Raw genomic sequence first — 72,044 nt, 5'->3', positions numbered from 1 at the left:
AATTTTTGAAATATTGGCCTAGTTCTCATGGCTTGAATAAACTGGTTATTAAAGCCAAAATGCATGCTAATACATATTTTTTTGGAATTGTCTTTGTTGTATGAAAATATGATGTGATGATTTTATATATATATATATATTGGAGAGACTAGGCCGTATGCATAAAAACAAAATATTTTTTATTTTTATATTTTTTTGATGACTTAACGAAAACCGAGTATTTTAATACCGGATTTGTATCTTTACAGTATAAAAATACAAACCGATATTGATCAAAATGAATAGCAAAATTACAAAAAATCACAAATTTTTTAAAATAATTCTTTGAATGGGCCAGACCCAGCCCAAAAGAAAACTATGCCAAAATCAACCCAAAATAAATTAGGGCCTGGTTTCTACAGGGCTGGACTCAACCCAGCCACATAGGCTGGGCTGATGTTCCAGCCCAAAACAAACATGGACTGGTACTGTGTACCTGCACAGTAACCGGGTACTGTACACATGTACAGTAACCAGTTAATTAATTATCCGGTTATTATGCACATGCACAGTAACCGGGTAATTATCTTCTTACTTGCAGAACGTGCACAGTGCATGTTCTGCATACAAGAAGATGAACAATAAAACGAGATAAGGGGCAGAGGGCTGACCTATGATGGCTCTAAAGGCGGTGCTGCTGGCGATTGCTGCCTGGAGGATAGCTGAGACGGTGGTCGGCCTTTTTTCTTTTTTCTTCTCTGTGTTTTTTTTCTTCTGCTCTCTTCTCCTCTGCTTCTGTTTCCTCCTTCTATTGCTGACGGTATTCTTCCCTCTCACGGTGGTTCTACTGTTGTTGGCAGCGCTAATGGTGGTGGACTGGCGGAGGTTCTAGTGGGGTGAGGCACGGTTCTTCTTCTTCTCTCGCAAGAGGCCCCAATCTCTGTCTTTCTCTCCTCTCTACTGCTTTGACTCTCTTTCCTCTCTACACTCTCACAGTATATCTCCTCATTTCAAACTTCCTTTCCCTTTTAGTTTTCTCGAAAGCCCCCTCTCTATTCTTTTGTTTCTTCCTTCTTCTCTTGTTCAAAACAAAAAAAGTGTCCACTCTTTCCTCCTCTTTCCCCCCTGTGCTCAGTGTCTTTCTCTGGCTTTTATAAGCCAAGGAGAGCCTTGCGGTGATAATGGTACCCAGGACAAGCCCTAAAACATACCCCATGATTTGAGCAATTTGCTGCAAACCGTATCCCTGTTTTAATGCTGAAAACGGCTTTCCTTTTTTTTTCTTTTAAAATTTTTTGATATATATTTTTTGTATTTTCTCATTTTTATTTTTTTGTTTTGTAGGAACCCAAAAATAGGTAACAACAAGAAAAATGAACCCTAAATTTCCAATAATATATCACTCAAATCAGTAGATTATAGATAAAAAAAAAAAAAGCACTCAAATCAATAGATTATAGATTAAAAAAAAAAAGAAGAAAAAAGAAGAAGAAGAAGAATACAAAGATGCCATAGACTAAATAACATCAACTCATGCTTATATTTACAATAAAACAAGGATTTAACCCTTTAACAAAAATCTCTAAATATCTACTTGTAAAAACTGTGTTGAAACCTATGTAAAAAAAACAAAAGGAAGAAGTTAACTTGCCTTAAATTGAACTTGAATCGAAGTTTTTTTGTTGTATCTTAGGAAGAACCAGAATTTGAACATTTTTTTATATGATTCAAAAAAAGCACATCTTTTTCTCATCATTAACTTTCTTCCAACAATTAAATCACTTAACAATAAATGTGTAATCATGTTTTTCCAGTTGATTTACTTGTAAATAAATAAAAAGATAACTAAAATATAGTATTTTTCTTTTAATATTCGAGCGAGTAGTTAATTGTTGGAAGAAAGTGCTACATTTTATTAAAAGAAAGTACTTAGGTACTGAAGATAAATATTAACTTCTCTTTCTGTTTGTCAGCTATCAAAATCATCAGCTAATTTGCAATAAAATTCTCAATAGAAAAATGAACCCTAAATTTTCAATAATATATCATTCAAATCAGTAGATTACAGATAAAAAAAAGAACATAGAGATGTCATAAACTAAATAACATCAACTCATGCTTATATTTACAATAACACAAGGATTTAACCCTTTAACAAAAATCTCTAAATATCTACTTGTAAAAACTGTGTTGAAACCTATGTAAAAACAGCAAAAGGAAGAAGTTAACTTGCCTTAAATTGAACTTGAATCGAAGTTTTTTTGTTGTATCTCAGGAAGAATCAGCTTCAATAAAAGGATTAGGCCAGGGGAAAATAGAAGACGAAGAGATTTTTATCTTTCCCTAGCTTTGTCTCTAGACCCAACTAATACTTAGATCACTATTTAGGCAAGTGACCTGACCCAACTAATACTTAGATCACTATTTAGGCAAGTGACCTGCAAGGTAACAGTTAATTCAATGTGTGATTTTTTTTAGATTTCATGTTGTTTTGATTAAAAAAAACAATTCAAAGTAAATAAGCTCTACATTGACGAGTTATAGAGTTGTTTATAGTTTATAACTATAGTTTTTATAGGAGAATGACATAATGTTTCCGTTATAAAATGTTTCATTCTTGTTCCTATATATTTTATAGTCTCTTAATTTAGGTTTCCAATTGAAGTTATTGCATCTGATTCATTTATGGGTCTATCTTATAATTGGTATTGTAGATGTGGTGACTCATCTTAAACTCAAATAGTCTCTAGAAGAAAATAGCTTCGCAAATTCTGTGGTTCATGCTCCGAGCAAGATGGCAAACCCCTATTGTTCAAGTGTTCCTATGCTTTGGTCTCATAAAACATCTATGAGTTTAGTTACTACACTGTTGCCAATATACGAGTCTAAATATAAAATCTATATGAAAAGGCACTCAAATCCCTTTAAATATCTGCTAGGGAAGAGCCCTGAAAGACACCCGTTATATAACCCCTCAAAGAAGCAAGAATCCCACCCCACCACTCCAATAAGCAAGAAAAATACCTCGCTAAATTGGTTAAGTTCATCAAGTTTTAGACTTGTTTTCTAAAAATTACCAGTTGGAGTATCACAAGTAACAATTAAAAATTTACATAGTCATTTACTTTAGAATTTTAAAAAAATTAATCAAGATACACTAATTTAAATAACCATAATTATCAAAAAACCAAAAAAAATAAAAAATAAAAAGCCTCGAAGAGTGATGGTTCTCGAGGATTCTTGCATTTCTCTCCATCCAAAGAGACCTCAAGATAGCATTAGTGTCTATCCTACTAATCCAAGTGTCGCCCCACACTAGTGCTGGTAGCAAATGCTCCTCACCCTACAAGGGATAAGAGATTTCTTGCCGGCCTAGTCAAGGTAAGAATCTTTAAAATAAAGCTTAATTAACCTCTCAATTATACTTGTAATGAAGTTTGCTGGAGGCATAAGTTATGACTCGATCCCACCACCAGCTACGCTCAAATTTTAAAGCTCCAAAAATATCTTATATTATTTTCACCAACACGAGATATCATAAATCCAAAACCAACCATATATTGTGACTCCCAACTACATCATTATATTTGTTTGCATCAGCCAATCAAAACTACCAAATAATTAAGCAGCTGGAAAAAGGAAAAAAAAAAAATCCTTTGAAGACAAAGTAGCTAATAAGTAGTAGAGCCAAACCAATTCCGCGTTGAGCTCATCAATGCAACATGCAGCAACCATAAATAATAGTTTTTTCTTAATAAAAATTTTAGAAAAATCTTTTTAGTGGGATTTATGTATAATTATTGTGTGTTGATAAATAAATAATTCTAAATATATTGTTGGAGTAAAACATAGAATGCATACACAAAAAATAAAAATAAAAATAAAAATAGTTCTCCTAATTTCCACCAATCCCATTGCAAAAGTTCTACTAATAATTACTCAAATTAAAACCAAAATCTATAAAAATTAATCAACAAATAAGATACCATAATTAATTTCCTGGTAAATCTAAATTTAACAAGAGAATTCCAATTCTATTTGACTCCAAATTTGTCTATCCCTCCTTGGTAAATCTTATCTTGGCCTTAATCATGCTTATCGCATAAACAGTTCTGAACCTAGCTCGTGGAGATGAGATATTTTTAATTATCTAAGGATCATGTCAAATCTAGAAAAATAAAGTTAAAACCAATAATAAAATATATAAACATCAAAAGATTAAAAACTAAGGTTCCTAATTATCTCAAATCATGTGTTTCATCAAAAACAATTATCAGCAATAATCCAAATTATAATTAAGATTAAAGTTAAAGTTAAAATTAGCTACTAATTTCCACTATTATTTTTTCTGTTCTTGCAAAGTCAACTTACCTCAAAACAGAAAAAACATAACCATGGAATTAAAACAAAAACAAAATAAAACCCCAAACTAGCACCACTAATTACCCTAATTGTTTTAAAGACTACTCCTAAAACGTTGAACCAAGTCCAAGATAGAAAATAAAACATGGTAATTAATTAATTAATTACGCTAACCCTTTAGTCATCATCTTCTTAAACTCTTCAAAATTAACATTACCATCACCATCTTCATCAACTTCACGTATCATCTTACGACAATCACCCAAGCTACACTTCAACCCCAACATCTTCATTACGGAGTGCAACTCATCAACTGAAATCAGTCCATTCTTGTTCGTATCGTATAAATCAAAAGCATCCCTCAATTCTTTACTGTCATTGCCACTACTATCGCCAAGTCCACCATTCTGGATGAAGTCGACAAACTCATCAAGATCAATGTACCCATCACCATCTTTGTCGAATTCTTGCATTATCAACTCGACCTCTGCTGGTGATATCTTGGTACCCAGTTCGCTAAGGTTGTCTACAACTTCACTGCAAGAAATCTTTCCATCACCGTTTTTGTCGAACTTGTTGAATACCTTCCTTATGTCGTCCATGGAACCGAAGGCTGTTGGGTTTCTTGATTTTGCCAATGTAAGAGAGAGAGAGAGAGAGAGAGAGAGAGGCGAAAAGACAGAGACTTTGGTTTTGCAGCTGCAAGAGAAGGAAAAGAGGAAAAGAGTTTTTTCTCTCTCTTGGTGTGTATGGAGCAGATCGATAAACGTTTAATATAGGAATTTTTGTGGGGTTGTTTGACTTCAACGCGGCTTTCACGCGCTTTAGAAGCTTTTTCTTATTTATTTATTTCAATTTTGCAAGTGACCAAATATCTACTTTTTTGCAGAGTGGTGGAGACTAATTTGTGTGGTTGATCTTTTGAAAGAAAGTTTAGGAGCGAGGAAACGTTTTTTAAAATTTTTAAAATTTGTTTAGTTTTAAATTATTATTTTTAGATATTTTTAATATAATGATATTAAAAATAAAATTTTTTAAAATAAAAAAATATTTTTTTATAAAATTATAAAAAATATTTTAAAAAACAAAAATTACTTTAAAAAAACTATCCTTAAATCTTAAAAAGCTCTCCAAATTTCCACCACTCCAGTCACAAAAGTTTCATAAGTGTGTGTAGGTGGAAGATATGATAATTTTGTTTAAGATACAACTTTTTGAAAGTATAAATTATATTTTAAAAGTTAAAAATATATGTTTTTTATATAATTTTTGTGCGAGTCCCACAAAAAAAACTAAAATCACCTCCAAACCAAACATTCTTGAATAATATATATATATCTAGGAATAATCATTTAAATGAAAACCAAAATATATAAAATTTCATCAATAAATAATATACTATAATTAATTTCCTAGTAAATCTAAATTTAAGCAGAGAACTTACTAAGAAAAAATTGAATTATTAGGTTATTAAATTAATCTATGAATTGTCGATTCTAAAATTATTATAATAACGAGTTAACTTATAAAATCATATAATTTTATAAGTTAATGTGTTTATCATAAAATCACTTAAAAATTTAAAAATAATAAAATTATTCTAAAATTATGCAAAATCAAGTAAAATCATAATTTTACTATCAATTTTAAGATTTTACAATAATTCTAAATTTTCAATTCTTATCTTACTCATTGTATAAGCTTGTATTTATTCACTAACACATGAGCACTACATCCACTTGGATCCATAAATTTTTCATTAATCAATAATACAAGGATGAAGAAAATATAATCTTATTTAAATCATTTCTAACAAATAAGAAAATTTTTATTATGGGATAGAACTTTAAAAAATCTTATTCTATAAAGATATTTTTACAAATAAGAGTGACAGACCATACTTTGAAATCTAATCTACCTATAATTAGACTTAAATATCATCGTCTTCTAAAAAATTTACAACATTATGATTTATATATAGAAAATCTCATAACTTGTTTAAGATATGATCTAATAAGAAGCCAAACTTCAAGATTTAAAAACAAGGGTTCTACTTTGAATTATTTGATTCATTCATTTTAGTTCATATAAAGCCTACAATTCCTTATTGATCAACTTGTCAAGATTATTAGTATGTAACAAATAATATCTGAAACTTATAAAAGTATAACATTATTTTTTTTAAAAAAAGCATAACAATATCTAAAAATGATGTATTATTTATCAAGGTAAAAAAACATAAGATAAGCTAAAACACTATAAATGGTCATGTATTTAAAAGAAGTTTTGGAATTGTTGTTATCTAACAAGAAGGTATAGTTGTGAGAACATTGTTATTTTCAATGTTTTTTTTTTTCTTGAATACAGAGTCTTATCAATCACTTATAACTTTTTTTGTGAGTCTTGAATAGTAGGATTTTATCATGCAAGAACAAATGCAACATATTGTTATTGGTAGAATTACTTATTGTTTGTATGAACCATATGTGAAGAAAATTATTTATTATTTTACAATCTATTTTTACAATTTGAGTTTACATTATGTTTTTTGTGTCATTTCAAAAAAATATTTTTGACAATCTTGATCTATTCTATTATTTTTATTAAAATTATGCTATTTTGTTTTCTTTCTAATTCTTAATATTGACTTGTTCAGATTTGGTTAAATCAATAAAGTTGTTAAGAACCCAATCAAATTAACTAGATTCTATAAAATTAAATCTTATCATAATGAACTCAAAACCTAATATAAGTTGATTTAGTTTGGCTCAACATCTAGGAAGTTAATTCACTTTCTCAAAAGCATTATCATGGACAAGTTGACAAATAATTAATATTCATTAATTAGGATAACCATTAGGATCTTAATTTTTTTTTTTAAAAAAAGACTTTTTGCAAATGAGAGCATATATTAGGGGTGAGTAAAAAACCTGAAAAACTAATTAAACTGAGAAAATAAAAAAAATAACCGAAAAAACCAAACCGAGAAAAAAAAACTAATCGATTAGAAAACCCAAAAGAATTTTCGATTTGGTTTGGTTTTAGTTTTAAATACCTAAATCTAATTGAAAAATGAACTGAACCGATTCAATCATAACTTTAAAAAAAAAAAGAAAAAAAAACTATATAATATAAATAATAACTAACCTAAACTCTAAAGCAACACTCCAACAGTCATAATCGCCTCCCTCCTTTTTTTCTTTACCTCCTTGCATCTTATCTTCTCCATCAAATTCTTTTCTCTCTTTAAATGTAGCATATCAAAAGCCTTTTGACCACTGTAGAAAAGATTGATTTCAAAGGTGATCTGATCCATTTCACCTGCACGTCTAGCATTTTTATTCAATGGGATCACCAGAACCAGGCCCAGTGAGTCACCAACTATCTTACTAGTGACACCTACTTGCTTGTTCGATACCAGATCATGATCTTGCTCTTTCGGTCTATTTTTTGAGTTGTAAGTTGCAAAAATTCATGACCTTCACCTTTTACATCAACCAAGCTAAACTACATTCAGGATCTATCCATCTGTTTCTCTTTTAAAGAGAGCCTTTGCTCTAGTTTCTATTTTCTTTGATATTTTGTGGGTTTTTGTTTTTTTCATTATGTTGTAATTTGTGACTTCGGTTTTGCTTGTATTTTAAAAGGAATTCAATCATCTCTTGGTCATGTAAACTGGAATAAGTTCTTGAATAGTAGAAACGAGATTTGCTTATGGGTTTTTCTAGTTTTTGAATAGTAAAAACCGAACCGAAATCAGTTGGTTTGAAATGATTTTGGTTTTAAATTTAAAAAATAATAATTTTGGTTTAGTTAATTTTTTTATATAAAAACCAAACCAAACCGAAAATGATCACCCCTAACATATATGTTCTCCACTCTCAAGGTATAACTATTAGAAGGTTTCAATTTCAATTAAAAAATTGTTAAGGGGCTAATTATATTAAAAGTTTTATTCTGTGACTACTCGTAACTTGGCAAGATGGAGAAGGAAACAATAAATAGATAGTCGTTTAGATAATATCAGACGAAATTTGGGGATATCCTATGGGCATAATATTTTGTTATCTAAATTAATTTTTTTTTTTTTTGTTATCGAAGAGGCCATGGAATTGGGACACTTGTTTTTTGTATTTCAATGAATTTGAGATTAAAGCATTTGATACCCTTCTCTGAGAGTTTCTTTTCTTTTTTTGTTTTATTGTAAATATTTGATATGATTATAATATTTATGATTATTTAATGCTGCCCTTACAAGGAAGTTATTATTTCTTGCTTGCTATTGATGGGGACTCTTAACTATTCACACGTGAAGAAAATTAATTGGATATAATTATAGAAGTCTTGATGGAGATTTTAATTGAAAGGATGCAAAGGTAAAATAAATTATATTTAATTATATTGATCATATTTATGATAAATATTTCATAAAGGTTGATAATGATGGAATAGAATTTGAAATGGAATGTTTTTATGTTTTGGGACAATCCCACCATAAATTCCTTACTTTAAGGACTAAAATGAAAAATACACCTTTAACCTTTTTTGCTGAAGGAAGCGCGTGGCTGCTAAAGAAAACCATTCTGTATTTGATCGGAGGAATGCATCAATCATCATCGTGATTAGATTGACTTTTATACACATATAAATATCTGCAAACAAATCGTATGGTTTGGGGAGCATATGCTTTTTGGGAATCGGAGGCCATGGTATCACCTTACAAATCTATGATAAATCACCACCTTCGATTTAGCTATGAATAGATTACACCCAACGAAATTAAAAATAAATAAATAAATTATTTTCACAATTGTTATCATCCGATTTGACCATGTTTTATATATTTTAAGAAAATAGAAAAAAATATTAAAAAATATATCTTTTTAGCTAATTTTATTATTTTCTTTATTTTATTTAATTCTTGTATGTTGAAAAAATTTTCAAAATCATAAAAAAATAACTGGGATTTGAAATTGAAATGATAATATTAATTAACATAGGAAATAAAAGAGTGTATTTTTATATTTATCTGATTGGAAATGTAATTATGGTTGATTTGAAAAGTGTTTTATGTATTAAAATCAGCATATTAAAATAATTTCAAATATATATAAATAAATAATTTTTTACATATTAAAATAATTTAAAATATATATAAATAAATAAATTTAAAAATAAATAATTTTTTTAAAAATACAGTTTACGTTTCAAAACGTGATTAACAATTAAATTGAACCCTAAAATTATAACAAAGGCATGGCATCTAGAATAGGAAGAACAGCCTGCCCACTATAAAACACTTGGTGCTGCGTGTCCACAATCCACAATGATGTCTTGTTGCAGTCAAAAGGCAAATGTCTTGGCCCTTGGAGGCTGCGTACAGATATGCTTCTGTTGAGTCACGTTCTCAGCTCTTACGTTGATTTCCATTATCCAAATTCCTTGCTTTCTCCGAAGCATCTATATATATTTATCAAAGTCTGGTTAGATTAACCTTTGCCTTATATTTTCTTGTTGTAATGCTAAATGGCCAGAGATCTAGTTCATATGCTAAAAAAATCGAAGAATGACTTCTTAGAAAGGGGAAAGGGTTTGTCCAACAAAAGAAAAATACTATAATACAAAACTAATAATTAAGGAATAATTGCACAACGCACGCGTAATCCTATCTGCTTATGTGCCTTAAAAGCGTGTAATCAATCATGCTGAAGCAAAGAAACGAAGCAAGCGAGAAGGTAATCTTCTTACATGTAAGCCCAGTGTAGTCATCAATGAGGTCTTTTTTTTCTGTTCGCTGCCATGCCACTATGCTGAGGAGTTATGGTCGTTATAGCAGTTTGAGTCAAGTTCTCAAAAGGAACTAAAAGCTAGCTTCTTGTGTTCTAGAAAAAGTAAAGTCTGCTCAAACGGGTGCTTGATTAACAAATCCAGGCCGAAGGCTTATTAATTGTTGTATATGTAATCGTTTTTATGATTACGGTTTAGGAAAATATATTTAATAAAAAACTATAAATTATAGCTTTTTCATAATAAAGTAGCTAGTCTTTTTGTGTAACAGTGGACAAAACATTGGGCCTTTAATGGCAGCATGTTTTTATTTTAGATGATGTTCACTGTGACATGTTGATGATGTTCACCGCCCTTCAGTTCATTAATAAGAGAGAAGACAAAAAGGTTCATCATCCTACAGTAAGAGGACCAACATGATAACGCGTCGTCCAAAAGCATTTTATTACCAGCTCAACTGGGCTGCCGCCGGCAACCAGCAGGTGCCCTTTCTGAACAACCTAGATGAATTGACTGTATCCAGACTCAAAGCCAGGAGATAACAGAGCGGCGTCTCTTAACTTTTTTTATATCAAAGCGCGTAAATCCTCGAAGCAAACTATGTGAAAAGGATGCCTGTTTGTTGCCCTTCTAGAAAACAGACTGGTGACACCTTAGAGCCAATCAACCCCATGAGTGTTTTGGGCAGGAACAAAAACAGGGACAGACGTGATGGGCGCACGTTCTTTTGTGATGGTTTAATTTTGAGCAGCGGAGCGGTTGTTAAGGAGATGTTTGAGAGTGGGGTAGTGGGGATGGGTTGCTTTTTAGAGAGAGTGGGGTAGTGGGGATGGGTTGCTTAACAAAATCTAAAAAGATATATTAAAATTATTTTTTTATTTTTTAAAAGTTATTTTTGATATTAGTTAATAAAAATAATTAAAAAATTAAAAATATATTAATTTAAAGTAAATTAAAATTAAATTAAAATTAAAATTTTTCAAAATTATTTTTTAACCACATTATTAAATTATAAATATCTCTAGATCTATTTAACGAGATTATTGAAACCCCTAACAAAATTTAAATTTATTATTTTTGTTACATATATGACCTTAAACCCAACAAGTTATTCAATATTTATTAACAAAATCTAAAAAGCATGGCTAATCACTATAGCCATGTCTACAAAATAGTGTTTATTAGAATAATTTTTTGCTTTTAAAAAAATTGTTATTTCTTTTTTAATTTTATCCTACAACAACATAATCTTTTATTTATTTATTTTTTAATTTTATTTTTAAAAATTTTATTAATTAAGAATTAAATTCTATAATTTTTTTAATTTGCTTTATATAAAATTGTTACAGTCTCATAGATTTAGGTTTTTTTCTCGATATAAACCTTTAACATTGAAATCATTGGAATTGATTTTGTATTTTTTTTATTTATTTTTTATAAAATTATTATAATTTTATAAAGTAAGTTGCGAGTTTGACAAGTTAACTTGAGTTTTTTTAATAAAATATAATAAAAAATACATAAACCACCTTAAAAAATAAGTTTTTTTATTATCTAAATTATAATTGCTAAATTTAACTTAATAGGTTGATATTAAAAACTGATAATTTAGAACTTAACTTGAATTGAATTTCAAATTAAATTATAAAAGATATTAACTTGATAAAAACCAATTGATATAATTAAAAATAGTTAGGTTAAAATCGATATTTTTTTACATTACAATACAGAAACACTTAAGCATAAAAAATAACTTTTTTATTATTATTATCTAAATTATAATTGCTAAATTTGGCTCAATAAATTGACTTTAAAAACTTATAATCTAGAGCTTGACTTGAATTAAATTTTAAATTAAATCATAAAAGATATTAAGTAGATAAAAACTGGTTAATATAATCAAAATTAATTAGGTTAAAATCAATATTTATTTTAATAATATTATTTTAATAAAAATTTGATTGATCCAATAAAACTATATTTTTTTCCTTTTAAGTCTTGATCTAAACATCTCTAATCACAGTATGACCATTCAATCCTTTTAAGTCTTGATCTAAACATCTCTAATCATAGTATGACCATTCAATCTTAAAAAAAAAAAAAACGAGTACATAACTTTTTATTGATCTAAATCAATAATAAGTTTTTTTTTTTTTAGACAAGGGCAATTCCATAAATGAAATGGGTATAAAGTAGATTCACAACCACTTATATATATTTCTGAAAAAATATATAAATTACAAATAAAAAAATAAATTTAATTAATTTTAATTTTATATAGTTCATTTGGATTTTGGGTCCATTTAATATTATATTAGTGATTACTTTTTAAAATTCATTTTATTTTAAAAAATATATTAAAATAATAATTTTTATTTTTTTAAAATTTATTTTTATTATTAGTATATCAAAAAAATTTAATTTCTTTTTTTAAAAAAACTCAAATTTTAATTTTAATCACAATACCAATCACACCAGCAGACAACCTAGTAAAAGCACGAGCAACTGAAGTAGTCTTGTCCAATAACCACAAACTGACAACACAACAAGCCACTTCACTCTCTTGCATCCTCCGCTCAAATCTCAAACACCGTAGTTTTTATCCAACAACGCTCCCTGTACTCCTCGTAACACCTCCCATCTCTCTATAACAACTAAGAACCAACACCCAGCCGGCTGATCAGATCAAAAAAGAAAAGGCAACCAAATTTTGCTTACAAGTTTTGATTTTGAGGTGCATGGCTGCTCTACACTCTACTGCTTTTTGTTTAGGTGGTGTGGCTTTGTCTTCTCGTCAAGAAATTTGTTTCAGACGTGGGAATGTTAAAGCCTCAACTTTTTCTTGCCCCCCTTTGGTTTCCATTCCTCGATTGAGCTTCCAAAGTAAGAATTTTTGTTTCTTGGAATCATAGATTAGTTTACTTTATCTTGAGTTTTGATGCACATCAGTGTGTTTTTCTTTAATGGGTTCTTCACAATTAGTCTAAATCGCACTGGTTCTAGTTGGAAATGAGTGTCAATGTCTTGTGAATTGAAGTTTTGGATTCCTTCCGTTTTAGTCTCATAATAGAAAATTGGACATCAAGGTGAATCTCAAGCTTTGATTTTTCTTTTCCTTTTTCTTGGTAAGTGATCAATTCAAAAGATTCCATAGACAATCTTTTTAGCTTTTAGGGACCTTATAAAGTCTCGGTCTTGTAGATGCCATATCATGAAGGGCTCAAGTTCTCTAATTGCTTTATTCTACCATTTTGTGAAATGAATTCTGCTGGAAGGACAGGAGGAAATAATTAATGTTTTGCCTTTATAGTGCAAATTCCCTTAGGCGTCAGCTTCTTTCACCAAATTTATTACATTTCTGCTTTTACTATCTATTTGGAAATATGAACCTTTTCTTTTTATGTTTCCAACTTGTTATAACTTGTTATGAGACTCTTGGCTCTTTCTTTTGCTTCCTATTTTATGTAATCCAGGTAAAGCATTCGGAGGTGATGGGTCACCAGAAACGAAAGACTCCTCTCTTGTGGTTTGTTTTGGGGAAATGCTAATTGACTTTGTCCCAACCATTAGTGGACTTTCATTGTCTGATGCACCGGCATTTAAGAAGGCTCCAGGAGGTGCGCCTGCTAATGTTGCTGTTGGTATTGCTCGACTTGGTGGCTCGTCGGCATTTATAGGGAAGGTACCATTATAACAATAATGATCAATGTTTCTGGCAATGATTATAAAATAAGAAAGCAAGGATGAAGTCGTTTTTCAGATGCCCATGTAGCCAATTTGTTGAGGAGATGATGAAAAAATCTGCCAACGGGTTTTTTGATTCTCTCGGGCTTGGTAATTTAGGATTGTAATATTCAAGTTAGAGTCCTATTATAGTGTCTTTTATGTTTCCCTTCTCCTTCTTTAATGCTTTAAGACACAGAACTCCTTTTCTTGTTACACAGACATTATTTATGCTTAATAGAAAGTTAAGTTGCAAAGCTGATTTCAGGAGTTTCCTGAGTTTATCTGACATAACAAGTTTATCTGGCATCCACTATGCACAAACATACGTCCTAGGCATTCATGTTATCTGAAGGTGAAAAGCTGTCATCCACCTCTCCGAGGTTGAATTAAAGTCCTTTGCATAGAGCTATGGATAGCTGGAGATAGAATCAATCTGTAAATGCAAGGAGCTGTCAAACAACAATTTTCCTTGTTAACAACTTAGTTCTATTGATCATTCTTTCAATCCTAGTGCATTCTTGACAAAATATTACCTGTTCCCTATTTATTCTAAAATTTAACAGCGTTTCAGTTTTGTAGCATGCCATACCCTGCTTATAGTATCTTATTGACATGTATTTTTCACAAAAATTAACCATAGAAATTTTATCTGTCATCTATCCTCTCAGATCTCAAATCTTTTGTACGACATGCACAGGTTGGTGAAGATGAGTTTGGATACATGCTCGCGGAAATATTGAAGGAGAATAATGTGAACAATGAAGGGATGCGTTTCGATCCTGGTGCACGGACTGCTTTAGCTTTTGTTACATTAAGAAGTGATGGGGAACGTGAATTCATGTTTTACCGTAATCCTAGTGCAGACATGTTACTTCAAGAAGCTGAACTTGATTTAGATTTGATTAGAAAGGTATGCAAGGGTTTATACTAGTGGTATTTATTTCAAACTTAAAAGCACAAAAAATCCTTTGTTACATAAAAAAATCATTTTTCTCCTTTTTATGTACCTTGGCAGGCAAAAATATTTCATTATGGCTCCATAAGTCTTATAACAGAGCCATGCAAGTCAGCCCACATTGCAGCAGCAAAAGTTGCTAAGGATGCAGGTGTTGTTTTGTCCTACGATCCTAACCTGAGGCTTCCACTATGGCCTTCTGCTGAGAGTGCCAGAGAAGGGATTCTGAGCATTTGGGACACTGCTGATATTATCAAGGTAACATGCCATGTTGAGTAGATTAATTACCTTATTGTTGTTGGTAATTTTTTTGCTTCCCCTAATTTAGAGGCATGGTGCAATGCCGATAGAAATACCACTCTGATGGTCACATCTTGTTTGTCTTCCAGATAAGTGAAGAAGAGATATCTTTCTTGACTAAAGGAGAAGATCCATACGATGATGCTGTTGTTCAGAAGCTATTCCATCCTAATCTTAAATTGCTTCTTGTCACAGAGGGACCAGAGGGCTGCAGGTATTACACCAAAGTAAGTACCAGAAATCTAGTCTTTAAAAATTTACTTTTGAAACTTACAAGACCATCCCGTGTGCTCCTATCCAATGCATGTCAATGAGAAATAGTTGCTGTACTATTGCTTTGAGTTTGGATGATGACAGGAATTGAAATAGGATTGCACATCCAAAACTCCAATCACATGTTGCTTACAGGAACTTAAAAGAAATGAAAAAAAAGGAAAGGAGGCATGAGAGAGAAAGAGAGAGAGTGAGAGAATATTGATGCAGCATGCAAGATTGTAGACCAACAGGAATCAAGAAGCAATCTAAATATTGCAAAACAGAGTGAATTGGAGAGTTTTGAATAATGTGACTTGACATTTTTCTTATGAAATTTTCCATAAAACTGCATTTTCAGAAAACCTTATCTGCCTATAAAATTTTCTTTGTTGATGGCAGCTCTAAAAGGCTGTCTTTCAAGAGGATTTGACTCATAAATTAAGTGAAAATGCACTGCAATTTTTAAAACTATTTGACCTTCAAGATAGTGCTAATGCCTTTTGATATTTCCCTCCTATCTTGGAGATAATGTTTTCTTTTAATATATCTGTGACTAAATTTTCATTATCTTATATGTTTTCAGGAGTTTAGAGGGAGAGTGAAGGGGTTAAAGGTGGATGCTGTGGACACAACTGGTGCCGGCGATGCTTTTGTTGCTGGAATATTGTCACAATTAGCAAAGGATCTCTCCTTGCTCCAGGTAATGCCATTAACAATTAGATTAAAGAAATGGTAGGATCTTCAGGTTAATACTGCTGTGCATGTGCAAGCACAAATTTACACATACATTTGGTATTTTCATCATGATGCAGTTTGGTCTGTTGATATGTATTTGCATAATCCTAGCTTTGTGTCAACATATCAGCTGCTGGCTCAGAGATTTGAGTTTTGGATCTCCCCTAGGCAATCTCAATAGCCATAAATGATCCTGGCCCATCATTTCATTTCATGCAACTATATAACCATTATAAGGTGCTTTCTTCCATTGTCTCAGCTGTACTTGGAAGGTATAATATTCGATAGGGAGTTAGTTATAATCATGCAAGGAATTCATAGAGCTGGACAATGTCAAGAACTTGTCCAAATTGTTTTGTTCTAAATTGATAATTTCCCACTTTCACATCATCTATTAAAAACCAGTTTTCTATTTATGCATGGTTTCTGGTCCCGTCCAGGTTATTGTTGTGCAAACTAGTGCAAGTCATGCTTAGTTTTCACAGTTATGCTTTTAAAGAACAGTGTACTTTATCTTTTAACTTTATAATGCACTTTCACACTGATCGACTTCTTTTAATCTTTAAGAATGAGGACCGATTGAGAGAAGCTCTCAAGTTTGCGAATGCCTGTGGTGCATTGACTGTGAAGGAGAGAGGTGCCATTCCAGCTTTGCCAACCAGAGAAGCTGTGAACAGCGCCATCATTCAGCTTGTTGGATAGAGTTTTTGTGATCTCTGTGATTAGGTAAACAAGTCCCATGCCAATTCTTTAGATCGTTCGACAATTCTTGCAATGATGGATGGTGCTAGTGTAGGATCTATTTACTCCAGTAACTTGCAACATAGCTACCCAGCTCGGTGTTGTAACATGCAAGTTTTATCACAATCTGTTGAGTGAAATTATTTCAGTCCTGGGGATCACATCACCCCCCCTGTATCGCACACCATTCAGCTGAGGTACATCACCAATTAAATAAAATATATAATTTTGTGATGTCTTGTCTTTCTCTGCAATTAATGTCTCTCCCTGCTAGTAAAGGCTTCTAGACGAGTAAGGCCTGCAAAAATTTGATTAAATTCTATCAGGCTGTCATCTTATAAACAGGAAAAAAAAACAATTCTGACAAGAACGGTTAAGTTTCATGTTTCAATTTCAAGTATAGTCCTTATTTTTCTCCCAACTGGCTTCCTTTAAGAAATCCTAGCCTTGATATGACTCGAATCAGCACAACTGTAAAGCCATTATTGTCAATTTGCTTAATACTGTGCATCACTTATTTGAGCTCAAATATCTTGTTTTTCTCCAGCGCATTAACCAAAAAAAAAACTAAAAGAAAGGGGTTATACTATTTATTGTTTTTATTTTTTATATATTTTCAATCAATATTTTATTTTTATTTTTATTTTTAATATTAGATTTGTTTTTTTATTAGATTATCCTACTCTAATCTGTTAACTTGTTGGCTGTTTTTTTCTTCTAATTTTATCTTTTAATATTAGGTTGATTAAAAATTAATCTTCATGGATTTATTTTTCTTTGCTTTTTATTAGATTATTCTGGATTTATAACCTAAAAATAATACTTAATGTGTAACCCGAGTTGAATTAAGTTATTTTTTATATCTATTTTTTATTTTTTTAATTTCATTATTCAATATTGGATCGGTTGAGAATTGAGTTTCATAATATGTTTTGATTTGTTTTTTATAAAGATATCTTAGTTTTATTATCAAGGTCGCATGTTTTGATATTTTAATGTTGATTAAATCGGTTTGTTTTTTCAATTTTCTTTCTAATAGGTTATCTCGGTCTCAAGACTCGTATCATGAGATCTTCAACATTGGATTTTATTTTTATTGAATTGTTCTTGTCTTATGACCTAAATCGCAAGTTTAGTAGGTTAACCCAGTTGACTTGATTGGTTTTTTTAATTAATTTTTTTCTAATTTCATCATTTAATATTGTGTTTTATTTGAAATTAAACTTCATGATTTGTTTTGATTTACTTTTATTAAGTTATCTTGACCTTATGACTCGAGAATAGTGTATAACAAGTTAATCTAAATTGATTTTATTTATTTTTTGTGTCATTCTTATAATTATTTTGTTTGCAAAATTCTTCATTAAACATTGTGTTTAACATGGTTGATTGAGAATTCAGTTTTATAATTTTATTTTTTTTATTTTCTATTGAGTTATTGATTAGGGTCACAAATATGACAAGTTAACTCGGGTTAAATTATATTATTTTTTTCTAAGAGATTATTTCTATCTCATGACCCATGATATGAGTTTAGCGGATTCACTTGAGTTATTTTGTTATGTTTTTTTAATTGATTTTTTTAATTTTATATTTTAATATTGAATTAATTAAAAATTAGACTTTCTAATTTGTTTTGATTTATTTTCTATGGACCATCTTGGTCATATGACCTATATTGCAAGTTTAATAGGTTAACATGAGTTTTTTTTTATTAATTTTTTTTAAAAATTTTATCCTTTAACATTGAGATAATTGAAAATTAGGCTTCATAATTTATTTTGATATACTGAAAATTAGGTTTCATAATTTATTTTGATATATTTTATATGAGAGAGTTATCGTAATCTCATAACTCAGATTATAAATATAATATATTAACCTGGGTTGACCCAACTCAATCCAATATGTTTTTATTTTAATATAAAAAAATATCATATTAATTTGTTTTCATCAAATCATGTTTTTATATGTCATCTCGGTTGCTTTTGGACATTTAAAATTAACCAAGTCATATTGGATTAGTTCTCACATAATTTAGATTTTTTTCCATTAAAAAAATATTAGTAATATTTAAATATTTTTTTATGTTCAAGAAAAACTTAACATGACCCGTAACATAACGCATATGAATTAACTAATCTTAAACTATAAAATGAAGCAATTTCTCCTATTCTTACAAGATTTGAACCTAAGATTTTCGAGTGCAAACTATATTTATGGCCCTTGCTACGGGACAATATGGTTAAATGTTTTTTTATCAAAAATGCTAAGGAAAAAAAAATTGAGATATGAATCATTAAATTAATTAGTAATTTAAATAGTACGAATAAAAAATACAATCAATAAATAAATTAACAAAAAAACAACAATGAAAAAAGTAGTAAAAAGAACCCAATATTAGTCCATATGAAGTATAGAAAAACCCAATATTGAAGGGAAAAATTACAAGAAAAAAAAACTAGTTAAACCAAGTTAACTCATAAACTTCATGATAAATAGATATAAAATTGAGATAATCTTATAAAAAAAAGTATAAAAAAAAAACCACTTGAAAGGAAAGGAAAGGAAAGGGAAAAAAAAGTACGAAGTTCAATTTTCAACACATCAAATGTTGAATTATAAAATTAAAATAAATAAATTGAATAAATGATAAAAAAAAAAAACAAGAAAATGTTGAATTATAAAATTAAAATAAATAAGTTGAATAAATGATAAAAAAAAAACAAGAAATTTCACAGAAAGACCTGAGATAATCAAGTCATTTTCAAGATCAATAAGAAATTTTACAAAAAGCAAGCTAAAAAAAACTCAGTCTCCAATTGAATAAATATTAAAAAATAAAATAGAAAAAAAATTAGCTTAGATAAAGGGGAAAAACCAAATAAACCTTTAAAAAAAATCACAAACTTAGTCAAATCTTTAAAACCTTGGATTCAGGTTTAATTAAGAAGTCTATTACAAGCTAATTTAAAAGTATCAATTGAAAAAGCTTGTCAAAGTTAAAAAAAAAATTGACAATAAAAAAAATAAGGATAAAATCTGATAAAAAAAAATCAAAGAACGGTGAAATTATAAATAAAAGCAATAAAAAAAATAAGGATCAAATCTGATAAAAAAAAAAATCAAAGAATGGTGAAATTATAAATAAAACTAATTTAAAAACGATTTAAAACAAAACAAATAGCAATAAAAATAAGAGGAACCAAATTTGAAATATAAAAAAAATTAAAGAGTGATGAAATTGAAAAGGCAAACTAAATTTATAAATTATTTAAGATAAAAAAATTATAATAAAAAGAAAATGAACCAAATATGAAGAATCAACAAATTAAAAGGTTATTCTAGAATTTTGAAGGGACTGGCATAAAAGTACAGGTAGAGAGATAAAGAATAAGGGAAAACATGGTTGCTGACACCAAACCATCAAGAATTTTGAAACAAGCACCACTCATCAGGTTAAGACACTGAAACCTTTCAAATATCATTCTAGAAGGCAGTATTTGATAGTCGAAAAGCCTCGTATCTTTCATTCGAACAGCGCATAGGTTGTCTATACAATGCGTGCAATGTAACCTTTAAATTTATAAAAAAAAATGTAAAAAAAAATAAAATTGTGAGAGAGTTAAATTGATTTTGTCTTCAAGATATCAAAATAATTATACTATTTTGAAGAAAAATATCAAAATAATTATACTATTTTGAAAAAAAAAAACAAAACATCTATGAGTAATAAGTATTATATATTTTTATTTTAGAATTGAATTAGTAATTTTACAAGAAAAAAATAATTAATCTAAGTCCATTTAATTTGTAAATGACAATCATGCTAGGGCAATTTCATCACTTTAATGAATAGTGATATGTCATGTGACTGCAATATCTTCATTTTCTTTTAGTGTTTTTTTTTTAGTTTTTAATTTTAATTAATATCAATTCACTCGGTATTTGAACATTATTCTAACTTTGAGACCTCCAAGTGGAAATCTAAACTCAATCAAGTTGTGAGGAAGTGCTTAATATTTTGTTGAGACAACAGAAGAATTTTCCCATTAGTTCCTATCGAAATCGAGACATTTTCCTGGACACAAGTCCAAATGATTAAAAAAAAAAAAAAAACTCTACAGTAGTTCACACTATAATTATAACTCTGCATTTTTTGACAAGCTGACTGTTTTAACCGATAACAGATCCTATTTTTCACTGTAGGAGTTGTGTCCTGCCTTCCACTTCGTCAAGAAAACAACAAATAGTTAGTGATTGTGTCAAATGATTGACATCCAATGTTGAGTCCTCATTTTTCTGTCGTTTCTTTGAACAATTTCTATGTTTAGATTGGTCTGGTTCAACCCAAGGATATCTGTGGACAAATAGTTGAGAGTTTTCGGGTGATCCGTTCCTATTCCGAGTTCATTGGACGGCCTTAAAAGCTGAAGACGTTTATCATCCCTTTAAGAACCCAACTCCTTTTCCTCCCAGTCATCCTCGTTCAAAATTACAAGGCTAGGATCCAAAACACACTCCCACCAACATGGCTGATGAAAGGCCTGAGCTGGAGCGCATTTTCAAGCTTTTCGACTTGAATGGTGATGGCCAAATCTCTGCAGCAGAGCTCGGCGATTGCTTGAAGACCCTCGGTTCAGTCACAGCAGAGGAGATCAAGCGCATGATGGCTGAGATTGATACTGATGGTGATGGATTCATATCATTCCAGGAGTTCTTAGATTTTGCGAAGGCTAACAGTGGCCTGATGAAAGATGTTGCTAAGATATTTTAATGTTACAACATATATTCTTTCCTTTTCTTTGCACTGTTATTTTTTGCTCGGGATGTAATGTAGTTCGTGATTGTGAAAGGCAGAGGCTAAGTCCATCTGAATTTTGATTGACACGGACTTGGTTTGGTAGCTACAAAAACGTCTTTATCACCTGATGTTTCTATACGAGCAATTTGATGTCTTGAGTATTCTGAATGTGATAGCGCAACAACAACGCGGTTCTGTGGTAAAAAATAGACGTTGCCCCTTGCATGCTTTCTAATCCCCACTAAAATATGGCCCCTGTTTCAGAACATTTTAGATACACAGAAAAAAATGACCATAGTACCGTTTTATGGTCATAGGATGTTCAATTCCTTGGCTATTTACTAAAGTGTGATCTTCCAGTTCTGCGGTCAGGTGGGAAGATCATCCAAAAACCATATGCTGGTATTCAAGTTATGGCCTCGAGAATTCAGAATTCACATTTCTTGATTCAGACTTGTTTTGTTCCACTTATTCAGGCCACAACACACACACACACAGAGGCACAAGCGATAAATGCATACATTCAAGCTTTTCTGCAATCAACAAGTAAAGAAAACAAGTCAAACTGCATACTGTGTTTAAGAAAATATACAATAAGACGTCTAACCTTGAAATGAATCTATTACTCAGGATCTTTAAAATCAGAGAGGGAAGATAACTAGAAAATGAGCACATTGCTTGGAAGAATATAATATTAGAAGTCTAACCTTAAAATCATGTTTGCCATCGAAGCTGAGGCAGCCAAATGGAAGCTATTTACACAATTCTCAGCAAATTATTTTTTTCCTATTTACTATTTCAACAATCCTTTTGATTCTGATTTCTAGGATTCTCTCTCCAAGCAAAAACACCAAAAAGAAAAATCAGAAAGTTGAATATACCATGTTTTTTTAACGACAATAAAGGTGGTCATCATCCTCAAATTCTGAAACTCCTAACATAGCCAAAGCTAAGTGACTGTTCATCTCACTTTTTGTCTGCTGTAGTTGATGGTAACAATCTATAATCCCGGAAAAATTGGATTTCTTCCTATTTGAGTAGATTGGCTGTTCTTCACCTCTCAATATGCCAATAATTTCGTCTATTCCTGGTCTTCGAGATTCTTCATTGCTTATGCAGGCAGCGGCAGCCTGGATCATCTGGGTTATTTGAGTTGTATTTCTCAAAGTGCATTTTAGTCGTGGATCAAGCAACTCCTCAATGGCTTCCTTTCCCTTCTGCAACAGGGGTTTAGCCTGCAAAAAGATTGCAGAGTCCGTGATGTCAATTTCACATCCAATAATAAAGGCACAAACTTCATCATGCTGTGAACAAACGGCCAATATCTAAGATAGAGCTGTTTGCTACTTGCTCAAGTCAAAATGATTTTTCATAATGCAATCAAATCCTAATATGAGTGACCTTGTTGGCAAAGCAACAGCACATGGTTTTATTAGAGATTGAAGGCAAACATCATAGCGAAGTTTAACGTTGATAGAATTCTTCAAAATAGTAAAACCATGAGACAGCAAAATAAACTCATCCTCCACATGATGCATCAGCTAAAAGAAATTTGGTCAATTTGTGCATGATTCTGGGGTGAAAATTGCATAATAGCTCATGCTTTGGCTAAAGAAGTCGGAGAATTGAGGTGGAAAGTACACTAGAAGGAATTGATAAAGTCAAGCAAAAGCCTAGAATCCTAGACGCCAGTATCATAGCAGTTTCACTGCCAATCCATTTCCCAAGGACCAGCAGAGAAAAAATGATGCATAAATCCCCGTTCATAGACCTAGAGGATAGAACAATGCCATCCTAACAAAGCAAGTTATATTGCTTAAAGTTTACAAAGAAACGCTATTTGCTCAACATCTGATTCAAGTCTTGACCTAATCTATGGCATTGAGTAACAGAAAGCCCTATTTCTCCATGGAAGCTTATAGCAGGGCCATTCACTCATACATCGCAAAGTCAAAGGGACTGATGGAAAGTTAAAAGGAAATTAATTCAGTAACCTACCCATAGGACCAAATTCTCTTCCCCCAGCGGCTTCCTTGCTTCGATTGGCTTCCTTCCAGAAATTAGTTCCAATAGGACCACACCAAAAGCGTACACATCGGTTTTATCAGATATTTTCCCATGCTGGAAATACTCAGGAGCCAAGTAGCTGCACATTTAAGATTTATATCAGCAAATGAGGAAAAAACAAAGAATAAATTTGTTGAACCATTAAAAAGAACATATATGGTTTCTTTTCTCATAAGTTTGTTGCAGTTCATACCCAAATGTTCCCTTGACAGTTTTACAAAGGAAAGGGACTGAAGGTGCAGAAGTCCAAGTAGCCAAACCAAAATCACACAACTGCAAGCATAATTGTCATTGTTTATCAATAAAAATAACATGCATAACTTAAATTGATTCTGAATACCATAGAACCACTTAAATAAGAGATTGTAATCCATGAAACAAGCCCTTACCTTCGGAACTTTCTTGGAAGAAAGGAGTATATTTGAGGGTTTAATATCTCTATGAACAACACATCTTTCAGTTCCATTATGCAAATATGCAATTGCCTGCGCAATTCCAAGCGCAACCTTATATCTCACAGACCAGGGAAGGCCTGAAGAACCCTTAACTCCTCCCTTCCCTTTCTTCTTATCTACAAAAGGTAGAACTCCAAAAATTAATAAAATTCAAAAATTAATAAAATTCCAAAAATTCAATCAAATTTCAAAATCCCAAATTAAAGAACAAGAAAGTATACCGTGCAAGTGGCGCTCCAAGTTGCCACCAGATACATATCTGTACACCAAGAACAAGCCCTCGTCTGGATCAATACAGAACCCGACAAGAGGCACAATATTTGAGTGGTAAAGAGAACTAGCAATCATTAATTCTCTACAAAATGCTTTTGAAGCCTCTTTATCCTCCTTGTCTAATCTCTTAATTGCCACAGCAGTCCTCAAGAACCCAACTTTACCTCTAAAGACAAAGCTCAAAGCTCCCCTTCCCAAAACTCTACCTACCCATCACAACAAAAATAAATCAAAATCTCAAAAAAGAACCAAGCTTTAAGATTCAAAACAAAAAACAGAAGTTACCCATTTCTTACCTTTTGAGAAATTATTAGTAGCAGCAAGAATTTCACTATAACTGAATCTGACCAAAGAATTTGCAACTGGAGAGATACTTCTCTCAAGCGATTGAATTCTCCTCCATTTAAGCTCTTTAGCTCTAGTCTCATTCAATCCATTGTCCAAATTCACCATCAAAACAGTAGCTGAAGAATTCATGTTCATTGACTCAAGCTCAACTTGAGAGCATAAACTGGACCTGAAAGAAGAGTGAACTGATTGTGGATCAGCATTTGTTAACTCTGCACTACCACAGCCACCAGACTCTGCCAACAACCATGCCTTGTTGTGCTCTAAATCTGCGTTCTTCTTATTACTTTCCTTACTGGTTTCATCACTCTCATTTGGCACTAAACAGGCCAAACCAAATTGCCAAAACATTTTTGACCAAAAAGCTTTCATTTTTCGCTCATAATCATGCTCAAAGTATTGGTCTTTGGCTCTGAAAGTAGCAGTGGACAGATCATCACTAGTAGAGCTATTTGGTGGCTCTCCTGTGTTTAAACAAGAACCTTCAAGGAACCCCATTTTGAAACAGATCTCAATGAATGCACAAACACCCAAAAACCAGAAAAGAGAGAATATAAAAAAGTTAAAGCTGATGTCTCCTTTGCTTCAAGGGTGGTGGAGACTTTCCCTTACATATAGACTAGAGAGAGAGAGGAAAGAAACAGATTGACTTTAATGGTTTATGGTCCTTGTGTACATGAATTAATGTAATGTATGTATGTATGTATAGGTAAAGCCTTGATTAGTTTAGATTAGAGGGAGAAGGTGGAAATGAAGGAGAGAGATGAATGTGTATTTTCCTTGAAGCTTAACCTATAAAAATGAAAAGGGTTTCATTGGGGTTTGGTATTAGTTGATGATACTTTACTAATAATTAAGAGAAAAGAAGTTCATTTTTGTAGGGAAAGAAGAGATTCTTCCTGCTGATTTAGAAGCGGACAAATAGCACCCACAAGTACAAGCCTTATGCATCATTGGATGGAGCTAAATAAAAAGAATACCATTAAAAGAAGAGAGGGTACCAAGCAGGAAGATTGTGGGTTAATGAGTGTTTTTTCAGATTAGGTTGAGAATTAAGAATGATCAGCAGGCAACAGGAAAGAGATATGGGGCAAAGGTGTATTATTGGGTGTTATGTTATCTGTTAAAAGAGGGAAATAAGAGGTGAAGCTTGTGACTTTATGGGGTTTTTCATTTTGTACGGGAGAATGAAAATTCAGACAAGAAAAGAAATTGATTAGGACATAAATCATACCAAGGATTGCTTTGTAGTTTGGTGGCCATCCAAATGTCTTGCCAACTTATACCTACCTCTTTTATTAAATTTATTTTAAAAAAATTCAGTTTATACTGTCTTTTCAAATCATAATTAAAAAACTATTATGATGTAAAACACGTATTAAAATTATATTTAATATTATGGTAATTTTTGCAGGTATAATTTTTTTAAAAAAAATATTTAAAGAAAAACACTTTTAAATGTGATTAAAAAATTAAGTTTTAAAAAAAATCTTAATGAATAAAAAATAGGTTATTTTAGATTCAATAAAATTGAGATTTGAAATATAATTATATATTCAATATAAAAAACAAAAGTTATTTGAATAATAAAATTTTTTTCTCTTTAGTTAAATAATAAACAAAAGCTACCATTACTGAGCATGATAGTATAAAAATCTGACATTGGTACGTGAAAATTGCTAGAGAAAGAAAAACTTTACATTTAAATCTTTTGCTCGCTTGCCTGGAGTAAGTTATAAATTAGTTATTTAGTTTTACGAAATAAATTAAATAATCTCTCTAATTCTAAAAAGTAATTAGCTAGTCTTTTTAAGATCATGTTTAATTTAATATTACTTTCTCCTAAAAATATTTTTTTCATGAATATTTTCATATTATCTATTTTGTTTTCTCTATTTCTTGAAAAAACAAGTAAATTGGAAAATAACATGAAATGGATGAAAATGGTTGGGTTACGAATATATTTAAAAATGAGTTAATTATAATTTACTCTCACAGTCGAGTTGACATCAAGTTTTGTTTTTTCAACCTCATAAATCTGAAACTATTTTTAATTTGGAAAGATGAGCAGTTTCGTAGTTTGTCGTTGATTTGTTGGGTTGGGACCCAATATCTCACGTTATTTGCTTTCGCTTGTTTAATCAACGGTCAAGAAATCTTAAAATAACAAAATAGAGAGAAAACTTCAAGGATGATGTGGATTTTGGCATGGCTAAATGAATAGTACTTGATGGCTGTTATGGTTCGAGATAATTGGAATATAAATTATATTAACAAGTCGACAGATTCTTTAATGATTAAGTTATTATATATATATATATATATATATATATATTGACATTTACAAAAGAATCAATTGACCTGGTTTTATGAGTGGAAAGGTTTTTTCCACGTGATTCATTTGTGATTCTATATTTATTAAGACGCAGCTCGTTTTTTTTAAAAAAACATTTATAATAAAATTACTTGAATATTGTTTGGAAAAAAAAAACACTTACCTATGACCTAGGAGGTTTTTTATTTTAATTTTTAATTTTTTTCAAGCATATTAACTCAATTGCTTTTAGAGTCTAGATTCTCCGGGATGGTTTTAAGAGATTTTGTGTAATTTCATAAAGGTTTTTTCATAGTAATTATTTAATTTTAGGAGTGATGTGGTAATTTAAAAATAAAAAAATTATTAATTTATACTTTATACATATTTGTTGCTTCGTTGCTTTTAACTGGTGTATGTAATTGACTTAAGGAATTAAAAAAAAAATTTCCATAGTGTAATTGAATTTTCCACAACATCCTGATTCTTAAAAGATAATGTGTGTTGGTTGTTTCTCATTAGATTATCTCCAATAATATTATTTTTTTTTGCATTTTGCTTCTCTCTTCTCCCTTGAAATTTGCACAAACCATTTAAGATTTCATGGTAGTTCCTTCAGCTGCACGTATTTAAGTGTCGAGCTTTATTCATTTAATTTGCAATATTTATTTTTTATTTTTTTTATTTTTTTTAGTTTTATGCTTTAATATAAATTTATTATATTTTGGGTTTTTAATTTTGTTATTGAATCTTTTTTATTTCTTGATTTTTTTTCTTGTTCCTTTTGTAAAATTTCAATTGTTTTTTATTTCATCATTTGATAAAAAATAATTATATATTTTTTTTATTTTTTTATTTATTCCTTATTCTTTTGGTAGTTTCTTCTTTTAATTATATTATGAATTTAATCTTTTGGTAGTTTCTTCTTTTAATTATATTGTGAATTTAATTTTTTTTTAATTTAACTCTTCAATCCAAAATTATTTGTCTTCTCATTTGTTTTTTTAATTTGATCATCATTCTTTTAATAATTTTTTTTCTTGGATCCTTTTATGTATGTGTGTGTTTCAATTTCATCATTTGACATTTGATTTATTAAAAATTAAATTTTTTTCAGGTTTGATATTTCTAACCACATGGCTCAGGTCACGACTTTCATAAGCTAACACGGGTTAATATTGTTTTTTTACTTATTTTCTTTTTTGATCTCATTACTCGACATTGATTTTTTTTTTTTTATCAAAATAGGTATTATAGTTTTCTTCATTTACCTTTCTTCCATATATTATTTTGATCTTATAACCTAACTTGTGATTTTATAGGTTAACCGAATGGACTCACATCTATTTTTTGGCTTTTAATTACTCTTTCTTTTTTTGAATCCTTTTGTGTGGTTGGATTTTATTTTTTAATTTTATTTTTTAATATTTAATTTGTTAAAAATTAAGTTTCATAATATTTTTTTTTATATTTAGTTCAAGCTTTTGCCTAACTTATTGGTTGACCCAATTTAGCTCATCACCAAAAAGATTGGAATATGATGCCATTCGGGATAGAAATATTGGATGTGACAAAGTTAGCTAGGATTATGGTGATAGTTTTGATTGGTCCAAAATAAGGTTATCTAATTTGATAATTATGATTTTGGTCATGCAAGTGTAGACTCGATACCTAATTAGGACCAACCAAAGATTAAGAGGGGATTTAGTAATGTTTGAAATTATAATAATAGTTATTTTTTAAAGTATTTTTAAAAAAAAATATATTAAAATAATATTTTTTTTTATTTTTTAAAATTTATTTTTGATGTTAGTGCATTAAAATAATTCAAAAATATAAAAAAATTATTTTTTTCAAAAACACTTTTTAACCACAAAAACAAACATCCTTTTAAAATTCTAAGTATGATTGCAATTATTCTCTCTTTTTAATGGAAAGATGATATGCATGACACAATTTCAATGGTTAAGTATAGATAGAGTAAGAGATGTGCAAACTTGCTTTAATGGTGATTGTTGTTGTTGTTATTGTTTAAAAAGTGATATGTCAAGAATACCATTAAGATGAGTAAGTTTAAGAGAAAAAGATTTGCTGAAAAATAGGTTTCATTTTCATCCAATATTGTATTTCCTATCAATTAAGTCCTACTAGAATAAATCAAATTTTATGAACATAATTTCTAGAGAAATTTGAACTTTTTCAAGAGTAAAGTGTGTAATAAGTGTGAAAAAATATGCATTGTAGCTAATTGGTTAGTTACAAATAACATCGATTTTATTAATGTAAAATATATTTATTATTAATAAAAGGTTTTATTTATCTTTAATATTCAATTATATTTTATTAATGAATGTAATGTTTGATTAATGGATCTAGAGTAAAAATAAAATCCATGAAACAAAAATATTTTGCATAGGAAATTATAAAGTTGTTGAAATTATAAAATTCATATTTCTAAATATTATTGGTCAATATTCTATTTAGATTAGATATTAATTAGATCATGTTTCTTCCTCTCTGAAATAAAGCAACTATTCTTATAAATTAAGGTATGAATGACACATGGAATTAATATTCAAATATTTATCAGATGATATATACATTAAACTGATCCGCTAAAGAATTTCATAGAGAGATATCACCCATGTTTATAGAAAAGCTCATGTAATATTGTGTAAGTGATTCATAGATTTGAGATCACTAAGTTATCTTATATAAGGATGCTTTGTTTGTAACCACACATTATCATAATCAATGGTAATAAACAAGTAAATATTAAATATAGCATAAATTATATAAAGGTATTTGAATAATTAAGAAAGAATTCATCACCTTGGATGAATTATGAAAAATATTTTATTTTTTCTAAAATAATATTGATTGTGAAATCCTTGATCATTATGAAATGAGTTTTGAAAAAAGTTTTAAAATCTTATTCAAAGAATGAATAACTATAATTAAAAATTAACATGATTTAATAAATGAAAGGATAATGTCTAAATCAGAGCATTCATGATGAATGAATAATAATTACATTAAGAAATTGATCACTAAAAGGTTAAGTCAAATGACATATAACTTTTTTAATATTTAGGGGATCATAACAAATTATTAGGATTATGACTTATATTTTAGCTAACTTATTATGAGATTTAATGAGTTACACATATAAAAATTATTAGTTAAAAATTAAAATGAGATGATTAATCAATTGTGATTTTATTATAAATAAATTTTAAAAATTAAAAACTAGAATGTAATTAATATAGAGGATTGCAATTCTAGAATTAGAAAAAATTGATTAGAAACTTGATTGAATCAATTTATAAAATTATTTTAAAATAATATATGTGATCTTCTTTAAGGAAAAAATTATATTTTTCCTCTTTTAAGGTTTTTAAATTTCTTTATAAATAGAATGTTGTGTCTTTTATTATCTAAGGTGAAAGATTACAATACAAAAACACCTAAAAAAGGAAAAAGCTAGCTCTATAAGGTATAACAATCCCTCTCTACTCAAGAGATTTATGAGATTTCTCATTGGTGGTTTATGTGAATAATTGTTAGATTGAAAATTTGAATGACTTGTAGTTTGCAATAACTTAACCTTCAAGCAACTATCCAAATCTAATTAAAAAAAAAAGTATATAATCTTTAGGTAATCTTTGTATAAATCCTAAACAACTCTAGATCAATTTACCGAGATTCTTGAAACTCCTAAAAAATTTAAATTTGTTATTTTTGTTGCGTGTATATGTTTTAAGAAATTCAACAATAAGATAGTTTTGATATAGATTATTACATTTTAAATATCATCTCTTGATATAATATTGTGCTTCACAACATTTTTCTCAATAAATATAGTTATATATCATTTTTTTCCTTGTGCCCCTATTTTTGTAATTTAGTTTTGTTTTCTCTTGGCAAAACCAATCACAAATGACTCATTTATTTTAATTTTTTACTTTGTTTTTGTTTTTTATTAAAAAAACAATGGTTTTTTCAAAGGGTTGATGCTGAACCTAATTTATAGTTTAATAATATTTTTAAATACAACTTTTTTGATCACATTTATATAATTTGGTTAATTGTTTTTATGTGTTGTATACATGAGAATGTTGTTCCTTTTAATAAATCGGATAGCATCAATATTAAACGAACTTGGAAGATCAAATTGATCTATTAATAAAAAATAGAATAAGAAAACTAGAGAGGGATCTAATTGGTGAACTATAAGTTATATGGTTGCATTGAAAAATATCCAGAATTTATTCATATAATGAGAGCGAAAACTTGGAAGCAAATCCTATATAGAGTTTATGGACGCAATTTTGTTTTTGTCCAATTTATAAGCTATAAATTGATTTGTGCGCATCACGATGAAAACCACTATTTGCGACATTGATCACTTATTTCGTTGATGTTTTTGACCACAATCATTATGCCATAGAAGCTTGGTAACAGTTTGGAGGGCCCACCTTGTGATTCAAGCCATGATTGAAATCGTGTGGAAAAGATGACGTTAAGAGCAGTTAACCATGGTAATTCATGGAGTCCAGCTGGTCATACACTTATCTTTTGGACAGCATGGCCAATTATTAATTTGATCTCAGAGAGCAGGTGCCATCACTAGATTCAATTAAATTAGAAGTAAAAAAACCTAAAGGGAGAAGGGGAGTTATCGCATGTAAGAAACAAAATATTATTATTATTATAATAAAATAATAAAATTATTCTTGGATCAAGAAACTTTTGAACTAATCATTAAAAGCAAGATGGTTTTTTTACCATGATAATTATTTTTCACAAATTTTAAATAAATCATTTCATTGTTTATTGTATAATAAAATTATTAATATAATCCTAGAATAAAATAATACATACTCAGTGTGTTTTGGCTTTTTAAGTTATTTCAAAGCAATGTATTTTTTTTTCTTTAAAGAAAAAATCAACATATTCTTTCACAATGGTTTTTTTTTATTTGACATTGATATATTTGTAAATTTAAAGATAATTCAAGAATATTATTGTAATTGATATATATTAAATATTATTAAAAAAAATATTAACATATATTAACGATTTCATATTATTTAGATGATGTCTATAAGGTCATATAACCACCAAATATCATTTTTCCTCATAACATTTAAAAGGTATTTATATCCTTAACATGATGAAATAATACGTGTTTCTAACACTTCTCAAGTTTAATGTTGATGATAATTTTTTTCTCTCTTCATTTCAAATTCAGCACCAACTTATTCAAAAATTTAAACTAGTCCTTGCAATTTACTAAATTACTTCTCCTTCATATTTAACCTTTATTATTTTTATTTTTTTTTTAATTTTAAACAATCTATAAAATTACAAATGCTTATCATTTTCACACATTTATTATTTTTTAATCTATAAATAATTTATCAAATTATATTTTTTTTAATTTCACCATCTATATTTTTAATCTTTCAAAATGAATCTCTATTTTTTTATTGCAATTTATTTCGTTTGGCATTATATATAATTAATTAATTTTATCTTCCTTGAGTTTTTTCTATCAATTTTTATCCCCATTATATTTGTTGTTATATTTTTTGTTTTTGTGAGTTCTTTATTAATATATATTTTTTTATAATTTCATCATTTAAAATTAAATTAATTAAGAATTAAGTTTTTTTATTTAACATGAGTCTAGAATTTTATGAGATACTAGTTTTAAAGATTAAACCAGCTTTTTTTTAGTTTGCTAAGTTTTTTTTGGCTGATACTTTTTTATTTTTATCTTTTTAGTTTTGCTTTATTATTTTTTACGGTTTGCTTTTTATAAGTTTAACTCTAAGTTTATGATTAGAATCATTAGTTTTAAAAGTTAATATGAGTTGATTTTTTTTTTTAAATTGATTTATTTTAAATTTTTTTATATAAGATTATATCAATTTTATATTTATGGTTATAGAGTTTGTGAATTTATCTGGTTTAACGTATTTTTTTTTTAATAATTTCACCTTTTAATATTAAATGGTTTGATAATCTTGATGAATTCAAGTTTGATTTTTCTTTTTTTCATTTTTATTATATATTTTATTTATATTATTTAAATTACCAACTGAATAACTAATTTTTTTAATTTTCTTAACCTAGCATTCTTTTTTCACGTAGAAAAAAACAAAAAGAAAGAAACTGCCCGGTGCTACGGTTCTAAATTGTGAGAACCTTCATAAGACAGATTTACTTCTAACAAACACACAATCATTGTTTTACAGTCACACACATACACATTCCTGGAAATAAAAATAATGGTTGTTGTAATATTTACCTTATAAAGCATACAATATAAAAGTACCATGTGATATATCTCCCATCCTCTATTCAAGTGCCAAAAAGCAATATCAATGGATTCTTAATTGTTTTGCACTGATAAATTTGTATCTAAATTAAGGTTTCCGGGAAACAATTATCAATAACAAGAAGTGTCTTCAAAGAGCAACAAAATGTTGTCTTTGTCAAAACTTCTTCAAGAAATACTCTTTTTGCCCATTTTTTCTTTTTATAATTTAATCGGATTTAAGAACATCTCTATCCATTGTCGGAAAAAGAAAAATAGAACATCTTCTCTGAAAAAAGGAAAATTAGAGAGAGCCTAGAGAACAGCAGCATCTCATCGTCTCTTCTACCTTTCCTTCTCCCTTTTTCGAGGGAGCATATAGAGCATAGCATCAGATTTTGATGAACGAAATGCAAAAGAAAGGAGATTTCCCACGCAAAGAATATGAAGCACAAGAACAAGGAGCTCACTAGATTCTGTTTAGACTGGCTAGAGGGCATGCTCCTTGAGCTGTGATGTCTCCTGTGACACAAACCCACAAACCAATTAATTGAAAACTATGATTATTATACCTATGTTCCATTGAGAGTCTTGTGTGCGAAAAGTGTAGCCAATTATGCTCCCCAACAATCCAACATTCTTTATAATGGCGGTTGTTACCGACTTCCAATGAGACTTTTGATAATTTATTGGTGTGGGTTACCAAACGTTTTATAATATTCATAAAAAAAATAATATAAATTATATTTTAAAAATTTATTTTAAAAATTTATTTTAAACTGAAGTTAACGACCATGTAAGCCTCCAGTGGCCATCATATGAGTAATCAAGGACTCAAACCTGAGACTATAGAGGGAGCAAACCCCTTAGTCCCAAGTCTTTACCACTTGGCCACCACCTAGATGGTTTCATTGAGTTCTTCATTGATCCGAGTTTAAGCGGTCAATCCTCTCAATCAGATTGATGTATTAATTCATAGTTGTTTACATCTAAAAGAAATCCTTGTTAAGGACCAACATGTTTGTCTAAAGAACAATAGGGACAAAATGCAATACTTCAAGGAATCCAAGGACTGAATCGGCACAAGCAAAACAATTGAATCGAGCAATATAGTCGGCAGCGAAGCTGTGAAAGCGAGGGATATTTTAAATGCTGAGTTGTTTTTATTTAATAAGTATTATTCTATTGGGATTATATTATAATAAGCTTAGTTTAATCTTTGAGTTTGTTTAGCCATCAAGCCTAATATTTCTCTACAAATGGAGAAAATTATTATTGCATTCAATGGTTTTTGTCAAATATAAATTTATCTTTTTTTATGCATCTTAATTACGTTTTACATTTATCTTTATATGTGCTTTATCCTCTTAATTTTGCTTTTTTTTTTTCTTATAATTAAATTTATACCTCTTAATTTTGCTTTATCTTTCTAATGATTTTTTTTTTTCCTTTTCCACGTTGTATCTTGTATTCTACTTTCTATTTTTTCTCTTCTTGTAAATTCTTTCGGCAGGGATATGCTAAGATATGAGGTTACCACATCATAATCTATGTGTATCTCAATCCAACACTTGAAAATTGATTATAATTGTTGGTTGCACGATCAAACCCAGCAATATTCCAACAAAATGAGAAGACAAAATGGGTCCTCATTTTTTCTTAATGATGAATGTCCCAATATTCTTGTTGCCTCGTAGGGCACCGGGGGGAACCATGTGGGTTCAGCATGTGATGATTTTCGAACTCTTAAAAAATCTTGACATCAAAATGTACAATGGAGCTGTATTTTCAAGCAAGTGCTTTGATTTCTTAAACCTGTCTTGCTGACTTCAATGCACATGAACATAATACACTAATTAATGCCCTAATAATTGTAACTTTATTCAAAGTTAATCACAATTAGATTCCATAATCACATGTTAGAGCATCTTCAAGGGAGTTGTTAAATGGATAGTTAAAATTAAAAAATTAATATTTTAATTTTTTTTACTTGCTTTTTATACTTAAAAAAAAAAGACAAATAAAATGTTAACATATATTTTCTTTTCCATAAATACTATTCCTATATATATTTTAAAAGAGTCAAAATTAATAAAGTGAAGTCAGTAAAAAAAATAAACTAATTAAATCTAGCTACGTAAAAAGAAAAAAACATCAAAATCATTAAAAAATAAAATATTTATTTATTTCACTTTAATAGAATTGACTTTTTAAATAGATTTTTTTTATTAGAATATATAAGATAAAAAAAGTTATATTTATTTTATTTAAAATACTATTTTATTAATTTATTTTTTTAAAATAATATTTTAATTAATAAAATAATGGAGATGCTATTGAAGCCCCTTTTTTCTTCCTCGGATTTTGATTTCTTGGAGAGTTCGGGTATGTTTGGGACTATGTTTGAAAAAAGTTTTCAAAAAAAATTGATTTTTTTTTGTTTTTCATTAATATATTTTTGATGATTTTAAATTATTTTGATATGTTGATTTTAAAAATAATTTTTAAAAATTAAAAAAATATTAAAATACTTTAAAAAATAACAACAATCACACTCCTAAACTCCCAAAGATGCCTTTTGTCTCGTGGATTGAACCATTGTATAAGATTATCAATAATTGTATATTCAAGTTATCCAAAATCAATTTGGGCAGGGAAAAATCTGTGAGTCACATAAAGGAAAAAACTCAAATAATTACCCAAATTTACAATTCTTCGTAAAAGTCATCCAAATACTCAAATAAATTCTGTTTCTCAGGCTGCAATTGGGCGAAAAAAATGAAAGAAAAATGCTAATAAAATAAGATTTATACAAATAAAACCCACACACCATACCGAAAGCATTAACACATCAATTTAACCAGATCCATTGCCCCTCGTGACCTTAACAGCAGAGCATGGCGAATTGCATGTGAAGTGATTCGTGCCTTGCCAATCGCCTACAACATTTAATCGCATCCTAGCTCATGTTCATGCATGCTCCTTTTTAAATCAGTAAATCCTGTTTTTAATTCCTTTAATTATGGGGCACCAACAGATACCTCAGTGAATTGTGACTGATTTTATGGACTACCACGTGTGTGTAGCATGGATGGGAAAAGTCTTATATATCCCATTTATTTCTCGTATTGTGCATTGAATTAAATGTCATTAATTAATGGCGGGTTTCTTTTTTCTTTCTTTTGCTTAAAATGATCTTAGAAGTTAAATAGGCCCATATATATTTTTTTTTCTATTTTCATTGATAAATAACAATAAAAATACAAATTAAAACAAATAAATGCATGTAACATGCACATGCAATGTCCGGACAAATATTAATTAGGCATGTGTACAAGTCCCGTCTTGACATTAAATCTCAATGCTCAAAGTTTATCTTATTGAGATGATCTCGAATATTTTATGCATTCACTTCGATTTGCTTACAAGACTTGCTTTGGGAACTGGAAGTTTGTCAGCCATAATATCTAGATTATTATTATCAATATGTGGCGATCTTAACATAACTCGTGGGCGTGCCGGAGTGGTTATCGGGCATGACTAGAAATCATGTGGGCTTTGCCCGCGCAGGTTCGAATCCTGCCGCTCACGGTTTTTGGCTCTTAAAATTTTGAAGGCTAATATGATTCTTTTGGACCTTTCATAGAAATCGAAAACTTGGCTACTTTATATCTTATTGAGATGATCTCGAATATTTTACGCTTTCACTTCGATTTGCTTGCAAGACTTGCTTTGCGGGGTTGAAAGTTTGTCAACCTTAATATGTAGATTATTATTATTATTATGGATAGCCATTAGCGTAACTCGTGGGCGTGCCGGAGTGGTTATCGGGCATGACTAGAAATCATGTGGGCTTTGCCCGCGCAGGTTCGAATCCTGCCGCTGACGGTTTTGGCACTTAACATTTTGAAGCCTATAGATGATTCTTTTGGAGCTTTCATAGAAATCGAAAACTTAGCTACTTTTGAAGTCCCAATTTCCTCGGAAGAATCTATTGGCCCAAGAAACAATAGCTACTGTCTATTTAGCCCATTTCATACTTGGATGAGATTGCTCAAATCTCATAATATATACCCAAACATATCACATTCGTCCCCTACTTGCCTTGTAGAATTAACGTCTACTGCATTGGTTTGCTATGCTTGCCATTAATGTGAAATAATAACATATTATTTCAAATATAGTAAGTGTAAATACTTGCTTATTAATTCATAGTCACTCATAAGTAGTTCTTTATAACTTGAACAATATCTCTTTTCTTACCCAACACTTTTTTTTTTTCAAGAGAGATTCAGATGAATGAGAAAGGAGGGATTGAGAATGAGAGATTCAACAAGAGAGATACGTATTCAACAATGAGGGATTGGAAGTACCTCTCTAATCACTTCCAAGTTATAATTTTATAATTTTTAATTTTTTTTAATAATATATGCTCATATCTACAAATAATATACCTACTAAAAAATATTATCTTAACTAATTGGGGAGAGCCATATAGTATATTATATTCTTGAAATGTATTTTTTAATAAAAAAATAATTCTTGTGCTGTATAAGTGACTATGATGTGTGCTCATATTTATATATATTTATATATGATAAATCCTCTAAAAAATAATATTTAACTGATGGGTTAGAATTGTATAATGAGCTTTGTTTTTTTTTTAAATATTTTTTAAAAAGAAATATGATTTTTATATTATATAAATAATTAAGATCCTTATTTCTAACTGATATGAGATAATGATATTATCATCTTTCAATATAGCTAGATTATACTTTTATTTTGGATGAATTCACTCTTATTCTTCTCCTTCCTTATTAGACAGACAACAAGAAAGATGGTAAGTCATCCATTATTCCCCATTCATCATTCCATTTTCCCCTAATAATCTTTCTCAACAAACATACTTTAAGGGACTATTAAAAACTATACTCTTTCTAATTTTATCACGATTATAAAGAAATTAGTTAAATTAAGAAAACAAAAAAGATAATTTTTGAAGTGCATTAATAAATCTATTTAATAGATCATAATTAAAAAGTAAATGGAATTTATTTTACTTTTAAAATTAACAATGTATGTTTTGAGTCGTGATTTTACGATAATATTAATAATAACATCATTATTTAATAATTAGTTAAGCTATTGAAGCGTAGCGTACGATAAGTCATAACAATACAATAAATAAAAATATTTAACAGTTTGTAATATGAAATAACTAAAATTATAATGTCTGAGTTAACCATAGCAAGTCTAATTACTACTATATATATATATAGAAACACGAGGAGATTAACCTAACGATTAAAAGGGTATATTTTCTATTTCCAAGTTCAAATAGTAGACTAAATCATCACCTTAGCATAAACATTGTTATGGGTTAAAGATTCAAGAGATCACTTCTTTATCCAAGAAAATGGCTTCCATATTCTCTGAAATACATTTCCCTTTGTGCAATGTATTTTTTATGGGCTCAAAAACGATAAAGGCCCGCAAGAAACGGGAAACAAAAAAAAAAAAAAAAAGGAGGCGAAAAGGGAAAATGAAAGCGCTAGAAGGAGGGCTTGAACCTCCGACCTTGTGGTTAACAGCCACACGCTCTAACCAACTGAGCTATTCCAGCTGTTTGAATATCTGCGTTATATTATCGTTAGATAAAAATATACAAGCCCCCACGAAGGGGTGGGATGGGGCGGGGCTTCTCCGAGGCGAAGCAATGGAGAGTTTGTGTAGTTTTTTTATTTGGAGGATTTGTTGTTATCATCAATTTTCATTTGGCTCCTTTCTTATTCAAAAGAACTTAACAAACTGTACAAAGCTTATTTACTGTGTGACTGTATATCTCAAATGGAAGGTAAAGCTCATATACTGTGTGACTGTATATCTCAAATGGAAAGCGAATCGTAAAAATATAGAAAATACAAAACCGCACTTTTGAACTTAAAAAGATGAGCACAAGGAGTCCCACCACGTACTATAATTATAAAATCAGCTGGCATAAAATTCTCAGCATAGATCAAATTCTTGACTTGATTAACCTAAAATGATATTATTTAATTTTTGTAAAATAAATTGAAATGATTTTTTTAAAAAATTATACTAATTTGATAGATTAAGTTAATAGAATTTGACCATAACTTCTAATTTGATTTGACATGAACTTGGACATGAGTTAAATCCTGAGATAGCTAAACACCATTTAACGTGAATAAATATCCAAGGGATGGAGTTATTTAAATTGAACATGTTTAGGAAAATAATTGTGGTTAATTTTTAAAATATTTTTTATTTAAAAAAATATATTAATAATATTTTTTTATTTTTTAAAAATTATTTTTGATATTAGTACATCAAAATAATTTAAAAATATCAAAAACATATTAATTCAAAAATAAAAAAAATTAAAATTTTCAAAAACACTTTGAAAATGTAATATCAAACCTGTCTCTTACTAATCTAATTTGGGGGCTATAATAAATAGCGAGCCACCATGCCAGCCAGTGTAAACCACTTAAGGTTGCTGCAGTGGCAGGAAGTAAGCATTAAATTAAAATATTAATTTTAATTATATTTTTTTATATGAATCCCCTGAGGCTAAACCTTAGTTTATGAAAAATAATTTTTATCTACTTTTTCTTTTTTTATGTGAAAAACGAATTAATTCACTTTTTATTGTTTATTTAAGTAAACAGTGAAGAATGTATTTACTATTTACATAAACAGTGAATACTATTTTTATTGTTCCAGCAAAACTAGATTTAGTTAAAAATTTAGTTAAAAATTAAATGTATTGATTCAGGTTCGACCCCATAAAATAATAATAAAATTTAAAATTTTAATTTTAATTATGTTTTATTCAAAAAACTACACTATATAAATTAGAAGGAGATCACTTGATAACATAACGTTTATAGAATTTGATCGCAATCTCAATTTTATTTCTAGTAATATATTTACCTAATATTATTGCATGCTTATGAAGTCAATGAAACTATAGTCTTTGTCGAATGTATTTAATACGTGATGAAATTATAGATAGTTTAATGGAACAATAAAAAATATTTTATATTAAATATTATTCATTTTATAATGTAATAATAGTAGTTAAATTTATAATATTTAAATTAAAAACTATCAATATTAATATATTTTTTAAAATTATTTTATAACTTTAATTCAAAAAGCATTATTATCTAAATATATAAACTATTTTTTTCATAAGACAGATTTACTTCTAACAAACACACAATCATTGTTTTACAGTCACACACATACACATTCCTGGAAATAAAAATAATGGTTGTTGTAATATTTACCTTATAAAGCATACAATATAAAAGTACCATGTGATATATCTCCCATCCTCTATTCAAGTGCCAAAAAGCAATATCAATGGATTCTTAATTGTTTTGCACTGATAAATTTGTATCTAAATTAAGGTTTCCGGGAAACAATTATCAATAACAAGAAGTGTCTTCAAAGAGCAACAAAATGTTGTCTTTGTCAAAACTTCTTCAAGAAATACTCTTTTTGCCCATTTTTTCTTTTTATAATTTAATCGGATTTAAGAACATCTCTATCCATTGTCGGAAAAAGAAAAATAGAACATCTTCTCTGAAAAAAGGAAAATTAGAGAGAGCCTAGAGAACAGCAGCATCTCATCGTCTCTTCTACCTTTCCTTCTCCCTTTTTCGAGGGAGCATATAGAGCATAGCATCAGATTTTGATGAACGAAATGCAAAAGAAAGGAGATTTCCCACGCAAAGAATATGAAGCACAAGAACAAGGAGCTCACTAGATTCTGTTTAGACTGGCTAGAGGGCATGCTCCTTGAGCTGTGATGTCTCCTGTGACACAAACCCACAAACCAATTAATTGAAAACTATGATTATTATACCTATGTTCCATTGAGAGTCTTGTGTGCGAAAAGTGTAGCCAATTATGCTCCCCAACAATCCAACATTCTTTATAATGGCGGTTGTTACCGACTTCCAATGAGACTTTTGATAATTTATTGGTGTGGGTTACCAAACGTTTTATAATATACATAGAAAATAATATAAATTATATTTTAAAAATTTATTTTAATATTTAAATTATTAGGTTAAATTAATTTTTTTCATAAAAAAAATAATATAAATTATATTTTAAAAATTTATTTTGATATTTAAATTATTAGATTAAATTAATTTTTTGATATGGTATTAGAATTTTGATGTTCAATCAGTTATAAATTCGAATATCATTATTCTTATTTATTTGATAAAAATTAAATATAAAATAATATGAGTTTATGTAAATTTTCAGTCTAAATTAAAAAAATTTATTCAAAGAATTGTATTAAAAAATAATATAAATTATATTTTAAACTTTATCTAACAATTTAAATACTAGTTATTTGATAACCACCAATAACTTAAAAAACTCCAAAAATATGTAAAATTGTGGATTTGTTTTAGAGTGGCAAGGAAGCCTTTGGGCAATTTTTCAGGCGTATTCACTGAGTTCTTCATTTTTTTTTAGATTAACGTGGGTGTCCGGGTCAGCTTGCGCGCACCACGACTAATCCCACGGGCCCTGAAGTTAACGACCATGTAAGCCTCCAGTGGCCATCATATGAGTAATCAAGGACTCAAACCTGAGACTATAGAGGGAGCAAACCCCTTAGTCCCAAGTCTTTACCACTTGGCCACCACCTAGATGGTTTCATTGAGTTCTTCATTGATCCGAGTTTAAGCGGTCAATCCTCTCAATCAGATTGATGTATTAATTCGTAGTTGTTTACATCTAAAAGAAATCCTTTTTAAGGACCAACATGTTTGTCTAAGGAACAATAGGGACAAAATGCAATACTTCAAGGAATCCAAGGACTGAATCGGCACAAGCAAGACAGTTGAATCGAGCAATATAGTCGGCAGCGAAGCTGTGAAAGCGAGGGATATTTTAAATGCTGAGTTGTTTTTATTTAATAAGTATTATTCTATTGGGATTATATTATAATAAGCTTAGTTTAATCTTTGAGTTTGTTTAGCCATCAAGCCTAATATTTCTCTACAAATGGAGAAAATTATTATTGCATTCAATGGTTTTTGTCAAATATAAATTTATCTTTTTTCATGCATCTTAATTACGTTTTACATTTATCTTTATATGTGCTTTATCCTCTTAATTTTGCTTTTTTTTTTTCTTATAATTAAATTTATACCTCTTAATTTTGCTTTATCTTTCTAATGATTTTTTTTTTCCTTTTCCACGTTGTATCTTGTATTCTACTTTCTATTTTTTCTCTTCTTGTAAATTCTTTCGGCAGGGATATGCTAAGATATGAGGTTACCACATCATAATCTATGTGTATCTCAATCCAACACTTGAAAATTGATTATAATTGTTGGTTGCACGATCAAACCCAGCAATATTCCAACAAAATGAGAAGACAAAATGGGTCCTCATTTTTTCTTAATGATGAATGTCCCAATATTCTTGTTGCCTCGTAGGGCACCGGGGGGAACCATGTGGGTTCAGCATGTGATGATTTTCGAACTCTTAAAAAATCTTGACATCAAAATGTACAATGGAGCTGTATTTTCAAGCAAGTGCTTTGATTTCTTAAACCTGTCTTGCTGACTTCAATGCACATGAACATAATACACTAATTAATGCCCTAATAATTGTAACTTTATTCAAAGTTAATCACAATTAGATTCCATAATCACATGTTAGAGCATCTTCAAGGGAGTTGTTAAATGGATAGTTAAAATTAAAAAATTAATATTTTAATTTTTTTTACTTGCTTTTCATACTTCAAAAAAAAAAGACAAATAAAATGTTAACATATATTTTCTTTTCTATAAATACTATTCCTATATATATTTTAAAAGAGTCAAAATTAATAAAGTGAAGTCAGTAAAAAAAATAAACTAATTAAATCTAGCTACGTAAAAAGAAAAAAACATCAAAATCATTAAAAAAATAAAATATTTATTTATTCCACTTTAATAGAATTGACTTTTTAAATAGATTTTTTTTATTAGAATATATAAGATAAAAAAAGTTATATTTATTTTATTTAAAATACTATTTTATTAATTTATTTTTTTAAAATAATATTTTAATTAATAAAATAGTGGAGATGCTATTGAAGCCCCTTTTTTCTTCCTCGGATTTTGATTTCTTGGAGAGTTCGGGTATGTTTGGGACTATGTTTGAAAAAAGTTTTCAAAAAAAATTGATTTTTTTTTGTTTTTCATTAATATATTTTTGATGATTTTAAATTATTTTGATATGTTGATTTTAAAAATAATTTTTAAAAATTAAAAAAATATTAAAATACTTTAAAAAATAACAACAATCACACTCCTAAACTCCCAAAGATGCCTTTTGTCTCGTGGATTGAACCATTGTATAAGATTATCAATAATTGTATATTCAAGTTATCCAAAATCAATTTGGGCAGGGAAAAATCTGTGAGTCACATAAAGGAAAAAACTCAAATAATTACCCAAATTTACAATTCTTCGTAAAAGTCATCCAAATACTCAAATAAATTCTGTTTCTCAGGCTGCAATTGGGCGAAAAAAATGAAAGAAAAATGCTAATAAAATAAGATTTATACAAATAAAACCCACACACCATACCGAAAGCATTAACACATCAATTTAACCAGATCCATTGCCCCTCGTGACCTTAACAGCAGAGCATGGCGAATTGCATGTGAAGTGATTCGTGCCTTGCCAATCGCCTACAACATTTAATCGCATCCTAGCTCATGTTCATGCATGCTCCTTTTTAAATCAGTAAATCCTGTTTTTAATTCCTTTAATTATGGGGCACCAACAGATACCTCAGTGAATTGTGACTGATTTTATGGACTACCACGTGTGTGTAGCATGGATGGGAAAAGTCTTATATATCCCATTTATTTCTCGTATTGTGCATTGAATTAAATGTCATTAATTAATGGAGGGTTTCTTTTTTCTTTTTTTCGCTTAAAATGTTCTTAGAAGTTAAATAGGCCCATATATTTTTTTTTTCTATTTTCATTGATAAATAACAATAAAAATACAAATTAAAACAAATAAATGCATGTAACATGCACATGCAATGTCCGGACAAATATTAATTAGGCATGTGTACAAGTCCCGTCTTGACATTAAATCTCAATGCTCAAAGTTTATCTTATTGAGATGATCTCGAATATTTTATGCATTCACTTCGATTTGCTTACAAGACTTGCTTTGGGAACTGGAAGTTTGTCAGCCATAATATCTAGATTATTATTATCAATATGTGGCGATCTTAACATAACTCGTGGGCGTGCCGGAGTGGTTATCGGGCATGACTAGAAATCATGTGGGCTTTGCCCGCGCAGGTTCGAATCCTGCCGCTCACGGTTTTTGGCTCTTAAAATTTTGAAGGCTAATATGATTCTTTTGGACCTTTCATAGAAATCGAAAACTTGGCTACTTTAGAAGTCCCAATTTCCTCGGAAGAATCTATTGGCCCAAGAAACAATAGCTACTGTCTATTTAGCCCATTTCATACTTGGATGAGATTGCTCAAATCTCATAATATATACCCAAACATATCACATTCGTCCCCTACTTGCCTTGTAGAATTAACATCTACTGCATTGGTTTGCTATGCTTGCCATTAATGTGAAATAATAACACATTTTTTCAAATATAGTAAGTGTAAATACTTGCTTATTAATTCATAGTCACTCATAAGTAGTTCTTTATAACTTGAACAATATCTCTTTTCTTACCCAACACTTTTTTTTTTTCAAGAGAGATTCAGATGAATGAGAAAGGAGGGATTGAGAATGAGAGATACGTATTCAACAAGGAGGGATTGGAAGTACCTCTCTAATCACTCTGAAGTTATGATTTTATAATTTTTAATTTTTTTAATAATATGTGCTCATATCTACAAATAATATACCTACTAAAAAATATTATCTTAACTAATTGGTGAGAGCCATATAGTATATTATATTCTTGAAATGTATTTTTTAATAAAAAAATAATTCTTGTGCTGTATAAGTGACTATGATGTGTGCTCATATTTATATATATTTATATATGATAAATCCTCTAAAAAATAATATTTAACTGATGGGTTAGAATTGTATAATGAGCTTTGTTTTTTTTTTAAATATTTTTTAAAAAGAAATATGATTTTTATATTATATAAATAATTAAGATCCTTATTTCTAACTGATATGAGATAATGATATTATCATCTTTCAATATAGCTAGATTATACTTTTATTTTGGATGAATTCACTCTTATTCTTCTCCTTCCTTATTAGACAGACAACAAGAAAGATGGTAAGTCATCCATTATTCTCCATTCATCATTCCATTTTGCCCTAATAATCTTTCTCAACAAACATACTTTAAGGTACTATTAAAAACTGTACTCTTTCTAATTTTATCACAATTATAAAGCAATTAGCTAAATTAAGAAAACAAAAAAGATAACTTTTGAAGTGCATTAATAAATCTATTTAATAGATCATAATTACAAAGTAAATGGAATTTATTTTACTTTTAAAATTAACAATGTATGTTTTGAGTCGTGATTTTACGATAATATTAATAATAACATCATTATTTAATAATTAGTTAAGCTATTGAAGCGTAGCGTACGATAAGTCATAACAATACAATAAATAAAAATATTTAACAGTTTGTAATATGAAATAACTAAAATTATAATGTCTGAGTTAACCATAGCAAGTCTAATTAATACTATTAAATAATATATATATATATATATATATATATATATATAGAAACACGAGGAGATTAACCTAACGATTAAAAGGGTATATTTTCTATTTCCAAGTTCAAATAGTAGACTAAATCATCACCTTAGCATAAACATTGTTATGGGTTAAAGATTCAAGAGATCACTTCTTTATCCAAGAAAATGGCTTCCATATTCTGTGAAATACATTTCCCTTTGTGCAATGTATTTTTTATGGGCTCAAAAACGATCTAATTAAAGTCCCGCAAGAAACAGGAAACAATAAAAAAAAAAAAAAAAAAAAAAAGGAGGCGAAAGGAAAAAATGAAAGCGCTAGAAGGAGGGCTTGAACCTCCGACCTTGTGGTTAACAGCCACACGCTCTAACCAACTGAGCTATTCCAGCTGTTTGTTACCTTTACATGATAAAGAATAAAACTCTTTCTCAACCAGCACAACGGGGACGCATGGGGCGGGGCTTCTCCGAGGCAAACCAATGGAGAGTTTGTGTGGTTTTTTCTTTGGAGGATTTGTTGTTATCATCAATTTTCATTTGGCTCCTTTCTTATTCAAAAGTATTTAACAAACTGTACAAAGCTTGTATACTGTGTCCCTGTATATCTCAAATGGAAAGCGAATCGTAAAAATATAGAAAATACAAAACCGCACTTTTGAACTTAAAAAGATGAGCACAAGGAGTCCCACCACGTACTATAATTATAAAATCAGCTGGCATAAAATTCTCAGCATAGATCAAATTCTTGACTTGATTAATCTAAACTGATAGTATTTAATTTTTGTAAAATAAATCAAAATGATTTTTAAAAAAAAATTATACTAATTTGATAGATTAAGATAATAAAATTTAATCACAACTTTTAATTTGATTTGACATGAACTTTGACATGTGTTAAATCCTGAGTTAGCTAGATATCGAGTTAATATGAATATATATCCAAGGGAATGGAGTTATTTAAATTGAACATGTTTAGGAGTATGGTTTTGGTTATTTTTTAAAATATTTTTTATTCAAAAAATATATTAATAATATATTTTTTATTTTTTAAAAATTATTTTGATATTAATACATCAAAATAATTTAAAAACATCAAAAATATATTAATTTAAAATAAAAAAATTTAAATTTTTCAAAAACATTTTTAAAAAGTAATGTCAAACATGTCTCTTACTAATCTAATTTTGGGGCTATAATAAATAGCGAGCCACCATGCCAACCAGTTAATTCTAATTATATTTTTTTATATAGATGCCATAAAAAACTTGTTTTTATTGTTCCAGTGAAACCAGATTTAGTAAAAAATTAAATGTATTGAATCAGGTTCGATCCCGTAAAATAATAATAAAATTTAATTTTAAATTTTAAATTTTAATTGTGTTTTATTCGAAAAACTACACTATATAAATTAAAAAGAGATCGCTTGATAACGTAATATTTATAGAATTTGATCACAATCTCAATTTTATTCCTGATAATATTTTACCTAATGTTATTGCACGCTTATGAAGTCAATGAAACTGTAGTCTTTATTGAATGTATTTAATACGTGATGGAACTATAGATAGTTTAATGGAATAATAAAAAATATTTTATATTAAATATTATTCATTTCATGATGTAATAACATCAGTTAAATCTTTAATATTTAAATTAAAAACAACCAATATTAATATATTTTTTAAAATTATTTTATAACTTTAATTCGAAAAGCATTATTATCTAAATATATAAACTATTTTTATTTAACTTTAATTTTAATAACAACTTTAACCAAATATATATAAATACTAACCCAACCTTAATTAAAAATATTTTTTATAAAATAATTTCTTTTTAAATTACAACTAAAACATAATACTAAGCACGTATCTCCCAAAAAGTCACCGTTTCATTTCCCATTTTCTTTTGTGTTCCCATACCGAATGAAGCATTAATTACATAGCATGCTTTTGAAGTGTTATGCGTTCCATGAAAAACAGCTTAGCAAAAGGCTTTGTTTAATCAAACACGTAGTGTGAATGTGTGCGGAGAAACAATAGATTAACAAAAACAAGTAAGTGAAAAAAGGGAGGGAGGAAAGAACATGCGGAAGAAACCCCACCCTTGAAGATCTAAGAGAAGCTAGAGGAGAAAAATATATATACTACTGTATCCGACTAGATGGAAGCTTACTTCCGAGACGATGGAGAGGACTAATGGTGTTGTACAGGCTTACAAACAGATAGTGTACAAATCTAATGAACTCCTAAATGGGTTTTAAAATGGATTCATTGAATAACTAATATGAAGTAAATAGTTATAGTTTTAGCACTAAAAAGTTTTTGTAATCAAGAAATTTTATGATTTTTAAATTATAACCGGTGATATTTAATTAGTTATTTAATAAGATATATTTTACAAAAATAAATAAATACAAGTAAAAGAGATCAATACTAAATAAATATATTCTTATCATTTTTTGTGTGTCATAAATTTTATTCTGTCTCCTAATTGTGTCACTTTTTTGTAGAGTTGGATCTACTGAATAACTAATAAAATGTTATTAATTATAACTTGGGCGTTATAAGAATTTTCTTTTTTATAATGGGTCCTATTAGATAAATAATAAAATATTATTAGTTATAGCTTGAATATTATAAAAGAAAAAAAAGACAAAAACATCTATCTTTTATTGAAGAAAAACAAAATTTTTATTAGTGTTTATATAATAAATAATTAAAGACTTAAGATGAGTTTAAAAAAATACCTAATTTTTTATAGGAGAGATAACCTAAACAAGAAAATTTTTGGACTTAAACCCACAGACATCCATAGGCAGAATTAGGTTTAATATTAACACATTAATACACACACATGTATAACATGTATAATTCTATTTAATATGTATATGTATGTATGTATACATACATACATACATACATACACATATTTTTTTTTCAAGTCAACTAATAAATAAAACTTAGGTAATAAATATCCAAACAGCTATTTAAAATTTAATAAATAAAATGCGAAAATCTAATCAGTGCATGCTACCATCCATGTTTGTGACGTTCCATAGCAAAAGTGCTTAGGCATTAAGATATAACACTAATTGATTCAATTCTCATTACAATCATAATTCCAATTCCCAAACACACCAAGCATATTATTTCCCACCCACCTAAACTTGAATAATCATCACGTGTATATTATCTTTCTTTAATTAAAATTGTATGTGCCCAAAATAAAAGATTTATTCTATATAAGGAAACTAGTTATTTATTTGGAACATGATAATATAAAATATATGTTAATACAATGTGAAAATTCAACTCTATATCTAAAAAAAAGAGAGACTAAAACATTAATATAACTCCTAAAAACTAGGCTAATTCCACACATGGCTATGTATACATCACGCGAAACCTAAAATAATATAAATTAAGTTTTTTAAATCACTTCTAATTATATAGTATTCTATTGACACTTTATTTTGACTCTTAAAAGTCTAAAATTGTTTAAAAATAGGTGTGTGTGATATATGGTTATTGTCTCGCGTTATTTCAAACTTATTTAGATAAAAAAGATTAGTTAATTATTCCTTTTTGCAACGGCTGCCAATAATAAAAGAAGAATATTTTAAATAAAGCGATTTATAATTGTTTTTAATGTTCATATCTTTAATCTCCGTCCACTCTACATATAATAAAAAACTAAAAACTATATCAAAATTAAACAAGTTATTATCTTTTATTATCTTTGACTACTTTGAATAAAAAAACTAATAACTTTTGACAAGCTCTATTAACATCAAAAAACGTACTCCTTAGTCAAAACATTACATAAAGTTTCTATACATGCCTCTATCTTTGATTTTTTTTCTCATATATAATCAAAAAAAACTCTTTAAAATAAAATAATTCAGTTAAAACTATAACGTTAATATTATGAGGTTAAAAATTAATGATATCTTGAATAAAATTTTTATTCACATGCATGATAAATGTATTAGTGTTATATATAGATTTTATTTTAACATATGACTTTTTTTTTAAATTAATTCATAAATATTGTCATAAAGTAGTGATTTTGGCAGGAGAAGACATTTTATTTGTAAATATTAAAGTATAAATACTAATGTATGAGGTACTATGTTTTATCAAACTTTATTTCCTTCAAAGATCTTTCAAGAGTTTTTAATCATAGATATTACTAAATATAAGTAACTAAAATAAACAATTAAAAGATGTTTAGATATTAAGATTTATCATATTTTGACTTGATTATATTATTTATCATATTTTGACTTGATTATATTTATTTTTATCATATATACTCAAACTTACTTCATTATAGCTTTTTTATAATTGAAATTATTATTTATGTTTAAGAAAATGATGTTTTTCTCTCTCTTTTTTATTAAAAAAGATATTAAACTTTTTAATACAACATAATATCAGAAATATTATTTTAATTTTTTTAATATACATATAAGAAAGTTATACAAAATTTAAATTTTTTTATAATAAATATATACAAGTTTTATATTTGCTAACCATTAAGTATTAAAAATAATACATGTTTATGTTCAAACACTTGACAAAAATACAATCCAGCCTTACAATAATCCGTACTTTTAAAAATTAAAAAAAGAAAACCGCACGCCCGCCTTTGTCGGATTGCAATAGCCTTTTTGTTTTTATTTTTTTAAAAAGTTAATATTTAAAATGTATATAACACCCACAGATGCGCTTCCTCCTCTTTTAACCATGGATAATCCGCCCCCACCCGAACCCTCTAACCCTCCTCCTCCTCCTCCTCCTTTGACTCAAAGTCATGCTGTATCTCGTTGTAATACTCTTGGTTTGGGTTTGCATTTGGTTCCAGCTCAAGGAATGGCTCCTGTTTTGACTCCACTCCCTGATCCGACCCCAAATCCACCTCAAATTCCTGACTCCATTCCATCTTCGGTTCCGGCAACCTCTACTATTACCCGTAAGTCTTGCATTTCTTAAAATATTTGTCTTTCTCGAATACATTAGAGAAAAAAAGTGAATTTTTTGTTAATGGGTTTGCGTTATGGTTTGAGACTGTTTTTGGGTGTTTTAAGTTTTTCATGTTTGGGATTTTTGAAATGGCCTTTTGTTTTGTGGGGATTAGAAAGTTTGTATCTTGAAGGTTTATGTGTTTTTTTTTTGAAAGAGAAAGTTGAAAAGAATAATATTTTTTGGTGCATTTTTTGGTTGTTTAGTAGGTTGATTAAATGTCAAAAAAAGAATAATCTTTTGTCTTCTAAAAAGAGAAATATAAAAAGGAATCATTCTTTTTTTTTTTTGTTTCTATGCCATTAAATGGCAAAGTAGTTTCTTTCCTTTGTGATGGAGGCGGTGTTTCCTTGTCGTACATATGAATTATTATTTATTACTAATCCTTTATTTTGTTAGTTTCACTATTTGTAGAAATTGTGATAAATCAATAAGAATTTGCTATTTGTAGAAATTGTGATAAATCAATAAGAAGGCATTTTGTTAGTGTAACAAATCTCTCTGCTTGGCTATGAAGAGAAATTATTTAATGTTACTGGAATAATTGTTGGAGTTGTGTATTTAGACTGATATTATTGAATAATTACTTGATTAAGGAATAAGCATTGATTGTTTGGTGTAAAATTTGTTTATCTCGGTTTCGCAAAGAGGTCACTCTACTATTATTGACAATGTAAATTCTACTATTTGATTCTTGAAATCTAATGATTTTTTGTTTCAACAAAGTTATTGAATTTGTACGCTCAAGCTTGCAGATGGTCGTGTTCATCTTGCTCAGTGAACCTCAAGTGACATTAAGTTTTTTGCATCCAGGACTTTTGATTGTAGGGGATGGCCACCTGGATGCCTTTATATTTCATATTTAGTTTGTTACTTGCAGCTTTCTGTATATAATTGTTTGAAGTTTGATTATATTTGATAATGCAGATGACTTAAATTTTATCTGCGTGATTTTTTAAGGCCTTCCAGAGCGCTTGTTGTTCAAGAATCGTCTGCAAGAATACACGCGAAGATCATCCTTACAGCTCCCAGTATATCAAACTTTCAATGAAGTATCCTCACACGCACCAAGGTTTAGATAAACTTTGTGGGTAAATGGAGCACAATATACCTCTCCAAACATTTTCTTTCCTTGAAAGGAAGTTGAACAAGAAGTTGCGAAACTGGCACTTGAGAGTATTCTAAAAAGGGTAAAGGATGAAGGATGTCCCCTTCTAGATGAGGTTTGTGAACAAATTGTAAATTTTACCTCTTCAAATGCTATTAATTCTTTTCTTCTTCATCCTTTTGTTGTTGTTCTTTAGGGGCTTTATGAATGTATTAGTTTTGTGTTTTAGGCTTGTGACATTCTTCGTTGTGACAACTTAAATGGCTTCCCTCCATTTTTCAAAGCAATATTAGTTTTTTTTTTTCAAATGAATTTTCATTGGTTGTCTATATATTTAGATACCTGATTCACAAGTCATTCTACACTATCATTGATGTTTTGAAATCTCTTCTGATTGATCATACAAGTGAATAGAAAAATGCACTGATCTGAAGCACAATGTTTTTATTCTAATTATATAGATTGTTTTGGTACATTGGTGCCAATTTTGCTTAAAATGTTGCCTTGCTTCTTACCTTTCCACAAGCTTCTCTTTTTTATTGTTTGGTTATAGTTTTAAATTCTGTCCTGTATGAATTTGAAGTCAAGGTGTATCTGGAAGTCCCCATTTACAGCACTGTGTCAAGAATGTTTATTTTGCTTCTTACTTTTCTACATGTCCGTCTTTGTTCTTGTTTGGCTATATATACAGGACACGTTGTTTTGCAAATCCATTCTCAATGAATTTGCTGTGAAGGTGCATCTTGCAAAGCCTACTTGCAACACTGTTCAGTCACCAGGGCTGCTGCCTGTTTTTGTGTCCACTTTAGTTTTCAATGGTGTAAGTTATACTGGTGATGCTGGCAGAAACAAGAAAGAGGCTGAACAATTGGCAGCAAGCAGTGTGATACTCTCTCTTCCAGGTATCCTTACCTTCATGAGGAATTGAGAATTTGCTTCATATTACATATTATGTTTTTGCAGTTTGTTTGTTTCTTTTTTCACGGGTGGTTAACTAATTAAAGCTGGTGAAACAGGTGATTCTGGGTCATCAAAAATTCTTTATGAAATAATCAAGTTTAAAAGAAAACTCTATGCTGCATTGGATAGGGTCAAGGATCCAAGCCATTCCCAACCCAACATTGTGCATGGGGGAGTAAAATTTGGATGTTTCGAGACCACAGTCAGTCAAGAGCAAGAGGTTAGAGTTGCTATTGTTAGGGATGCTGTACCAGAAAGTGCAATTTCACCTGCAGCTTCAGGAATGCGTCCACCCCACCATGAGTTCAAGAGATCGAGACCAGATCCAGCTCCTGACCCGGCTCCTTTTCCAATTGCATTCACACAACCTATTTCAGAATAGGGTTATTGATGCTGGTTCTAGTGCAACCAAAAAGAAGAGGAGGAAGAAGAAAAAGGCTAGCGAAAATGAGCAAGTTGATACTCAGTGTCACATTCGGACATCACAATGATCGATTAAAAATTTTATAAGAAAAGAACAGATATCTAACATCTTGTTTGTCGCACATGTGTAGCTTTGTGGTGAAATGTGTCCACTCTCCATATATGCAAATCAAGAAATGGGGGAGACAAGAATTTCTTGTCTTTTATCAGTGGAAAGAGAGAATAAGAGTTACCACAGAGTATTTTGGTTACTAAAAACTTTAATTGGTCTTAGAGCTCGGGTACGAAGACTGGTTGCATAAAAGAAAGATATTAACACTTCAAATATACTTTACTTGAGGTAAGCTGCAATGTTTAATGTCTAATAGAAGCTAACATATTGTCTCGTTTTTATTTGTTGGTCTGTATATAGTTTAAGAAAAGTCCTCCTCAGTAATATCTTTCTCTTATCTGATAAAAAAAAACCTAACTGTTCTAATGTCTATACATAAAAGAACTATCTTTTTAATATCGGGAATGTGTTTTACATATAATTTTGTAATTCTAGATGTTAAAAAAACAAAATAATTTTTTTGATATTTTTTAAAATATTGGCCTAGTTCTCATGCTTTAATAAACTGGATATTAAAGTTAAAATATATGCTAATATATATTTTTGAATTTTTATTGTATAAAAATATGATATGAAAATTTCTTATAAGCTTTCAAAAACTTGGCCTTATGCATGAAGATAAAAATATTTTTTTTTGTTGTTTTAGATTTTTTTATTTTGTAAAAAACCTGGTATTTTAATATCATATTTGTGTCTTTACAATATAAAAATATAAACTAATATTAAGTAAGATTGATAGAAAAATACACAGGAAAATCATTAAATTTTCAAAAAATATTTTTGGATTTTTTAATATCTAATATAATAATAATATTATTATAAATATATAATAAAATAATATCAGGTTAGGCCCAACCCAATCATAGGGGCTGAGCCCTACCTGTTTGGGCCAATTTTGGCCTACAAGATGTCATTTTTTTGGATTGGGCTTGACCCAACCATTTTGGTTTGGACCAGCACTGATCAGGTCCAACAAACATTGGAGAACTTTTCATTGTTCTGCGTGAACAGTAGAGAGTGAATTAATTTACTTTTCATTATTCGATTGGGCTTGACCTAACCATTTTGGTTTTGGTTTGGACCAGCACTGATTAGGTCCAACAAACATTGGAGAACTTTTGTTCTGCGTGAACAGTAAAGAGTGAATTAATTTACTTTTCATTATTCATGTGCAGCGTGAACAATGGAGAAGGGATAGATGCAGGAGGATGAGAATAAGAAGAAGGAGAAGGGCGGGGGAAAGCTGAGTTAGTGGTGGCGCTAGTGATTCTTTTTCCAAACAAGGTGACTGTGCATTGGGGAGCTGCTTTACTGATCGACTGTTTCTGTTCTTCTTTATGTGCTTTTTCTTTGTTTTTTTTTCCTTTTTTTTTCAATGTTTTCTATCTTTGTTTATGTTCATCTTCTATGTTTTCTTCCCTTTTCTTTTGTTCCTTTCTTGTTTGTTTTTTTCCTCAATTCTCTCTCTATTTATTTTTGTTTTTCTCTATTTTTTCCTTTCAATCTTCTTTATGTATTTTGCGTCCAAAACTCTATAAAAATATCATGCCCATCCCTTGATTTTTATAAAGGGAAAAAAAGGGAGAGAGGGCTATTATCCATGTCCAGTAATGACATGGGGGTAGGGTGGTTGGATGGTTATTGGGTAGCCGCTTTAGGGTTGGTTGCAGGGCTTGTCCTCTCTATTTTCTTGTTTAGTTGTAGGCTATGGGTGTGGATCTTGTTTTTGGGAGAGAGACAAATACAAGGGAACAAATTTCTTCTTTACCCGTATCTACATGTCTAGGAGAAGAAGATGGCAAATAGTGCGATCAAAATGACACTGTTTTTCGCCCTCATTCTTTTTCAATGAACAATGCATAAAACGATGTTTTGCTTAAAATATGCCATTCCATTTAAAAGGAAATGGCGCCAAAAGAATGTCAATTTCCAAATTAGTGATTAATTTATGATGAAATGATGTTTTGCTTAAAATATGCCATTTCATTTAAAAGGAAATGGTGTCAAAACATGTTAATTTTCAAATCAGTCATTATTTTATGATTTGTTCAATGAAGTTCTCAATTGTAAATTTTGATTTTAAGAATCAATTCAATTGTATTATTGTCAAATTCAATCACCAGCCTTGAAGTTGATTGTCCTTTTCACTTTAGCCCTTGGATTTGAATTTATATATTTTGACACTCAATTAATTAATAAACTTTCATGTTTTTCAATTTAACTACTAACTTAGTCAATCTCAACTCCTTTATTTACGTGTTTTTTTTAGTTTGATTCCTAATTTTGAATTTTTTCAATCAAGTTTTTAAATGATCATCAAACTCCAATATTTAATTAAGCCTTGATATGATTAAATTAAACCTTAAAAATTATAATTTGATTCCAGAACTTTAATTTCTTTTAATTAAAGTCCAAATTGATTTAAAAATTAATTTTTCTTGAAATGAAAGTTTCTATAAATTCAATTAAACATTAAATAAAATTTAATTGAGTCCATAAACATCTGATTTTAGAATTTTTTTATCAAATTAATTTTTTTTTTGTTAACATGGCTTTTTTCAGTAAAAAAATATATTGTTAAATTTCAATCTTTGTATTTTTGAATCTCTTCAACTAATTTCTAGTTATTTTTTGGGAGTTCTAACATCTTTTTCTCAATACAATTATTTTTTTTTATTTTCTTGTGAATATATTTTTTGGTTTTCTCTTTTTATGTGGTGATCTAAAAATGGATAACAATAAATATATTCTCTCTACAATACTTGCAGAGTAAAGACTAGTTGAGGGCTCTGCATATGGAGTTTTGTAAAGATAAACAAAACTGAACTTTTGAAATTGATTTTTTCAAAGCATGATTAATTTGAAACTTGTCTTTATAGCAATCTTTTTTGAATAGAAACTAATGATCAAAACTATATATAACTTAGTTATTTTGAGATCTTGATCTGGCGATCCTATAAATTATATTTTTAAATAGGTTAACTAGAAATCTCATATGGTGATTTTCCTTAACTAGAACTTAAAAATGTTCTTTCTTATGGCAGGGTTTGAAGTTTCATCTTTTTTTCTTTTTGAGAATTTTCTAATGGTAGGGTTCTTTTCACTTTTCTTTCACTGCTAAGATAATGTTGGTGGCTTGGTCAACCTAAGATCCCATCCGGTGATTTTTTTTAACCAGAACCAAAGTCTGTATAGCTTGGTCAACCTAAAATTCAATATGCTAACTCCCTTTTAACCAAAACAAAATTCCATGTGTGGTTAGGTTAACCTGAAATCTCTTTTGATGACTTTTTTTAACTAGAATCAAAATTTTATATAGCTTGGTCAACCTAAAATCCATCTGGCGGTTCCCTTTAACCAAAGCTAAAAAAATCCATGTGTGTGGTGGTTGAGTTAACTTGAGATTCTATCTGATGATCTCCTTTAAACAGAATCAAATTCTGTACGTGTGGTTTAATTGTAATGGGTGACCTATCTAGATTGAAAAAAAAATATGAAAAATGGTTTTATTATTATGAGTGGCCTACTTAGATGGAAGGAATATGAAAAGTGGTTTTATTGTAATGAGTGACATACTTAAGTTAAAAAAAAAGAGAGTAGCTCATTGTAATAGATGACGTACCTAAGTTAAAAAACATGTGGATAATGGTCTCATTGTAATGGGCGATCAACCAAAAAAAGATAATAGTCTCATTGTAATGGATGACCTATCCAAGTGGAAAAAAAATATAAAAAATGATCTTATTGTAATGGGTGACTTATCGAGATGGAGTGAAAAGTGAAAGTGGTCTCATTGTTATGGTTGACCTACCTAGATGAAAAAAATACAACAAATGAAAAGTGGTCTGATTATTACGGGTGACTTATCTAGGTGCAAAATATAAAAAGTGTGAATAATGTGACTTACTTTGCAAAGTCTTAAGGAGATGACAGGATAAGGGCCGAAAAACTTGGTGCTTTTTGATTGCTAGGTTGACTTGATAATTCCCAATTGTAGGGTTTGAAAACTTAGTGCTTTTTGATTGTAGGGTTGACTTAAAAACTTATTTTGATGATAGAGTTAATCCTCTCATTTATTTGAGATTTTTCTAATGGTAGGGTTTATCTCATTTTCTTCTTGTTCTAGGGTTAAAATCATGATTCTTTGTTATTATCTACTTAATGATTCTTTCTTTGTTCACAATTTTATTAGACTCATTGGGGATTTTCTTGTAACAATTCAAAAAGTATTTTGATTTAATATTTTAAGGTTAGATGACATGTATGCATCGTTACCTAATTTGAAATATGAGCCTTTTCTGGTTGATGTTCCATTATTATAGGGTGCCTTTGTTTGCTATTCAAAGTTTTCTTTGTTCTTCTATGCACTAACTTGTTCATGTGCTAGCCTTCCTTTTAAATTTAGTGTAATGCTCATCCTGTATTGTCTATAATGATTATTATTTTCGTTGTTTATCAAGCATAATCATGCCTTCAAGTGCGGTGTTGCTTGACTCATAATGAAGGAATATAACAAATTATTCATCCCCTGGATTTTCTCAAGCATTGTTTTTTGATTAGTTGTGTGCATTTTTCCAAAACCTATTAAGAGGTTTTCTAGTGTTGACCTTCTCATAGATTGCCAATCAGCCATAAACTTGCCTCTAGTTGAAACAATACTCTTTATGTATATGTTATCATAGCTTTCTTTGAAACTATCTGGTCGTCTAGACATGTATCTTATGGCTTGCACTGAAAGGTTTTTTGTTGTATGCTTATTGTTTTTCTCAATATATTCCTCTTAACTTGTCAAATCAAATTATAAAAAAAATACTTTGGCATTATTAATGATGTTTTTCTCATCACCCATATTTATAAGGTAAAATGCATCTTTGGACTTCAAAACAGATGCTCCCATAATCAGTCTCGGTGGTGTGCATCCTTTTGATGTTCATTCAAATGCACTTATGCGATAACATCTATTAGGAGTTGTAGTCATGTTTGAAAGTATAAACCCAAGATAACGATATGAAAATGTCTTTCAAGCGCAACATTGTTCTGTATTTAATCTCAGTGGTGTGTATCTTTCCAACATTCATTCAAAAGCAGTCATGTGATAACATCTTTTAGGAGTCGTAGCCATGACAGAGGGTAAACCAAGATAATGATATGAAAATGTCCTTAAAGTGCAACATTGTCCCACAATCAGTCTTGGTGGTGTGTCTCTTTGTGACATTCATTTAAAAACAGTAATGTGATAACATCTTTCAAGAGTCATAACCATGTTTTAGAGGATAATTCAAGATGACAAAAGCATATTAAGACAAACAAAGTTGGTTTGCATTTTAAACACTATCACAACTTCTTGGATCACCTAGTTTTGAAACTTCTCACTCTCAACTAGCTTTCGTATAAAGTTCTTAGCTGAGATTTCTTTTAAAGGGTGGATAGTCAGTTGCAGTAATGCTTTATCTTCATATTCGACTTTTGTATTCCAATCATCTCTTTCAAACTTACCCTCTAAGGCATTTATATTTATAGTTGATAGTTCTTGACTAAGGCTTTCTAATCTTTTATCCGGTTGTATTACACATAGAACATTTGGGAATGAAACACTAAAGGGAAAGATTTTTAGCTTTTTCGCTTTAGGCTCTCTTCCTTTAATCTTAGCTATTCTTCTTTCCCTTCTCCTACCAGTAGCCCATCGATAATCCTTTTTTTTGGGTCTATAAGATGAGATTAACCCTTTCTGGTATTCCGGTGAGGGTTAAATTAAAATGGAATCTCACGTTCTAAGAAGTATTTAGCTGCAATCCTTATTGTTTTTGAGATTTTTAGCTTTCTCATTATCGTGCTATTAGGAACCAAATCAGTGTTCATAATCTCAAAAGCATGGACATTCTTGTCCTTGCAATCTTCAGCCTCAATGAAAGGTATGGCCACATTCTTTATCATGGATATTGTTATTGTTTCTTTAGCTTTGACAGTTACCAGCATCTCATTCATGATGTACTTGAAGCATTGGTGCAATGATGAAATTACTACACCAACTGCATGAATCCAAGACATTTCTAACAACATTTTATAGGAAGGGTGGATATTCATAACTTGAAGCGTTACTAGAAACATTTGTGGTCCTGTATATAGTTTCACTTTCTAAAGTCCTAATTATTTATCTAAGTGAGCCAAAATGGATTTAGTTTTATGTAAGATTCATCAACCAACATTTCTTTCAACATGTGTTTTGGCAACATGTTAAGAGCCAAGCTATTATCAACGAGCACTTTTCTTGTGAGGTAGGCTTTGCACCTAACATTAATGTATAAGGGCTTGTTATGTCCAGTTCCTTTAACATAAAGCTTATTTGCTGTGAAGTACAGATAATTGGTGGTGTGCATCATTCCTACGAGATGCTCTATGGTTTTCTACTCATTGTCTTGAGGTATATAAGCCTCATTGAATACCTTTTGCAATGTGTTTCAATGTAGCTTTAAGCTATTTATCAAGGATATAATAGAGATCCTATCTGGAGTCTTTTTTTTAGTTGATTTACTATTTAATATTTGTTGTGCTTTATCAACTTTAAAAATTCATTAGAATTTTCTTTAGTCATTAGTTTATTAACTTTAGTTCCTTATTAAGATCTACCATTTTTTACCTTTTTCTTTCCTCAACTCTTTGGGAGTGAAGCACCGGTTACTCCAAGTCAGCCCACTAATCTCAGCTTTGAATAAAGGAAGAGGAGTTTAGATGCTGGAGGTATAACCGTAATTGTAAGGCTTTACTTTGTGATCTCCTTTACTTGTGTAGGAAGGTTTAGCCACGATTAACTTTGATGACCCATTAGTTATTGGTTAGACTCTATATACTTCTAATAACCTTTTTTGACATTCCATTATCCTTATTTAATAATTATCCTTTATAGCTTTAATCCTCAACTCTCCCATGATTAATATCTTTTCAATGTTTTGGTGAAACTCAATGCAATCATCGATATGAACTCGCAATAATCACCTACCTCTAGATGACATTTAGTATTTATTTCTAGGAATCATGATTGTACCAACATGCCGTACAACTTCTTTATAGGCACCTTGAACACCTTGCTTTTATTCCTAACTTCTATCATGTACACTTTGTTATTACCTGCAGCATAATTAGGAAATAAGGCATGTCTTTGAAAGACACCTGATTAGTACTTAAAAGTGCATTTTTATCATGGTTTTATATCATCATTTTGCACTTGAAGTATCAATAACTCCTTAACCAAAGCATGTTTTATAATAATATAACTAATAATATAAGATACCTTTAATTTATGGTAAATGTCTATTTTTAATGCAGGCCTATCACATAAATGAAAGGATTGATTGATGACTTGAAGAACTTAAATTGCAAGGATAAAGAGATGGCCAAACTTAGAAAAGAGATGTCGGTGCAATCCAAACCGGAACACTGTTCGGTAATTGGGTCATATCTGGAGCTACAGATCTCAGATTTAGGTCCAATTTATATGGATAGAAAGGTAAGACATAGGCCTACAACTTTCATATGGAGCCCAAGATCTAAAAAGGCCATTATCAAGTCCAAATTGTAGCAACAACAAAGAAGCCCGAATCTGTCTTCCAGCCCGAGCACTGTTCGGTATTTTGGCCATATCTGGAGTTCTAGAAGTCCAAATGAGCTGAAATTTTTACACAAGAAAGCTGAGACAATTGCCTACAACTTTCATGTTTACAACTGGCTCCAATTTTGACGTTATCAATGACGTTTTGGGCAGACAAGAGAAGATAAGGATTGTCACCAAGTCAAAAGTTGGTCACCCACTTATCAATTAGTCATCAAATCAATAGTTCCCAATTTTGGCCTATAAAAGGAGGCATTTGCCATGCATTTAGGCATCTTGGTGTTCAGATCAAGATCATGCTCTTCCTTTCTCTCTTTGTATTTTTTATGCTTTGTTTTCATTAATATTAAGTTTATGCCTTTCATTTCCTTTCCTTTACTTAGTTAACTTTTATGTTCTTATTTTGTTTATCTATTTTGCTTTCTTTCATTATGTCTAGCTAAGTTAATTATGTCAAGGTGAAAAGGTTACACTAATGGTGTAAGAATAAGTATAATGTAAACTTAATATGGACTTTAATGTTTGATACTAACATGTTTTATATTTGCTATCTTGTTCACTCTTTAATACTTTGCTTGTTAAATGACTAATCTTGATTTATGTTGTATAACACTTGGTACAACAAATGCTTGGCACTTTCATAGCCCATAATGTATGGTATAACCGACACCTGAGCTATGAAAGGAACTTGATTTGTTGTTAACATAAGTTATAATCATGAATGCTTGACGAGATTTACAAGTATTAGCATTAATTGAATAAGATGACTAATGTAATCATGTTAACAATATATAATCTGATTGGAACCTCCTTTGTGTGTGGTTTCCAATTCAATAATAAGAGTTTATACTATACTTGTTTGATATACCATTAGTGGAACCTTTTATAATTTGTATAATTAACCTCCCTGTGGTTCGACCCTGGTCTTGCCGGGTTATTTATTACTTCGACACTCCTGCACTTGGGAGAAGACATCAATCTTTTAATCGTGTCAACACCTACCCCAACTTGTTAAGCTTTAACAATCACTTTTTGAAAGTATAACAGGTTTTAATTACATACCTAGGGTTACAAGCATGGTACTCGTAAGTCAATTTTAGCTTGTACTTGATAGGAAAAGGTGGTTGGAGTGGTGGTACATGGATAAGAGCTATGTGTCTGATGCTCAGTAGTTTGGCATACAAGTTTTTCAAAAGCATAGGTAGTGGTGGTAGCTATTCCAAAGTATATCTTGTATTTTGCCTTAGGTGGTTGTTTGGTTTACTCTGTTTGATTCGAGGTAAAAAAGGTTTGGTAAAGTTTATATTGGCAAATAGAGAGGTAGGTATTTGTGATATCTGATAATTCACTTTTTTATGTTTGTACCTACCTTCCAAGTTGTTAATGTCACATTTCCTTTTTCTTTTAGTAAAACCTTTCTTCTTTAAAGGCTTCGTTGTATGTCTGGCTTTAATCCCTTGCTCTATTCTTTCAGTTATGCGTACAACATCAAAGAAGTACTAAGATGAGCTATTAAGTAGATGCTCATAGTAAGGTGCCTTAAAGGTATTGACAAATAAAGTCGTGATCTATATCTCTATTAAAAAGGGGTGGACATGTATTGCCTCATCCCTATATTTTTGCATATAAGCCCTCACTAATTCTTGGTTTATTTTCTCTATTGATATAAGGTTTGTTTGGTACAAAGCAATTTTCAACTTGAACTTGTACTGCTTAAAAAAACCTCAACCAAATCTTTTCATTTCTTGACCTTGGTATTTTCCAACCTCATCTACCAGCTTAGGGTAGACTTTGCTAGTTTGTATTGGAAAAATATATCATCAACTTATTATCATGGATAACCTCAGCCATTTTGTTGTAGTAGGATCGAAGATAAGTGTTTGGGCATTCCAAACCTATTTAATGAACTCTAGTATCTTAAAATATTTTAGTACTGTGATGTTTGGTACCAAACATACTTCAGCTACTCACATGGGGTCAAACTAATTATTTTCTTCGACTACCCTCAACCTTTCTTTCAAAGTAGATAACTTGTCGTGGTTTATGAAACTAATAGACGTATTAGAAGGCCTATCTGTTGTTAAATCCACAGTGATTGGAGTTTGAGTTAGCTGGTTAGGGATGACAGGCACAAAGTGTTGCTTAGTCATTGAATCTACCCCCAAGTTCTGAGATGTCAGTTGGCTTGTTAGGGATGATAGTTGGCTATTTATTGTTCTAAGACATCTCAGAACTTGAGAGCAGATTCAGTGATTGAGCAACATTTTATGCTTGTCATTTTTAACCAGCCGCCTTAAGCTCCAATTACCGTGGATTTAACAGCAAATAGGCCTTTCAATAATAGGTCCACTGGTTTTATAAAACACGAAAAGTTATCTGCTTTGGAAGAAAGGTTGAGGGTAGTTGAAGGAAATGATTGGTTTGACCCCATGCGAGCAGCTGAAGAATGTTTGGTACCAAACATCGCGGTAATAAAAGATTTTAGGATGTTAAAGTTCATTAAATAGACTGATTTGGAATGCTCAAACACTTACCTTCGATCTTATTGCAATAAAATTATTGAGGTGATCCATAATGATAAGTTGTTAATCTATTTTTCCAAGACAGTCTAGCGAGGTCTACCCTAAGCTAGTACATGAGGTTGTACAATACCAATATTAAGAAATAAAAATATTTGGTTGCGGCTTTATTTAAGTAGTACAAGTTCAACATGAAAATTGCTCTGGACCTAACAAACCTTCTATCAATGGAGAAAAGAAACCAAGAATTGTGAGGGCTTATATGCAAAAATAGAGGGATAAGGCAACATATGTCCACCCTTCTTTGATAGAGATATAGATGGCAACTTTTTTCATTAATACCTTTAAGGCACCTTACTATAAGCATCTAATCGGTAGCTCATCTCAACATTTTTTTGATGTTGTACACATAGCTAAAAGAATAAAGCTGGGTACATAACTGAGCCTTTGGAGAAGAAATATTTTATTATACGGAAAAGAGAATATGATGTTAACAATTTGGAAGGTGAGTACAAACGCAAGAAAATGAATTATCAGAAATCATAGATACCTACCTCTTTATTTACCAACATAAACTTTACCAAACCTTTTCATCCTAAATCAAAGTCAACCAAACAACCACCAAAGATAAGATACAAGATATACTTTGGAACAACTATCACCACTACCTATGTCTTTGAAAGATTTTTATACCAAACCGATGAGCATTAGACATTCCTATTTATATACCACCTTTTCCTATATGGTACAAGCTAGAGTTGACTTGTAAGTACTATGCTTGCAACCTTATACATGGAATTGAAACCTGTTAAGCTTTCAAAAAGTGGTTGTTAAAGTTTATTAAGATGGAGTGGGTGTTTTTCAAAGACATGCCCAATGTCAATTCAAACTCATTTCCTAATTATACTGCAGGTAATAATGAACTGTGCATGATAGAAGTTGGGAATAAAACAAGGTGTTCAAGATATCTATGAAGAAGCTGTACGGCATGTTGACACAATCAAGATTCTTGAAAAGAAATACTGAACTTCATCTAGAGGTAGGTGATTATTATGAGTTTCATGAAAAAGAAGGACATCATATTAATGCTTGTATTTAGTTTTGCCAAAAGATTGAAATAATGTTTGATCATGGGAGAGTTAAGAATTGATGTTATAGAGGATAGTTATGAAATCAAGATGATGGAAGGTCAAGAAAAGTTATCAGAAGTATATATAGTCCAACCAACAACTAATGTGCTATCAAAGTTAATCTTGTCTTAACCTTCTTGTTTAAATAAAAAAGATCACAACACAATGCCTTAAAATTATAGTTATACCTCCAACATTCGAGCCAGCTGAGATCAATGAGCTGACTTAGAGTGGCTAGTGCTTCAAACCCAAAGAGTTGAGAAAAGCAAAAGGCAAAAAATGATAGATCTTAACAAGTAAAGGTTAATAAGCTAGTGACTTAAGAAGAGTCTAATGAATTTTTAAAATTGAAAAATCATAACCAATACTGCATAGTAGATCAACTAAAAAAGACTCCAGCTATGATCTCTATTATATCCTTAATACTCAGCTTTAAGCCGTATTTAAACACCTCGCAAAAGGTATTGAATAAGGCTTATATACCTCAAGACATTGAGTAGAAAACCATGAAGCATTTGGTGGGAAGGATACACACCACCAATTACTTATACTTCACACCAGATGAGCTTTATTCTAAGGAAGTTGAACATAACAAGCCCTTGTATATTATTGTTAGGTGCAAAACCTGCATTGTAGGAAAGATGCTCGTCAATAATGGCTAAGCTCTTAACCTGCTACCAAAACACATGTTGAAAGAAATGCTGGTAGATGAATATCATATAAAGCTGAGTCCATGATGGCTCACTTAGATAGATAATTGGGACTTTAGAAGTGGAACTATATAGGGGACCACAAATGTTCCTGGTAACACTTCAAGTTATGGTTATCTACCCTTCATATAGAATGTTATTGGGAAGGCCTTGGTTTCATGCAGCTGGGGCAGTATCTTTGTCATTGTACCAATGTTTCAAGTATACCATGAAGGAGGTGGTGATAACTGTCAAAGCTAAAGAAACAATATCCATGATAAAGAATGTGGCCATACCTTTCATTGAGGCTGAAGATTGCAAGGACAAGAATGTCCATGCTTTTGAGATTATGAACACTGATTTAGTTCCCAATAGCACGATAATGAGAAGGCCAAAACTCTCAGAAGTAATAAGGATGACAGCTAAATACTTCTTAGAATGTGAGATTCCATTTTAAATTAACCCTATCACCGAAAATACCTGAAAGGGTTAATCTCATAAAGATGAAGTGTGTTGATCAAAGATTTGGACTTTGGTACAGACCCAAAAAAGAGGATTATCAATGGGCTGCTGGTAGGATGAGGGAAAAAAGAATAGCTAGGATTAAAGGAAGAGAGCCTGAAGTGGAAAAGCTATAAATCTTTCCCTTTAGTGTTTCATTCCCAAAGGCTGTATATGTAATACAACCGTATAAAGGATTGGAAAGCCTTGGTCAAGAACTGTCTACTATGAATATAAACGCCTTGAAGGAGGGTAAGTTTGAAGGAGATATTTGGAATACAAAAGTCGAATACAAACGCTTTCAAGAATCCTAAAAGCGGATCTTCCACAACATCATATACACTTTGCATCGAGAATAAAGGACTAAACTTTAATGAATATATCATCACTATAGAAGAAAAAGAATGAGATGAAAGCAACATCAAGGAATTCACAAAGCTAGTAGAGCAATAGGAACAAACCTGGAAACCCGCTGTAGAAGAAATCAAAACTATAAACATGGGTAACAATTAGTTTAAAAAAAGAGTTGAAAAAAAGGACCTTAATCACTTCTAAATAAAGAGTGAGATAATTGCTATACTACAAGAATATACAAATGTTTTTGTTTGGTTGTACGAGGATATGTCTGACTTGGATACAAATATCGTAGTACACAAGATACTATTGGAAGAAGGTTGTAAACTAATCAAATAGAAGTTGAGGGGAGCCCACTCGAATATCTGGATCAAAGTCAAAGCAAAAATTGAGAAACAATGAAATACAGACTTTCTAGAAGTAGTTAGATATCCACAATGGGTATCCAATATTATTGCCATACCAAAGAAAGAGGGGAAGATTAGAGTTTGCATGGACTTCCAGGATTTGAACGGAGTTAACCCTAACGATGATTTTCCTCTATAACATATAGATATTTTGGTTAACAACATTACACGTAGTTTCATATATTTCTTTATTGATGGTTTCTTAAGATACGAGATAAAAACGACTTTAAAAGATAAATTAAAAATGACTTTTATCACATTTTAGGGAACATATTGCTAAAAGTTCATGCCATTAAGTCTGAAGAATATAGGGGCCACCTATCAGGGAGCCATTAGTGAAAAAAAATTCTAGCTGTTAAGGCATAAGCCGCCACCCTAAAACCACAAAAAACCCTAAACTTCATCTTCTTAAGACAAGCCACTGCCCTTTTTTTTTGGCTCCTTAAACCATTGTCCTCCATCATCTCACCCTCTTCCCCTTACATATCCTATTTTGCTAACCTAGCACCCCAAATAGCCTCAACAATTTCACTTTTTTTGTTCCCCTCGCTCACTCTTCCTTTGTCCCTTCCAGCTTCTTCACCCGGTAAACTTGAAACTAGCCTTGCCCCTATAGCAACACCAATAGACCACCACTCAACCTCTCTTCCTCCGATCTGTCTTCCTCTCTTCTTCCTGTCCTTATAAAACCCCTTTCCCCACCGAATAAACTAGGTCTTCATCTCCACCTACTATCGCGTAACACTCTATTTTCCTCTACACCGAAGCCTTCAAACACTGACAGATCCATCACCTTCCCTATTCAATTGTGAGCTACATAATCTCCAAATCTATCGATCGAGGAAGAGAGAAAATAGGAATGAGATAGATTTTAAAAAGGAGAAAGAACCAGATCTGAGAAGGAGAAAATAAAATTCAAATCAACTATTGTTTTTGCATTTTTATTTTATGAATAATAGTGGTTCTCACCGCCAACAAGAAAGTGAAGAGGGGAGGAAGTCATTCTAGATCGCCCCTATCCTATTGATGTTCTTGCGGCGACCAGTGAATCCACGAGCCACCAATGGCAGTGGTGCATGAGATTCACGTGCAGCCATTGTCCTTGCTGTTCCATGAGGCTTTTCGATAGTTTCTAGATTTTTAGGGGGCTATTTTATAATTTTTGAATTGTACAATATGTTGTTTGATTTATTTTGATTTATGGTTATTTTGTAAACATGTAATTATGGGTGTATGTGTAAAACAAAAATATTTTGTTTTATGTATTTTTTTTAATGTTAGAATAAAAAAGACAAAAAAATAAAAAATAAAAAAGAAATAAATGTTTTAATTGCACACGGCTAGATATATCAAACAATATAAAAAATTGCATGGCATTTCACATGGAAAATAAAAAATGCATTTGTGCATAAATTTTAAAATTTAATAACTAGTTAATTAAAGTCTTGAGAATTTGGCCAATATTTTAAAAAATATTTTGTTTTCCTTGAACATCCAGAATCATGACTTATATGTAAGACGTGTTTTTTTTTATATTAATTAAAATGATACTTTCATTTTTGTTTTCATATTAACACGTAGAATCATGAATTATATATGTAAGACGTGTTTTTGATATTAATTAATCATGACTCATTTTTGTTTTTATTTTAATGTTAGAACAATTAGTTTTTCTATAAATTTTAAGATAAAAATCTCTTTATAAAAGAGAATTTTTCTTCCTTTTTAGATAGGCCACTAATAAGACAAATCATTAAAACTTTTAAACCACATCAAACCGCAAAGCAGTTTACCTTAGTGCTAAGGGTGCTAGTACCTTTCCTAGCCATTAGTCCCTTACTCGTGAATCTCTGATAAGATAAGTACACTTAAGTTTCCTTGTAACCATGAACTAACTACTAGGTTGCGACTTCAAAAAGAACAAATCAACAATAACAAATAACTCACCATTGATGTCACGTGGGCACATGTAACATTGTTCATTGGGGAAAAGGTTTATGTTCAAGGAGTCGCTATCTAGTATTATGGTCGTTAGGAACCTAATTGGTCAATAGAGATTCTATGGTACGAGATCGATTACTCGAAATGAAAAAAATACTATCACCCCTTAAGCGTTTTACCTGAGGCAGCTTGCATTGCTAGTTTTGTCTAAAATTACTAAGAATTTGTTTGTTTTTTGTTATTCCCATCATGTTCCTGATTCTAGCGTCAGTAAACAATTCCTAGAAGTATTTTCAACTCTAGCGTGGGTAAATATTGCATAAACAAAAAAATACGATATTTTTAACTTTAGCGTTAGTCAATAATTTTGCAAAAAATTGAATTTGAAGAAGAATTTTTCTATGTGATTTTCTTATTATTATTTTCTCTTTTTGGATGGAAATAAAAGAAATGTTGCACAACATATTTTGCGTTTAATGTAATGGTTCACATATTGAGCTCGTAGAAGAAAAAAATATAATAACATAAAAAAATAAAACAAAATATAAAGAACTAGATATCAAAATAAAGGAATAAAATATATGACAAAGCTATAAGGGTATGTTTTATAAAACAAACCCTTAACTAAAAGCAGTTTAGGGTTTAGGTTGGTTGGGCCTGAAATTTAGACCCGACCCACTATCTTTTATTAAAAAACACTAGACTAAATCTAGCATAGTACGGGGTTGGTTAGACCCAATAGACCAGCTTCGTCACCCACCTAAGGCAGTGGCCCAAGTGCAGAAAGGAGCACGCGTGAAGCGTGCATACACAAAATAAAGTTTATAATGAATAGATCCAAGTGAAATAAATTGAGAGTGGAGGAAGAAAGATGACTTACATGGTTTGCAAAGACTTTGCACGAGACTGCAATTGCTGGGCGAAGCTCCTGTCTTCAAGTTCCCTCTTGCTCCTTGTTTTTTCTTCTTTTTTTCTGTTCTTACTAGTTTTGTTTCTCACATTCTATCTCTCTTGTCTCTCTTTGTTTTCAGTTTTCTCTCTCTCTCTTGGTCTCTCCTCTATTCTCTATCTTTTCCTTTACTTTATTTTTTCTCTTTTGTTTTTCACTTTTCCGTCCCTTTCTGGTTTTGGTTCTGTGTTTTGCTGTTTAAGGGACAATAGGCATTCCCTTGTTAGTGTTTTGAAAGGAAGCCCAGAAGGTCCCTCTGTTCTATGTTTTTTTTTTGTTCGTATAGGTTTGCCCCCTCTCTTTTCAATGGCTGCCTCGTTGCGTATTTATAGGGGTTTCTGTAGCAATCTTCTAGCGCACCTCTTCCCTTATCGAAAGAGGATAAAGCTTGCTGGGAATTGGTGTTTGACGAGGACTACGATTTGCGGAATCCTGCCGTTGTAGGGGTCTTTGGTGGCGGTTTCTTCACTCTTCTGATGGCGTCTTGTGAGGTGTAAGATGACGAACAAGAAAATGGATATTTGGCTTTGTTGGGAGGGTGCATCCCTTTGTTCCCCCTCTCTTCCTTACATAGGTGGGTTCCTCTGTTTTCAGAAGAAGAACGTGAAGAACAGGAAACGTAAAACAATGTAGTTTAGACCGGGCAACCATTTTTCATTTTGGTCACTAAAATTTTGATATTTTTGCAATCAAGCCCCTAATCTTTTAAATTTCAAATTTTAACCCCCTTAAAATTAAATTAAAAGGAAATGGGTTTAAACTTGGGCTATAAAAGTTGCTATCTTTTTACAATACTTATGGTGTATAGGCATTGAAAAATTCATTTTTTTTGGATTTGTATAATAAGTTTGTAAAAAAAAAAAAACATGAAAGCCCTTCCTTTTCTTTTGTTTTGGTTTTTTTTTTTTTTGCAAAAATAATCAAATTGTTCTAGGAGACCTATCTAACAGTAAAGAATTTCAAATATTTTTTGTATGTGGTTTAATTATTTCAGTCGACATGCTTAATTAGTGAAAATATAGATTTTTTTTAAAATTCTTTTAAATGATCTTATTATAATGGGTGACCTACCAAAAAAAAAGAATATAGAGACTTTTCATATGTGGTCTCATTGTAATGAGTGACTTACCCAGGTGGAAAAATTTAAATATTTTTTAGAAGTGATCTTATTGTAATAGGTGACCTACCCAAGTGAAAAAATACAAAGAATGAGTTTCATTGTAATAAATGATCTATCCAAGTAAAAAAATAAGAAGATTTTTAGAAAAAGTCTCATGATAATGGGTGATCTACTTAGATGAAAAAATACAAAGATTTTTCAAAAAGGATCGTATTATAATATGTGACCTATTTAGGTGAAAAAAATATAAAAAAAGGGTCTCATTGTAATGAGTAACCTACTAAAATAGAAAAATATGAAGATTTTGCAAAAGAAGTCTCGTTGTAATGGGTGATCTACCCAAATGAAAAAAATACAAAAAAAGGGTCTTATTGTAATGAATAACCTGCCCAGGTGGAAAAACACAAAGATTTTTTAGAAGAGGTCTTATTGTAATGGGTGACCTACCTAGATAGAAAAATAAGAAGAAAGGGTCTCATAGTAATGGGAAACATAACCAAGTGGAAAAATATAGAGATTTTTCAAAAGGGGTCTCATTGTAATGGGTGATTTACTGATTAGTACTTAAAAATATATTTTTATCAAGGTTTTATATTATCATTTTGCACTTGAAGTGTCAATAACTACTTAACTAAAGCTATTTTATAATAACAAGTTTGATAAGATACCTTTAATTTATAGTAAATGTTTATCCTAAATGCAGGCCTATCATATAAATAAAAGGATTGATTGATGAGTTGAAGTATTGAAATTCAAAGGATAAAGAGATAGCCAAACTTAGAAAAGAGATACTGGAGTAGTCCAAACTGGAATATTATTCGGTAATTAGGTCATATCTAGAGCTGTAGATCTCAGATTTAGGTCTACTTTATATGGATAAAAATATAAGATATAGGCTTATAAATTTTATGAGAATCCAAGATTTAAAAAGATTTTTTTCAAGTCCAAATTGTAGCAACAACGAAGAAGTCTGAATCTGTCGTGCAGCTCAAATACTGTTCAGT

General features: G+C 30.0%; 4 protein-coding genes, 5 non-coding genes and 1 pseudogene across 9 annotated transcripts; 6 read left to right on the top strand and 4 right to left on the bottom strand.

The window, feature by feature from the left end:
- Positions 1-4,205: 4,205 nt before the first annotated feature.
- On the bottom strand, positions 4,206-5,097 carry LOC105109697 (calcium-binding protein CML24-like). Its single transcript, XM_011004479.1, has one exon. The coding sequence runs from the start codon at positions 4,941-4,943 to the stop codon at positions 4,506-4,508; it is 438 nt and encodes a 145-aa protein (XP_011002781.1). The 5' UTR covers positions 4,944-5,097; the 3' UTR covers positions 4,206-4,505.
- Positions 5,098-12,624: 7,527 nt separating this feature from the next.
- Positions 12,625-17,074, top strand: LOC105109695 (pfkB-like carbohydrate kinase family protein). The gene is made up of 7 exons (XM_011004478.1): positions 12,625-13,011; positions 13,602-13,810; positions 14,552-14,764; positions 14,870-15,067; positions 15,199-15,336; positions 15,948-16,064; positions 16,667-17,074. The coding sequence occupies exons 1-7, from the start codon at positions 12,867-12,869 to the stop codon at positions 16,799-16,801; spliced, it is 1,155 nt and encodes a 384-aa protein (XP_011002780.1). The 5' UTR covers positions 12,625-12,866; the 3' UTR covers positions 16,802-17,074.
- Positions 17,075-21,102: 4,028 nt separating this feature from the next.
- Positions 21,103-21,812, top strand: LOC105109694 (polcalcin Syr v 3-like). Its single transcript, XM_011004477.1, has one exon. The coding sequence runs from the start codon at positions 21,372-21,374 to the stop codon at positions 21,615-21,617; it is 246 nt and encodes an 81-aa protein (XP_011002779.1). The 5' UTR covers positions 21,103-21,371; the 3' UTR covers positions 21,618-21,812.
- Positions 21,813-22,240: 428 nt separating this feature from the next.
- On the bottom strand, positions 22,241-25,900 carry LOC105109693 (serine/threonine-protein kinase CDL1-like). Its single transcript, XM_011004476.1, has 6 exons — positions 24,736-25,900; positions 24,388-24,645; positions 24,101-24,282; positions 23,905-23,984; positions 23,643-23,790; positions 22,241-22,879 (listed from the first exon to the last, which is right to left on the bottom strand). Exons 1-6 carry the CDS (start codon positions 25,283-25,285, stop codon positions 22,535-22,537), a joined length of 1,563 nt encoding a protein of 520 aa, XP_011002778.1. The 5' UTR covers positions 25,286-25,900; the 3' UTR covers positions 22,241-22,534.
- An 11,035-nt stretch (positions 25,901-36,935) lies between these two features.
- On the top strand, positions 36,936-37,017 carry TRNAS-AGA (transfer RNA serine (anticodon AGA)). The gene has a single exon. It is a non-coding gene; the product is annotated as a tRNA-Ser (tRNA).
- Positions 37,018-37,232: 215 nt separating this feature from the next.
- TRNAS-AGA (transfer RNA serine (anticodon AGA)) lies at positions 37,233-37,314 on the top strand. Its single transcript has one exon. It is a non-coding gene; the product is annotated as a tRNA-Ser (tRNA).
- A 1,664-nt stretch (positions 37,315-38,978) lies between these two features.
- Positions 38,979-39,052, bottom strand: TRNAN-GUU (transfer RNA asparagine (anticodon GUU)). The gene has a single exon. It is a non-coding gene; the product is annotated as a tRNA-Asn (tRNA).
- A 5,684-nt stretch (positions 39,053-44,736) lies between these two features.
- Positions 44,737-44,818, top strand: TRNAS-AGA (transfer RNA serine (anticodon AGA)). The gene has a single exon. It is a non-coding gene; the product is annotated as a tRNA-Ser (tRNA).
- A 1,692-nt stretch (positions 44,819-46,510) lies between these two features.
- Positions 46,511-46,584, bottom strand: TRNAN-GUU (transfer RNA asparagine (anticodon GUU)). The gene has a single exon. It is a non-coding gene; the product is annotated as a tRNA-Asn (tRNA).
- Positions 46,585-50,919: 4,335 nt separating this feature from the next.
- LOC105109692 (double-stranded RNA-binding protein 4-like) lies at positions 50,920-55,168 on the top strand (annotated as a pseudogene).
- Positions 55,169-72,044: the final 16,876 nt, after the last annotated feature.

The sequence above is a fragment of the Populus euphratica genome, unplaced genomic scaffold, assembly GCF_000495115.2.
Source record: "Populus euphratica unplaced genomic scaffold, PopEup_1.0 scaffold277.1, whole genome shotgun sequence".
Taxonomy (NCBI): domain Eukaryota; kingdom Viridiplantae; phylum Streptophyta; class Magnoliopsida; order Malpighiales; family Salicaceae; genus Populus; species Populus euphratica.
Note: the sequence above shows the minus strand (reverse complement) of the source record. Positions and strands in the feature narration are given on the sequence as shown.

Excerpts from the sequence above, each read along its gene's own strand:
- LOC105109697 (XM_011004479.1), bottom strand. The coding sequence starts at position 4,943 with ATGGACGACATAAGGAAGGTATTCAACAAGTTCGACAAAAACGGTGAT.
- LOC105109695 (XM_011004478.1), top strand. The coding sequence starts at position 12,867 with ATGGCTGCTCTACACTCTACTGCTTTTTGTTTAGGTGGTGTGGCTTTG. Across the intron at positions 13,012-13,601 it reads TCCTCGATTGAGCTTCCAAA|GTAAAGCATTCGGAGGTGAT; the intron begins GTAAGAATTTTT and ends TATGTAATCCAG. Across the intron at positions 15,068-15,198 it reads ACACTGCTGATATTATCAAG|ATAAGTGAAGAAGAGATATC; the intron begins GTAACATGCCAT and ends TTTGTCTTCCAG.
- LOC105109693 (XM_011004476.1), bottom strand. The coding sequence starts at position 25,285 with ATGGGGTTCCTTGAAGGTTCTTGTTTAAACACAGGAGAGCCACCAAAT. Across the intron at positions 23,985-24,100 it reads CTTCCAAGAAAGTTCCGAAG|TTGTGTGATTTTGGTTTGGC; the intron begins GTAAGGGCTTGT and ends TTATGCTTGCAG. Across the intron at positions 23,791-23,904 it reads ACTGTCAAGGGAACATTTGG|CTACTTGGCTCCTGAGTATT; the intron begins GTATGAACTGCA and ends TTAAATGTGCAG.
- LOC105109694 (XM_011004477.1), top strand. The coding sequence starts at position 21,372 with ATGGCTGATGAAAGGCCTGAGCTGGAGCGCATTTTCAAGCTTTTCGAC.